The 72,089-nt window shown below is 41.9% G+C and overlaps 1 protein-coding gene across 1 annotated transcript; it reads right to left on the minus strand.

Annotated features, from left to right (window-relative positions):
- Nucleotides 1–7,638: 7,638 nt before the first annotated feature.
- Nucleotides 7,639–45,303, minus strand: ptchd4 (patched domain containing 4; the record flags this gene model as incomplete). The annotated part of the gene is made up of 3 exons (XM_084001156.1): nucleotides 7,639–9,320; nucleotides 32,142–32,637; nucleotides 44,704–45,303. The coding sequence occupies 3 exons, from the start codon at nucleotides 45,301–45,303 to the stop codon at nucleotides 7,639–7,641; spliced, it is 2,778 nt and encodes a 925-aa protein (XP_083857282.1).
- Between the last annotated feature and the right edge of the window lie 26,786 nt (nucleotides 45,304–72,089).

Below are 72,089 nucleotides of genomic sequence, written 5' to 3' on the forward strand. Positions count from 1 at the left end.
GCTTGGTAAGAGGCATAGATTAGCAAAACAGAGTTTGAGCTCTGCCAACTGAGAAGCAACCAGAAACAAAGACCTAACCGTTGATTTCATGTTTGTCTTTGGAGAGTTATACCTTAGCGACATGTGTGCACATGTTGGTGTATTATACAAAGCCATGCAGAACTGTACACTGGTTTAACAGCTGTGTGACATTAGCATTTACATAGAACTGGGAACGTTACCGCTGACTTGCGGTGCTGAGGAGGGAATTACAATTGCAGCAAATGTTAAACACACTTCTCTGGGCACTGCCATGCATGCTCTTCTCTCCGTTTCATAGCAACAACACAGGTACAGCTTCTTGTGAGCGTGAGTGATTGTTCTATTAGACCAATAGGTATGAGAAAGGCATTGTGAATGAACAGCACTGAGAAGCCGAAATTCCACAGTATTGTAATAATATCAATTGACAGTTTACCTTCAAGCTCATCTATTCAAACTACACACAGACAATATCATCTCTTCACAGTGATCTTCCCTGCACCTGGCTCTGCAGACGTAATACACTGATGTCTCACTCATAACGTCAGAAAAGTGCCCAAATACTGGAAAACATACGTAAGGCGATGCTACGAGTGAAAGTAGAGAGCATGGACGTATGAAGCTACCAGGTGCTCACAACACATAAAAGAGGAATACCACCCAGTTTAAGAGAGCACACTCGTCAGGGATGAGCAGTCGTCCACCTCAAAACCACAAGTGAAGCCAATAATTCATGCTCGGCTTACACTACGTTTAAGCATTCATCATTATTCCACATTTGGGATATTGGGATATTCAGTACATGGTCTGTTTAGAGAGCATCTGGTCTCCCTATTGTTTAGTCATGACAGCCTTCCTTGCCCTGACCCATCCTAGATATCATTACCAACGTGTGGTACAATATAATATAGCAGATGTGTGACTGTTTATTTGCAAGAGAAAAGTTGTATAACTGTCCTTAAAAATGTCATACAAACAAAAAAAATATTACACAAACATTAGACAAAATATTACATTTTGGTTTGAAAAAAAAAAAAAATAGGATTGATGTCCAAATCCAAACCCAACATTGTGAACTAATATTGTGATGTTTATCAGACTCATGCCTAGAATGTCTATATATGAAGATGTGATTGATCTGAACCCTTTGGAAGATATTACATTTTGGTTACATAACAGCCTCAAATCAACAAAATATCAACTTCATATATTTTATTTTGACATTACATGTCCTGACGTTGACTTTTGTTCCCTGATGTCACAACCAAATAGCAATCTCTAACGATGTTAGCAGAGAGATGCATGCCTGAAGGAAAGAGTGTTATAAAACCCATGGCCATTTAAATTCCCAGGGGCCTCTCGATGCAACCTTTCTTCTTGTGGACACTGATGACATTACTGAGTCGGTCAATGCCTTAAAGACTGCCTATCCCTGCCACTGTGTAGGATTATTTTCACCTTCATTCTTTTGAATTTCCAAATGAAATTTGTGATGGCAATGATGTGACTGGAGCTTTAAAGATTAAAGCCAAAAGTGTTTCTGCAGTTTGATCAGTTTGAAAAGATTCCATCTTTAATGAAGACTTAGAAACTGTTAACTGCAGAGAGATCTCTACTTCTCTATCAAATAATTACTAGGAATCCTATACACACCTGTATGAGGAATAACCACATGTAACCCTGGAGTGTTGTCATTGGCATAAGTAACAATTATTTGCAGTATGTGGTTTGAGGGAGAACTATATTGACCGGATTGACCAAAGAAATCCCATTGCATGTCCCTTCTTAAATCAGGTGGTATACCCTTTTAAGACACAGTATAAGGCCGAGACTTTGGCTAAATCAAACAGACCAGAATCCTCCAAATGAATACTTATTATAAGAACAAAAAAACAACTGTACTCTTACTACAGTTACATGGGCACATTATCTTACTGTATTCCCCTTGTTAGGTTAAAAAAAAAAAGTCACACCAGGCAAGTTATGCAAGACCATCAGTCAGACAGTATTGCGTGGGAAAGGATAGGGAGACAGTGGCACAACAGTAGCTTTCTGACAGCAACCTATGAGTGTTGCCACACTAGGATTCAGAATGAATAAAACAAATCATTGCATCATCATCATAGATAGATAGATAGATAGATAGATAGATAGATAGATAGATAGATAGATAGATAGATAGATAGATAGATAGATAGATAGATAGATAGATAGACAGACAGATAGACAGATAGACATATCTAACGAAACAGTGTATGAAGTAAATATTATAGAATATTCCAGTTTCACCAACAGAAACCAAACTCAATGGGACTAAGGTTACTACAATAACCTCACTTCCATTTGAGCGTGTTACCTTCTGCACAATGTTGAAACATCATCGAAAATGCTGAACCAGATGCCATTAAATAACAGGTTTGATGAATGAGGGGAGCATGGGCCTATTTTTTGTGGCTTGACACTCGAGATAGATGAGTTACAATAAAACAGTAATTTGTCCTCTGAGGCCGTGGCTGAAACCGATTTACCAAGTAGATTATTCAACAAGTGAAGTGGTGATTGCATAATTTTATTGCCCTGTATTGTGGAAAATATTGTGCTGTCCCTGGTCGTAGAAACTGAAAATGTGCTGGTGCATGGTCAAAGGACTCCATGAGACTTACAGTACACTTATCTAATCTACCTGCTGAAACACTGCCTTTTGAAATACCAGCTAAGGTTTTGTTGTATATAATTCTATTTTAATTCGGCATTTGCATTTTGATTATCATGCATTGTACTCATTATTCTAAGTGGAAAAAAAAGAAAAAAAAAGATTTTGAGGTAACCTCACCTAACATCCCATCTGTCATATGGATCCATCAGCTGTAATGTCACAGTACCACCATAGATGATAAAAAGGGCAATAACACAGCAGGATCTAGTGACTTATTTGTAACATTAGAAAATGTGCAACACTTAAAGAGTTTGGACTGACTATAAAATGATCAGTATTATCTACTTGCATTTATAGATGAGCGTTAGTTTCCATATAATGGTTAAGCAGGTGTTTAAAAGACTCAAATGACCTCAATTTACAACAAATGGAAAATTGCCTGAACGAAGAAACATGTAGTTGGATAAGCAGAATACATTTGGACTATATCTGGTATCTCTTTAAAATGAATGAAAAACTACACCTGTTTTACTTTTAAAAGAACGAGGCTGGCAATGATGTTATTGTCAACAAATCCCATGAGAATAACCAAAACCATAATCTGTACACCTTTGTATGTAAGAAAGTCTATTCTACTACTGTAATCCTGATCCATCCCAGTCCTCAGTGTCCACTATGCTTCACCAAAAAACATTATGTCAAGTAAGTGACATGGAGGGTCAGGGGACACAGTGAGACTGACTGATCCCTGTTCAGTTTAATATCAGCGCTAACCAGAAGCTACGGTCTGATTTTCCGTTCCTTGATGGAAGTGCAGGTAGCAGTGCAAGTTGTAGCTGAGCTAGCAGCTCTGCTAACAGAGCCTCTATCTACGGTGTGTGTTTGAGTAAAGCCAAGTTCTATCTGGCTCAAGCTATTTTTTTTTTTACTCCAGTTTGAGTGACATTTGTTATAATTTCAAAAGATATACAAGAATATAGGGACCAGTTTGCTTCATATGGCTAGAAGGTCAGAAAGTACTGAGGAACTGTTGGGTTTGGTCTTTTCAAGGGAATGGTTGACAACAGGTAAGAGTGAGAACTAATAGCCTCATCATTTACGATGGATTAAGAAGTTTGCCACAAACAATATAAAGTGTGTTTTAATATTGCATATCACATGCTGTTCCAATAACCTACTGGTGAAACCTCAGTGTGTTAGAAGAATGATTTGTAGCCTATTGAGATGCAGCAGCCTAATCAGATAGCACTTAGCATTGGGAAGGAGGAGGGATACTTCGGAAGAGTTAACAACAATGCTAAATATACAGTAAATATCAGCAAAGCTTGTAATAGATGTATTTCAAGACAAAATCAGAGATTTGTTGTATATTTTGAAAATTTTGAACCTGTGTTTTTTTGTTCAAAATGATCATTGCAAAGCATGATAGACTTTTGTTATGCAGAACAGGGCTGTTAAATGAATGTGAGTGCTAAGTAGATGCTATAAAATAATTAAGACACAAACAATGAAATGGTGGCAACAGTTTCCCACGTAGAAATGTGAATCATCAACAAACATTGACACTGTAGTGTGCAAGGAATAAGATCTAGTATACTGGTAACATTCCACTGTTTGTTACTGGCCTACTGTGTTCAACTTTTTTCCCTTTTTATTATTTTTTTTAAGAAAATTCTGTCATTAAAAATCTTTCTATAGTATATTTTTTCTTAGAAAATATAGAAAAAAGTAATTTACAGGTATTTTACACATGAAATATCCTCTGGCTTTAGTTTTGGAACAGATATGACTCATTTTGTTCTTTTGCAGCTCATGGTGTTACAGAATATCCATTGAAACAACAAAAATAAAGCACTACAGGGTAAAAAAAAAAATACGCAGACTTCATACAGGAAAATTAAATACATGCATACATACAATACAGTGCCATGCAAACACAGTCCATTTTGTGAAGTAAATTATTTAAGATTTTTCATTTCTTTCCCATTTTTCAAACATTTTCATGCCTTCTTGCTATACATACACGACATGGCTTTTACATAATGTGACTTTCACTGCAGCTGCTGCAGAGAGTAGCTCGCCATAAACTCCTTTATCTCTATGAAGGGCAACGTCTGGGTGATGAAAGATACTGAGGTTCTTGACAAGTCAACACTTTCTAATTCCACAGAAGCAGCAGACGTGTTTACAGTAAAGTATGACGAGTACAAGATGATGCTTTCACCTTTTGTTTCTCATTCTGTTTTAATCTACATAAGGAGTAGGTTTCATAGCCTTTTTAACTAGTGATCTGTTTGCACTCCTTTGTCAAACATGGACTTGAGCTGTTGGACATGTGGTCCAGTAGGAACGCTCTAACCTCCCTCCAGCTGCCTGATCAGCTGACCTGTGTGAGAGTCATCCACTTTCCTGTTGGCAGCACAGAGAAATAAAGACAGCAGTGTCCCCCTCAATGTCAGCCCTGTGAGATCCAGTCAGTCTCCTACAAAGGTATTGACTGGTCAGCAATCAGCCGCATCTGCTCACATGCCACTGCCAGAGGTCAGTGTGAGATTGGTATCTGTTGGGCCTGATGACCTTGAGTGTGTTTGTTTTGGGACTGCAACAGAGATTCTTATCGGGCTTTGGCAGACGTAGATAATGCTGTTTACCCAGCGGGACAACAGCATCCGTTTTGGACTGAATATTGAAAAGGGTTGATTGAAAGAGAGTTTGATTTTTGTTTGATGAAACGCTCTTTTTAGCTAAATTAAAATACACTCACTCATTACGAGGACAAGACAATCTTCGGGTTTTGTCCGCACTCACACATACATGTTTGTATGTTTGTACACTGAATGAACACTTTATTAGAAACACCTGTACACCTGCTAATTCATGAAGCTATCCAATCAGCCAATCATATGGCAGCAGGTCAGCACCCTCAGATTTAAGTCTCAAATTGTGTTCATGAACATGACAACGAGTTCAATGGAACAATTTCCAGCATCTTGTAGAATCAACGACATAAACAGCTGAGACTATTTGAGAGGAAAGGAAGTGAATATCCAGTATTAATATGGTGTTTCTAATAAGGTGCTCAGTGAGTGTATGTGTTATTATGCAAAACCCTTTGTGTGTGTGACAAAGTTAAGTTATTCATTTTATAGCATTAAAAACAAACCAAAAAACGATGAAACTTGTGGATATTATACATCGTAATTGTTTCCTCCTCAGCTAGTTACCTCATGCCACATGCGAGCAGCAGGAACAAAACAAAATGATGACAGTTTATCACCTTTTTTAAATACTGTAGTTGTCTGAAATGTGTTTGAAAAAAAAAACATCTCCCTATGTACACATCCAGTAGACAAGGAGAGTCATCTCCTTCTAACTCTGGTTTCCATCAACTCTTCTACTGCAAAGGGTTGCTAGGCGCTGAGTGTTTGTTAGCTGTTTGCTGTAGGGCAGGTAGACGTTAAAAGATTTCTTAAAAGTTGAAGGGAACTGAAGCAGAGTGAGGTGATGACCTTGTTCCTATAATCAACCCCTTTCATTTTACGCTCAGTCATTTGGTAAAAAAATAACTTTAAAAATATATATATATAAAAAAAAATACAATGATGCAATTGAGTGAACAGTATATGTTACTGGGCTGGATTTTTAGTTATTTGCTATATTAGAATATCATATTATGTGTGATTTTTCATGGAACTTTCTCACATTTGGAACAAAATCTGTAAATCGTAGTTTCACTTCAGCTCTCCATCAGTTCTTTAAACACTATTCAGGGACAGTGTGCTGAAGAGAGAGTGTGTCACTATAGATTAAAGCCTACGTCGTAATCTGCTTAACGAACCTGAACAACATTGAATAGCCATCATTCAAATCAGACGGAACAATTCATCAGTGGTCATTGTTTCTGTGTGAAAGTTCCAATATAGTGAGATTTTTTTGTTTGTTTGTTTGTATTTTATAGAAATCTGTCAGTGTCACGTATCTGCCATGTACATTTTTCCATTGTTTCAAATCTGTTAGAAAGTTTGATTTTTCCCGCCTTAGAAACTCCTCTTCCCTTTTGGTTTTTACTGGTCTGGAAAAGCATATTAGGATTAGCGTAAATCATACTCTCAGATTACTGGCTTTCAAAACACTGCTTCACAACCCTCACTTATCACTTGCTCTTCAGAGGCTGCAGCCCACTGCAGTTTCTGTTGCAATTGCCTCAAGACCTCATGTGACTTGTGGAAATATTTGTCCCCTGCTTACATAAACCTTGACAGTTCTATTCATACAATGCAATGTGCAAGATCATTCTTCATAATGGACACAGTGTATGCCATCTGCCCGGTTCAGCTGTTCAGCTATGTTTCACGTTACAGAAAAGCATGCAGTGTGCTTTCGATCCACAGTTTCTCTCTTTCCACAGAATTTGGTTTCTTCTTTCTGTTATCAAGGTGTGAGCAGTAAGGTGCGTGCACAGTCGTCCTCTGCACAGCTGTAATCTGTACACCTTTGTATGATACCCTAAGCACTTTCACCAACAGACTGCTATGCTCCTGTCTTGCCGTCTTTGAGGTCAGAGCTGCAGGAGATGAACATAGATTTGCTAATATTGAAATGGACTAACATACTGTATGTTTAGAATTTACTTACAGATTTAGCAAGCATAGGTTCTGGCTAACTTTTTTATTTTTTATTCCAAATAGTCGGGAAAGAGCTTTAGAACCATGAGCATGTTGCAGTTTGTGCAAATGAGATACACTGTCCAGACTGAAGGACTGAATGACTGACCAGTGGGGCTGCGCTCTACTCTGGCCAGCTTAGCTGCTATTGGTTGGGAGTGACGAGTGCCCACTCCTCAGGGGACATATCAGACTCCCCTGCACCTCTAGAGGTGCCTAACAATTGGAGAACACCTCTCATCCACCAATTACTTTGACGGATACCCACTAGTATGGACTGGTAAAATTACAAACTACTCAGACGTTTGTCACATGATCAGGATTCTCCCTGACTTCAATGCACTCGAGCTCCTCTCTTTCTCTTTCCCTCTCCCTCTCCCTTTCCCGCTCCCTCTCCCGCTCTTTCCGCTTGGCCCGTTTCTTTTTCTTGTGTCTCTTTTTGGAGGGTGGGAAGAAGGTCAGGAAGACCGGCAGGATGACGAAGCAGTGCAGCACAGTGCAGCCCGCAGTGAGGAGGGAGCACTTGAACAGTGTGTAGGTCAGATTGGAAGGCACAAACACCAGGGGCATGATCCCGATCACAAAGCAGGATGTGTTCTGCAGGATGGCGGCCCCGTGCTCCTCCAGTGCCAACTTTATGCACTGCGTCCTAGTGTGCTCGGTGGCCAGCACAAAAGTGTACAGGTGTGGTACACAGTGATCCATGGCGAAGTTGAGAGTATAAATAAGGCACAGGATTGAGATGCTGTCCATGCCGACGTTCCAGAGGGTCATCAAACCCAAGACGCCCAGCTCCACGGACGTAACCGTGAGGATGAGCCAGAAGTTCCCCAAGGGGTTGATGACCAGGAAGAAAGTGAGGATGAGAATAGTGAGTACGCTGAAGCCTGAGGTCAGGATGGGCGAGATGACTGAGGAGCTGTAGCGGTCCATGAACACAAATGTAGGATTGAAAGCAATGAACTTGATGCTGTTGATGAGCATCAACGGACGAAGCTTCTCCAGAAGCTCCACCACCTCCTCGCGCTTCTTCTCGGTCGTCCGCGCCACCAGGTACATCCGCGAGGCGATGATGTCGTACTCGTCGGTCTCGCGGTTCTTGGAGAATATGATGTCCTCGGTGAAGTGCTGGTACTCTGGGCTGCGCAGGAAGGAACCTTTGAGAATGGTGATGAAGTCGTTTTTAGTTGACGCGCTCACGTTGACCACCCGCAGGTAGTGGAAAAAGTTGTCCATCCAGGAGATCTTGTTGAAGCCGTGACTCAGAGTCTTCAGGTGCTCCTGCACTGTGGAGTTCCAGTACTCGATGGGCTCGTAAATGTAAAAGCCGATCACGGGACTGTAGTTACTGAAATATTTCTGCTGAGTCAGAGCATAGGAAACACTTGGAGAGTTACTAGCCAGCAGGTTGACGATATTTGACCCATCACTGATTTGTAAACATCCCATGAATGAAAAAGAGGCATAGATGAGATAGAGAATGACCACAAAGGGTTTGACATAAGTGTTGGTAATCCACTCGGTGTAGTGCTCTCGCAGGAAGTGCTGGATGAAGTGGTTCTGATAGGGGACACTGTCGTGGTGTGTGGACAGGTCATGGCCGTCACTCATCATGGTTTTAAACCAAGTGGGCTGGCGGTCCAGATACTCCACCGATGGGATTTTGCAACAGAAGACGCTGTGGTAGCGGTTCTGCTCCAGCTGTCCCGCAAACACCAGGCAAGAGCCGTAGAAAGAGAAAACGTAGAAGTAGTTGACAAGTATAGCGACGCACATACTCTGGCAGAAGATTTTCACCGACTCGATGTTGGTGAACGGGCTGGCCCCCATGCCAAAGGTGATGATGTAGAGCGAGCTAGTCATGGTGTAGCACACCATCACGTCGGCAAAAGCGTCCGCCACGCGTTCCTTAAAGGGGAGATTTTCCCTCGTTCTCCTCCAGCCCGCCAGCAGCTCGAACACTCCTTTGGTTCCATGGCCTAAGACAAAAGAGAGAGAATTGTGTTAACACAGCGCACATCTAAATCAGTGTGGTCGGGAAAATATGATATGTGACCTGATCCAGCAAAATGAGTCACAGTCACCCACATTTCTGGCCAGCGGACTGTGGCGTCTGTTCCTGTACCATGTGATTACACGCACCCCCTTGTTGTCAAAGAGGCACCATTCAATGACCCTCGGAAAGCAGATATTCACATGCTGTTTACAGCTCGTCTCTATCATAAACGGTTCAGAAGTTGTAATGTTTTGTAAAACATGTGCAAGCGTTGCGTTGATGCTACGTTCGGTTTAGCGTCTGTTCCCGTACTACGTGATCACACGGACCCCGTCCTTTGTTGTCACAAAAGCACCATTCAAGGACCCTCGGAAAGCGGAGAAGCTCACGATTCAGATGCAGTTCATGGCTCGTCTCCATCATAAACGGTTCAGAAGTTGTTTAATGTTGTGCTTGTCTAGTCAAATTTAATCGTCATTTACGTGCCTTTTCTCAATTATCTGGACTATGAAACTTTGGGAGATTGTTTTTGAATGTCATTTCTTTTAAATTAGCAAAACAATTTTCTTTTGATTTTTTATTGGTTTTCCACGTTATCAGCTGATTATCTAAAAATAGAACGTTGCAACTTCCAACTCATTTTGCCAGAGCGGGTCACATATGATCACCCCTTGGAAGTAAAATCTACTGTATTATACTATTGCATAATGAACAGGATGTGCTAGCAGCTACTGATGATCTCTGGCCTTATGGTAGATGGCAAAGAAGGAAGAATTATTTTCTTTGGACTAAGGGAAATTATTTCAGGCAATGTTGTTTCCCATAGTCTAGCTCATTTTCTGCACCGACAATGAAAGGAAATAAACTATTTCAAATGCTTGGGGGGGCATGAAACTCTCCTGTTTGAATCAACAACACAAAAGATTACAAGCTGTGTTAGAAAACATCAAAACAACTTTGTTGTGAGAAGGCAGATTAATATACATTTAAATATCCTTGGCCCCACACAGGAACACCCACCATGCCACATACAAAGTTTGTTTATCTGTAAAATGCCAGAGCTGCATTTCTGCTGTAGGGTTGAGGGAGGTTACTTCAGTGCGTAAATATTTCAGTGAATTTTGTCCTACCCGTATGTTTCTTTGCTAACATCAGCTTTAAAAAAAAAAAAATCCTGTCAGATCTCGCAGGTGGTTAGGGGAAGTAAGGGGACTTGCTAGCCTTGACAGCATTATAAATTCCTTCTTGTTTGACAGAGGGAAAAAAGCTAATTAACTATAAAGGATTAGGCCTATGTAATGAGTCCGCTAGATTCCTCTTCCTGCTTTTAGTTTTATTAAGCTGTGCTGCAAGTCAATTAGTTAGTGTCAGTTAGTTTAGAGGGTGTGGAGGCAGAGGAAATTCACACCCCTGTTTTTCCCAGCGTTACACCAGGGGCATGCAGATGTGTTTCTCTTCACCGGTTACCAAATGGGATGTTAAGTAGTGTGTCATTTTCTAGACATGATTGAAAAAGCTCTGGGATTCATTAGAGTGATTGACTGCTGGCAGGTGGAGATGGATACTATCAATGAGCCCATCTGGTAAAGTGTCCCTGGTTAGTATCAATACTGAAGAGGGATTCTGACAAATGTACGCCCAGTGATTGTGTGTGGGTGCTGTGCGTGTCTATGGGCTGTTTTGGTGACCTACAGTAAACCACATCCACATTCAACACCTATTATGTAAATCATAAAATATTAAGGTTAAAAGATGTTTTAAATATCCTTCATTGTATAATATGAATTCTGTGCATTTTCTGATTCTACAACTTCCATATTAATACTGTGAAAGTACTGGAGCCACAGATTACACTGCCTGTATTCAGAAACTGAGCCTTAAAACCAGCTGTCAGGACTTTGTCACAACAGAGCAGTTACCACTCTCCTCCATGACCTAGACCCATCCAACCAGGCAGAATTTGGTTTCTGTGAGAAATCTGCTGTATATTGATTACTGAAAACAGCACATTTGAGTCAGAGATGGTTTATGGTTCTTAAAATCACAAATCTTCTTTTGAGTCGAGATAAATTAAAACCAGGAAAAGCGTAAAGATATGGACCTTTAAAGTTTGGGGTACAGTTAGGTAAATTATGGCTATGGTTCCCCCAAAAATGAAATCAGGTTAATTTCCTCTGACGTTATAGTGACACAATTGCTAATGCATGCGTGTGTATTATGCACTTCTGAGTTTTAAGATCAGCTCATTTTTCTAGTTGTTTATGACATCAACTGAATCATATTCATTTACAAAGATGAACCAGTAAACTGCCCAAGAGAAAACAAAACAAAAACAAAGTTGAGTCACTAAAAACTAAAAAAAACCTGTCCTTAAGGGTAAATGAACAGCTCTCCTGTACAATTGAAACCATTGACACCACATATGCTCTGTGGTACAAAAATGCCCCAGTTGATTCTGTTTTGTATCACCAAGGCAAGAGGAAACGATCAAAGTGACTTTGAAAGAGGGTTCATTGTTGGGCCATAGATGGCAGGAGCTTCAGTCACAAAGCTCAACTGGCTGTGTTTCAATGGGCTCGGGTAGCTGTGTCCATTTCTGCCGACTAAGACAGAATCCAAATCTGGTGCCAACAGTAACAGTGTTTTCTGCTCATTCTAATTACTAAAACCTTGGAAAAGATGTTACACACAAACCCAGGGATGGATTTATGAATTTCATGCAGCAGGCAAATGAAGGAAATCCGGCAAAGGCAGGACAGTGTGGACGGAGCAGGAGCTTTAATCAGTGAGGAATTGAAAAAGCACAAGGAAGAGGAGCACATGGCTGGAAGCATGACTGAAGCTCAACGCTAATCATCTTTGGAGCAAACTGACAGTTCTCTGAATGTCTTCATGCTGAAAGATGAAAAAAATAAATAAAAAAATGCAGAGCCTCCATATTTTTACTGGAGCCTCTCTCAGTGTAAGAGAAACTGATCCTGAGAAACAGGCTGCTTTCACATTAGGTAGGCCACAACACACCTTAAAGCCACAACTATGAATCTGCCGACAAACACTCTGGCTTTATCAGACACAGAGACAACAGCAAATGAACACGTCTCTCACCTCCCTGTTGCCTCTGTATATGAGACGACAGGCAGTGTAACACACCTTTTTGATAGCTGTGATAAAAGACTGGAAGGTCCTCAGTATCTTTGAGCAGCTCAGTTCCATGACTAACTGTAGCCTACGTTCACACCAAAAGCTTCCAAAGAGGCAAAATATTTTTAGCCGCTTTAGTCGCCCTTCATGTGACCTACAGTATATGTCAAAGTTTGATTGCGCTGGTCATTTAATGGCACCTCTATTCTATTCTGACTGGTTGCCGTTGAACCGTGTCATAGCTAATTACTATAAGGTTAACTGAGACTCAACTTATCGTCTGGTGATGCTTTGGACACTCAGGTCGCCAGACTTTCATTGAAAATGAATGACTTCTGGCGTTTTTGAAGCTTTGGACGCTTTTGGTGTGAACGCACAGTAAGGATTGTGTTTGGATAATAGCAGTGAGTTACCAGTAATGTCAGCCTACAAAAGATCAAATGTGCTTTACAAGATTTCATCGTTCACCTGTTTCTCACTGATATTGCTAGTCCTTGGTATTTTTGTATTCACAATTTACATTCTACATCAAAAAAAATATTAATATATGTAACGGAGGTCCGCAGACCTGTGCCACAGTAACGAGGTTCCTAAGGAGAAGTGACAGGTTGTGGCGGTAGCGGTACCGGAAGTAAAACTCACTCACCCATAAAAGACGTGCTAACCAATTCGTCAAGCGGTTGTCAACCTCTTGGCGAAGCTGTTAGCATCGCCGCGTCCAGTGCGGGAGGTCGCGGGTCCGAACCAAACAACATCGGTCACACTGATGCCGTGACCCGGATGCCCTGGAGTTTAGGGGGGTGAGTGTAACGGAGGTCTGCGGACCTGTGCCACAGTCACGAGGTACCCAAGGAGAAGAAGTGTGACCGATGTTGTTTGGTTCGGACTTGCCCTAGGTGAGGATTGAGGATCGAACCCGCGACCTCCCGCACCAGAGGCGACGATGCTAACCGCTTCGCCAAGAGGTTGACAACCGCTTGACAAATTGGTTAGCACATCTTTTATCGGTGAGTGAGTTTACTACGTCACTTCTCCTTAGGTACCTCGTGACTGTGGCACAGGTCTGCAGACCTCCGTTACACTCACCCCCCTAAAGTCACTCAACCCAGGGCATCCGGGTCACGGCATCAGTGTGTTTGGTTCGGACTTATGAGTGAGGATCGAAGCCGCGACCTCCCGCACCGGAGGCGACGATGCTACCTGCTTTGCCAAGAGGTTGACATCCGCTTGACGAATTGGTTAGGGACCGTTCGTTATTTATGGAATGGGCCACCGGAGGAAAATGGGGGGGGGGTCATGTCATAATATTCTTTGTTGAGGGGTGGGTCCACTAAAAAAAAAAAGGTCAGTGAGGGGGGGTCATTCAACATTTTGTCTGGAGGACACTGCAATGCCCGCAGAAAACAAAAACAAAACAAAAACGGGACATTTCAAAGCTGCAAGCACTGATTACAATGAGAGCAACGGCCCCCGAATCACAACGTTATTTTATGGTGCCCTGATCTGCCCTGAGTTGGTTTCGAACCCGGGTCTCCCGCACCGCAGGCGACGATGCTAACTGCTTCGCCAAGAACTCAATAAGGGTTTTGCCCATGGCTTAGCACGTCTTATATGGGTGAGTGAGTTTAACTTCAGTACTGTACAGAGGCTACGCTGCCTGCCTGCCTCATTGCGTAACTCTACATAGTCTGAGCAGCACGTACGTTCACCTTGCTTTTGTGAATTGTAAACAAACAGACGGCCCCCTCGGTTTTCGCGTCCAGCAGTTAAGCGGCTGATTCAACTGCAGTGATGGATAACTGTACCGGAGACAACTTCATGAACTACATTTAAGGAATAAACGGCAGCTTTTACCTGACGGGAGACCGACGCCTGAGCTACGGTAGCTAACAGTTAGCTGGTTTTACGTACTTTCTCTCTCTCTCTCTTTCCCTCTCTTTCTTACACACACACGCACACACACACACACACACACACACACACACACACACACACACACAGTTGTCTGTCATATCTGTCGTAAACCTTGTAATAATACGTTGTTGTTGAGTACGGTTCACATTATTGTTGCTTCGGTTTGAGTGTGGATTAATTGTTAATGGCTTGTTGTGTAATGTGAGCTGGTCCAAAATCGCGATTCTGTTATTGATGAGTTGGGTTTTAATAACAGCTGAAAAATGGCATGGATTGATGAGAAGGTGTTGCACACATAGTTGTCAAAATGAAATAATGTAGTGTCACACGCTACGTGATGCGATGTCACGTGTCGATGGCTGGGGGGGGGGTCATGTATCTTTTGATAAGGCTTAATGCAGGGTCATGTTAAAATTTACTGACTCCGACAGGGGGGTCATGTAAAAAAAAGAAAAAGTCCTGTGAATCCCTCCGGTGGCACTGATGATAAATAACGAACAGTCCCTTAGCACGTGTAACGGAGGTCTGCAGACCTGTGCCACAGTCACGAGGTACCCAAGGAGAAGTGACCGAATGTGGCGGTAGCGGTACTGGAAGTAAACTCACTCACCCATAAAAGACGTGCTAACCAATTTGTCAAGCGGTTGCCAACCTCTTGGCGAAGCGGTTAGCATCGTCGCCTCTGGTGCGGGAGGTCGCGGGTTTGATCCGCATCCTGGGGCAAGTCCGAACCAAACAACAACGGTCACATATAGATCTACTCAATTCCAGTTCTTCCTGTGATGTCAGTCTTCTACAGTGTACAATGCCATTAAACTCTTTGAAAATGTATGTTGGGATCGGTTTAAGAAGTAGGCTAACTTACACAATTCTATTGTGGCCTAAACATGTGCTTCATCTGGCAGTTTTTGGTAGCTAACTGAACTGTGATATCAAAGCTTAAGAGCTACATAACAATTCTTCATTCAATTCCATTGCCCAGCTAACAAAGCTAGCTTTACAGTAGGTGCTATTTGTATCAAAGTATGGAGCCATCAAATACATATTTAAGACCCTTCGGTAGGTTTTCATGGTCTATTATTAATGGTACTGCTAGCTTACTATAGCTACATTTGACAAAATCTTCCCAGCAACAGTTGTCATGACAACTGCAAGAATCTCACGCTGTTACAACTTGACAGTTCTTGACAAACACAGCAGTAACAACTAATGGGACCAGGGTTTAATCACGTGGATTTGTCTTCTATTATCTCTTACACCACTGATATTAATTACTTAAAGTCCATTTCAATCACTGTAAATCAAATGTCCCTATAATTACTCCTTCCCTTGGTCCCAGCACCTGCAATGTTGATATCATCTAATATCTAGTGCGGGTGCTCTATCAAGCTGAGAGGGATGTAATCTTCTATTTCTCTCTCTCTCTCTCTCTCTCTCTCTCTCTCTCTCTCTCTCTCTCTCTCTCTCTCTCTCTCTCTCTCTCTCTCTCTCTCTTTTTTTTTTTACTTTGAGCTGTAATGAGATGCTCAGGTCACTAACAACTGCAATCTTAAGAGGTGTAGTATCACTAAAATCACACTGTGCTCCTCTCATTTGCACACCCTGAGAAGGTCATGCATGCTTTTATCTCCACCGGGCTCGACTATTGTTATTGACTTGTCTGTTACTACGATGTCATTTATTCCCGTCTCAGCAGGCACTTAGACTCTTGACCTCAGCATTTCTGGGATCCTAGCTCCGGTTCCTCTCGGTGTAAATACCGGTATAGCTGGTTCTACCCTTTCGTGATTTTTTTTTTAATCAACAACACTGATGACCTTATGCAGCTGCAAAGCACAACCGAGAGCCTCTATACACCCTGGGCAACCTTTTAGTGAATCACCTGTTCCACGTCTGTTTAATGGGGGGTGGTCTGCAGCAGCAGGAGGCAGGGATGGATACAGAGAGCTGTAGCTCAGACAAGAAGGATGAAGAGGCGAGAGGCTTTGTATCTTAACCATCTCTAAGATGCAGGTACAAGCCTGAATGGGTTGTAAGAGGGCAGTTTGTCACCGTGGCTGTCCTGTAGACTATTTTCTGCCTAAATGAGAGACGGGGGTGTGAAAAAAAAAGCAGCCTGAGCATAGCGAGGCTATAATGGAGGCCCCGGCTGCATCTGCCTCCCCCTCCTCCCTCCTCCCCCTGGCCCACACTCAGCCACTGAGTCATTAAACTACACTGCTGCTCTAAAACTTCTGTGGCACTTGGACCCCTGAAGCACATCCATCATGTGGCCAGAGAGGACGTCGGCCACTCCCTCCCTTTGAGGTGTCTCCCAATCAGAACCACTGTTAACCGAGCCGGCTTATTACACAGTTGGAGATGACGGAGGAGCCAATATCACAAGAAGGAGGTGCTGCCACAGAAGCCTGATCCAAACTCAATAAAAACAGATGAGTGGAAAGAAGTGAGGATTAACACAGGGGAGAAAAGCAATCTTCACATCCAAATCAATACTTGAGTAATAACGCTCCATATAAACCCCAGTCTCGATTAGCCTATAAAGGAAACTTCTTCAATTTCACTCTTAATGTCAGATACTCACTTCCCCAGTTCTACCTGCATTTGTTGTCCTGGTTAATTTTGAGTTGTTTGCTGGCACACTGTTTTTCCTGGAGGAGACTTTCACCCTGCTGCAGGGCTAGAGAGGTAATGACTACTGAAAGACAGTGTCATTACCCAGACTGCAGGGTGAGATTAACAAACTGCTCTCGGGCAAAGAATCAAACTGCTATTGAAGAAAAACTAACAAGTTCAGATGGCACCATTACATGTGGGGGAGAAAACTAGAGGAATCTATGACAATGCTCACACTGATAATGCTAGCTTGTTGATGTAAAGTCTGTTTAATATTTATTTATTTTATAAGTACTAGGCATTTGATCTTGAAAACAAACAAACAGAAAAACACACAGGCCTAGTCAAATCTCATGGTTTCACATTGAGTAGAAAATAATTGACACCAAATTATCAGAGTTACTGTCTATTCTATAAATTGTCTAAATATTTCATTGTCACCACTGAAAGGAGTATGGGGTTTTACAGTATGATCCACTACCTGCGTTCATGTGTAGAGATATAGTTTTATCACAGGACAGTGTGTCATGATAAACAGTGGATTTCATTTATAACTTGAAAAATGTCAAACTGCTCCTCAGCTTTTAGTAGGCTACATAACCGTTTTTAATAACAATGCACGCTGCCACTCAACGTAAAAAATGGCGATGCAACATGGCCGCCTCGGTTCGGTGCGTCGCCCACTTATGTATTTGTAACGACTTGTAACAACTCATTCTAAGGTACGAGAAAACTTTCATTTGTATGCGGGTGTGATTCCACTTCAGTGAAATATGTATTTATGAAAGACATATTTGAGTTTTGCTCATAAAAAGCAAAATAAGTTACATACTGGGACTTTAATAATACTGCACAATACACATATGCACACACTCACCCACATAGACTCACACCACTTCTCAACACAGTTCAGGACATTATCCTGGATTGTGAGTAGGAGTTTGGCAGAGTTTGAGACTGAGAGATTTTCTGGAATTGCCTCCAGGTGTGAAACAGCAAAATCTGCGTTTTTAAGTCGTCTCCTTCTGGATGAAAAGCTCCAAAGTTCTGCGGCTGAACTTGTGCTTTTTTTTTCCACATGTACGTCTTTTAATATATTTTCCTCATCTCTCTCCAGCAGCAGGCTTTTATTGTAACAATCTAATAAAGAAGCAGCCCTCTCTGTTGAAGAGCTGTAGCGTTCACACTGGGCTGTGTTATTATATTTTAGGGGAAGGGAGCTCCATGCATTTGTGTATATGCACAGTTTAATTTATTTATGGGCCTTTGTTCCTGTTGGTGTCTGCCTGCAGATGCACAACAAACTGGTTCCCATCAATCACACTGAAACCGCACTTAAAGTGTAATCATTGTGAGTTATAACACAACTAGATTATCCAATATCCATGCTGCTGCACCACACTGCTGACGGCACTTCAGTAGGTGGACATCTTCAAACTCACATTCATATACATGTGTTAAAAAAACAAGTCAGTATGTAGAGTCCTGTGTTTCCTCTCCACTCTGGCAGGAAGGTCTGTTACATCAGACCCTGAGAGTTAATTAATTCACTGGAGAAGCTGAGCTTTAATAATACATGAAAGTCAGTGTCTGTTTTTGCTGTACAGCATTTTGTTGGAGTTGCTGTTTGGGGCTTTGACTGAATTCAGAAAACAGAAAATAAGGAGAGGAAACTGACTATGTTATGAATAAACTGTAGAATAATCTACTGGCTGCAGTTCTTGTCTTCAAGTGTTGCTGTCAATGTGCAGAGAGAGGAAACATTTATAATTACACACAGCCACTAAGCAAATCAAATGCCTTTTTGATTCTAAATTTTGCACATGTGATTATAATTTTATATAACTGTCACAAAAAAGACAATAGCTATCAAGTTGACTATCTAAGGCCTGAGATCGCTGTCACAATTTCATCTCTGATGTAAAATGACTACACAAGTCATTAATGACAGGTGGTGTACAAAAATACCACAACAGACCCAAAATAAACCGACAGAGTGATGATGCATAGTTAGGAGTTAGACCTTTCTGCTCTTGATCCATTAAACATTGACAACCTGATGACTCTTTGATGTCAGTGCTCAACGCTGTGCAGAGGGAGTCTGTTCAAAAACAACACTTCCTCCTGGATGTCCCAATTTAAAAAACCCTCAGCACACGCTCATTGACTCTCATCGATACAAGTGTTTCTCATCCTGTGCAGTGTTCAATGTTCAATGATAAAGTGTGATAAACAAAGAATAGAGAAGACCCAGTTGAAACTATGGTATAAAACATAATAAACAGAGAGTTGATAGTGTATATGGATTTAGATTTAGAGAAAACTGCATAATATTGGGTATGTTGTCTTTAGTGTGTGTTTGTGTAGATGCATGGTCGGATGTTCCAATGACAATGCCATATAGAGTAATAATCATAAATTGAACAACTTCATTGTAGTATACTGTTAATAATGTTATAACTAAATTAAAGGAAAAGTATCACTGTGTTTTTGTCAGTTTGAATTTACAATTTTCAGAGGTTTTGTCATTGTTCTGAATGGACAGATGTGTGGTTGAGCTCTGCTGCTCTTCTCCTGAACATTAGAGTGCTGCCTCAGTGTGACGCAGACCTGAGGCCATCAGCTGCACTGGTCTCAAATCCATTGGTGTCCATTACTCCCTGTCACACATCGATGAAGATTTACGCAGCTGCCCGATTAATGGCATATAATGTGTCACACTTGGAGAGATGTGATACGGCTAGTGTTGATTAAAATTCTGTCACATTTTACTGCATACTGGTAAATCAATAGATTGGAGTGATTCAACTTAAATACTATAATATATATAATATATATAATATATATTAATGCTACGGTTTGAGTTTAAATACATTAGCATGAGCGGCATTAGCTCTGTCACTGGTTTTCCCAGCAGCTTCTTCATACCTGCTAGTCAGACACATTCATGGTTACAGTATGTTGTGTTGAGCATGCGTGTGTTTGCATTCATGAGTGTTTGTGCAGTTTCGCTGTTTCCTTCACAAGGAGGGACACTAATGCAGGGGATCAATACTTCCTGCCATCATGAGGAGGAGACACATACTGTATAAGACATGCACACACATGCAAAGACACACACGAAGGGATGAGACACACGTCACACACACATATCACGTGATTATTGATGTAAAGTAAATATATAATAATGGGTGTGCATGTGCATCCTGAAACTGCATGTTACATTCTACCCTTGAAACACAATACAGCAAACACAGTTAATTTCTAATCTATGAGACCATTTACTAAAATTTACACTCGATACACTCAAATTATTGCTACAATAGCACCAGTTTGATCATTCACACATATAAAGTAAAATGAAACAAACACAAAAATAGGGGAACAGATCAACCAATATATGTAGATGGATGGATGGATGGATGGATGGATGGATGGATGGATGGATGGATGGATGGATGGATGGATGGATGGATGGATGGATGGATGGATAGATAGATAGATAGATAGATAGATAGATAGATAGATAGATAGATAGATAGATAGATAGATAGATAGATAGATAGATAGATAGATAGATAGATAGATAGATAGATAGATAGATAGATAGATAGATAGATAGATAGATAGATAGATTTAAAAATATAGAATTAAAGGTATAATATGTAGGAATTCCCCCCATCTAGCGGTGCGGTTGCGTATCTTTCTCTGGTGGAGTAAAATGACATCCGGTTGGTTTGCCGACGGCCGTCTGCCTGACTGCACCTGAATGCAACACCAGTGCCTCCTCTTCCTCACACTACACAGTGGTGACAGTTTTAACAGGCCGAGCCCACAGCTCCGCTGAGTTTCCGTGGTTACCTACGGTCACGCTGCCACTCAACGTAAAAAGTGGCGATGCAACATGGCCGCCTCGGTTCGGTGCGTCGTCCACTTATGTATTTGTAACGACTTGTAACAACTCATTCTAAGGTACCAGAAAGCTTTCATTTGTATGCGGCTGTGATTCCACTTCAGTGAAATACGTATTTATGAAAGACAGATTTTATTTTTGATAATAAAAAGACAAATAAGTTACATACTGGGGCTTTAAGCTTTAACACCCAATAAACTAATAAACCTACAAGTAGAAATGCAAAAATACATATAAATAAATATAAATAAATACATCAGAGGTAAAAGACTAAAACTAGTTAATTAGATAAACAGCAACTTCCTCAACTTCTTGCTGCTGCTTTATTCATTCATCCATTCACCCCCGAAACTGCAACAACCAAATGTCACACCCCAATATCACTGGTCCAACTCCAGCCAAGTGAATGTGTGGGAAGGTAAACTGTGAAGCATCTGAGAAAAGAAACACACGACCAAACACACAGCTCGGTCAGCTAAGCCGCGGTTGGTGGCAGTGAGGCTGTGGGGAGTTGACAAATGAGGCTGTAACTCTCTATTATCAGGTGTGTCTCTACTTGGTTGTGGAGCTGCAGGAGTCAGCGCCTGAGCAGCAGAGCTCTGCTTTGTTTCATGACACCTGCTGAGAATTCATGTTCATGTTTGAGGCTTTTTAGGCAGAAGTTAGGAGCAGAGAAAACTGCACCGGTTCAATGGGAAAAGATGAATAGATTGTTTGTTATTTATGCAGGAAAAAACTCAAATAGATTGAGAGTATATTTAACACATTTTATTCTGGTTGAAAATACAGTTATTATTAATACTATTCATTCAGTCCAGATCAGGTTGGGACAGTTATATTTTGGGAAACAAGCAGGTCCCTGTCAAAGCTAAATAACAAAAGGATCTTAAAATACCAAAATATGTCCCAGCAGCAGGAATGTTGATATTTCAGGCATCTTTGAAAATTAATCCATCAGGCCGAATGGAATTGCAGTCAGACAATGAGCTTCTTTGAATAAATACCGATCATATTATCCCAGCATGGTTTAGAAGTAGCCGAAAAAAACAAATGAAAGAAATTAAATTGCTTCTCTGTCATAAATTGTTTTGTTCAATTGCTGTTTTCATAACACGATTAAGCTGGAGGCTCATTTAAAATCCAGTCCTCACCACTTGTGTTCCTAAACATCCTTACTGTAAGTCCTGTCTATGGCATCAAGCTCCTCAAACACTGACTCCTGCACTTCACTAATGCTACAGACCCTGGTAAACACCTTTTTTTTTTGGGGGGGGGGGGGGGGTGGAGTACAAGTGGCAAACAGTGTAATGTGATTTAATTAGGCCTGGTGCTCCTTCCTGACACTGCAGTCAGTTTTAACACCGAGTCTGGTTATACTATAAATACAGCACGGTGCAAATTTCACAGTGTTCAATTAAGGATGCTGTGACACAGGCTAGTGAGCACTGGTTATATAATTATGAACTGAGAAGGGGAAAACGAGTGGAAAAGCTGAATAAAATCAGTGCATGATACTGGGAATGGGGCCAGGAGTTACTTGAGCTCCCAGAATAAAAATCTGTCTTCCTGTTGCTCACGGCAACATTAAAATTCTGGTGGAAACATCAGGGGTATTGTGAAGAGTTTGTCCTCCAGTAACAGTGTATTTTTACCATTTGGGACCACATCATCCTGGAGCTATATTAATACATGTATGGAGCTGGTTTATTATTCCTCCCTGCTGGTCCCTACAAACCACCCTGAAGCCGTCACAGCGCCGCCATCCCAGAGCCACTCACAACAATAACACCCACAGATCGATCATCAGTCATCCAGTCCTGCTTATTGAAACAGGCAGGAACTCCCAGAAGGCTTTTCACCATCAGCAGCGACGGCCACTGCGCATGACTGGCTATGAATGTTGAGTGCCACTATCTATCTTGCCCTCACAGGATAAAAAAAAGAATATATATATATTTATTTATATATATCAGGCTTTAAAAACATCAGTGTCCAGACAGAGAAAACTCCCAACAGCTTGTAAATGATGAAGCTACTCTGACAGGAGCAGCACAGACTCAGATTGATGTGGTGGAGCCCAGAGAGCGGCCATGAGGGAGAGAACTTTTCTCCATGTGCACCATGAATCACCCATTCACCACCCAAATGCAGAAAGCAGTATATAAATAACAGTTAGTCATTAAACATTTCTGCATTTTTCATGCAAGTTTTCATGCGAGCAGTTGATAAATCCACTGGTGGAGAGTTGGAGACATGTTAGTGTGGAAAGAAAACACTTCCCTTCACTTATACAAGAGTGGGAGTTGTATCATGCATCACTGATATATGTTAAAATATGTGGAGGGTCTTGAACCAAACCAAACCCACAGAAGAGCAACATGTAGGCAACCAAATCCAGTTGCTGGACCAATTAGATGGAGTGTATGTATAATAACAATAATAAACTGATTAATAAATGAAATGAAAGATTATTTAGAGTATAGGTTGAGGTATTTACAGACGATAGCAGATTGAACCAACGCTCTCAAAATGAAATGTCACAAACAGACTCCATTCAGAAGGCTGTTTACAATCTGAAGTGTTGTCAATTTTGTCACAAGATTAACAGTCGTTGAACTGGACTTTATTTTCCTCATCTTCTCAAAGTGTCTCTATTTCCAATTCTCTCTATTTCATATGTATAATTGGTCACAGCAGTATTTTATGACAAAGCCGTGTTTTGATATGATGTGTAATGCAAATTGAACACTTCCTGTAACTGTTTCAGATTAAAAACTCTTAAAAATGTGTCTATGGTCAGAAAGCTTTTGCTTCTTAGCTGTGCATTATTGTGGTGCTGCAGTGAGTGTATTGCCTCATTTCCAGCTGCTGATGTTTTTCTGTTGTTTACATGCTATTCAGATCAACGACTTCTATCCCTCTAGCCCTCCCACTCTTCTGCTCCTGTGTCTTATCTGCCTGTTTCTTTTAGCAAATGTAATAAATGCTATTTATTTGTTGTAACAGAAGCTCAGTGCATTGGAGGTGTGAGTAGTAAGACAGGGTTAGAGAGGGGTGACTGGGTGACTGGGTGACCCACCAGTCACACCCATAAGGTCCAGCCATGTATAAGATTTAAACCTAATCCTGTTACATATGTGTTTCATTGTATTTAAAGGTATAATGTGTAGGAATCCCCCCATCTAGCAGTGCGGTTGCATATCTGAACGTATTCTTGATGTTGCATTCAGGTGAAATGGGGCAGACGTCAGACAGACAACAGACGCTGCATGTAACAGGATAAACAAGCGTAAACAAGTGGTCCGTCAGCAAAACAAGGCAAAACAATACAGGCCTGACAACATGTTGTCATGGTGATGTGGTATTGTTTTACCGTCTTTCTCTGGTGGAGTAAAATGCTGACGGCCGTCTGCCTGACTGCACCTGAATGCAACACCAGTGCCTCCTCTTCCTCACACTACACAGTGGTGACAGTTTTAACAGGCCGAGCCCACAGCTCCGCTGAGTTTCTATGGTTACCTACGGTCACGCTGCCACTAAAAAATGGCGATGCAACATGGCCGCCTCGGTTCGGTGCGTCGCCCACTTATGTATTTGTAACGACTTGTAACAACTCATTCTAAGGTACCAGAAAGCTTTCATTTGTATGCGGCTGTGATTCCACTTCAGTGAAATACGTATTTATGAAAGACAGATTTGATTTTTGCTCATAAAAAGCCAAATAAGTTACATACTGGGGCTTTAAACAGTTTAACATGGTTGTAATTGTGTTTTTGGTTACATTTAATGAAATAAGATACTGTGAAATATTATATACATAATGCATTGGTGCCAATGATAAATTCCAGTCTGCCCAGTATCACTCATCACATCGCAAACAAGCGTGTCGATGGAAACATCTGCTGTAAATGATGTTTGGTAAATTCAACTTATTCAGTAAATTGGAACATATCAAATTAAATGAGTGTTTTTATTTGCCAATCATGGTCTCTGTGTTTAAATATTCTCAATTCAAAGTCCACTTATTTATCTATTCACCTCAACTGCTTCTCATGGACTTCTTCAGCAAAATAAACTCAGAAGTAGCTAAATTAGAGGCTCATGCGTTCAGAATATTTGCTCAAGATGTGAATGGTTAAGGTTGAAAATTAATATCAGTGTTCAAATTTGTGATGCTATCACTTGCGTGCCCATACAACTTAACTACCTGCTGTGACCACAAATTGGATGATTCATTTCATAGTGAGTGTTGTAGCTGTGCATGTCAGAGGCCATTTGTTGTTTGACTTCCAATCTTAAATAAAACACAATGCACCTGGGCAGACTTCATGCAATGCAGCCATTTGAAACAATTTATTTTCTCACTGTGAGTCAAATATGGCCGAGGTAAAATAAAAATAGGATTACAGCTCTGCACCAAGTAGTGCATCATGCCTCAGCGGGATGCACAGAAGCCTCATGTTGTGATAAGTAAATAAAATACAGTTTTGGGGCCTATCAGAGAAAAACAGCACCATCACTTCCTCCGTAATGTCACAGCATGTATGTTTCATGAGTCCTGCTCTGCTTTCTTTCCTCTCATGTCGCTGCCAGTTTTTACACCTCTAACAGGCATCACATATCCTGAGAGAGAGCGAAGTGACAACCTCAGCTCAGCAGTAATTGGCCAGCTCGCAGATGACAGGGCAGATAGACACAGGGGAGACGGACAGGAGGAGAAGCTGCTCCATATTAAACAAAGGTCCAGCGACACATGGCGCTACCTGCCCCGTGCAGGGTTTCTTCCTCTACGGGAGTCAAAGGTTAGAGACAACATTACCTGGATTGTTCAGGGAGAATAATGGATTAGTTTTACTCTGATGTGGGAGGAGAGGAAGCTTTGATGAGAGCCATGGAGAGAAACCATGACACAGCTTAATATCTAAAAAAACTCAGCCTCAGAGAGAGGAAAGTCTGTCTCATAAACTTTGATGCAAACCCCACGATGCAGGTTATATCGCTTTATCATGATCTGTCTATCTATCTATCTATCTATCTATCTATCTATCTATCTATCTATCTATCTATCTATCTATCTATCTATCTATCTATCTATCTATCTATCTATCTAATATTTGGACATGCCAAAGATACAATGTACAGTAAACAAAGAAGTGATATGAGGGTCAGACTCACAGCACTATATAAAATATAAATCAATATTATGAAGAGTATTGCATTTGGCAGTAATTTTCTCATATAATCAAATATTGACTCATTTTTTTGATTTTTGATGGGTCTATTGTTACAGAAATGATGTTACATTTTGGGTTGTGAACAGGTTTCATTTCACCGAGCATCACCCGAATCCTGACCAGTGTCCCATCCTGACTAAAAAAAACGTTCAATCAGCCTGATGCTTCAGCCACTAAACCTCACAGTGATGAGTGGAACCTCACCACAAATAAAACATTTACTGTAACATTTATGTCAGAGTTTAATTCCCATCCTATCAGTTAGGAGGGTTTTTCAGCTTTAAGTGACCAACAGACACACACCATTTGGGTGCTTAGCTTTAACTCAGGAGTGGCTTTCATCTGGCCACTTCACCACACAGAGAGCTTCAGAGCAGGGAGAGGTTTGGGGTGTTTTCAGCTTCACACTGATGAAACCCTGTGTCAGGGTCTCAGTAGAGCTGGGCAATTAACCAAAGATATACCCAAACCGACATCTGGACCCTGTAACCGACGTAGTCTTGGTTATTACTTCCCCTGTGCTCTCCCCTTGAAAAAACAACAAAAAACTATGGCATGCAAATCATGTGACTCCGCCCCCTCCATCTGTGTTCACTCAAAGTGAAGCCATGAGCGAAGCTGACGCTGCATCCATGATTTTGAATACGTTGCCAGCTAGAGGGTGGTTGTATGGGTTGTTTGTTCAGAAGCTTATGATGACCCATAGCTTTTTTAAAGGTTTTTAACATCCATGTCCATGTTGAGAGAAGGTCGGGTGGCTGGATGGCTCCGTCAGACCTAGAACTACTGTATCATGCAGCAGAGTGAGGTTTGATTGAATAGAAAATAATAACAGTTGTCCACTGAGGTGGTTGTTGATTCTTAATCATATTCAAACAGGAATCTTAATTGATATCATGATCTTTTTCTAACCCAAACCAAGGACCTTTACTGCTCAAACCTAACCATGTTTTGGTGGCCAAACCTAATGAAATTGTTTTTGTGCCTAAATTTATTAAAGCCATAACTGTTTTTGTAATAAGCACGGCAATGATTGGTACACCAGTAGAGTTGCTGTGTTTATTGGTGTAACCTTGACAACCAGGGCAATTACGTGTGGCATGCAGTATTTCAGGAAACATATATGTGGTTGGTCATACTGTATGAGCAAGTGAAAAAACAACCTACAATATGTGATTGTGGTTGCTTGGTTAAGGTTGGAGGATGAGTTGGTCATGGAGGTCTATGGACAAGGGCAGTAATACAAGGGCAGGTGTGTGTCTTTCTAATATGTGTCAACCAGGTAGATCATGTCCAAGGGGCCAAATAAAAGACTATAAGATATGTTTTTTATTAGCATATTGATAGTAAAAAGGAATATGTTAATGACACACTCTTACTTACTTATTTTCTTATAGCACCCAGTGGTGCTTTAATGGAGGAGGTTAAGTACCGTTGAAAGTGGAGCTCTAAATCAGCCACACAGCAACACCACAGATCATATTGTGAACTTCAGGAAGGTTTTACAGCTGGTTTTAAAACTCACCTCTGAAAACACAGCACACATTCAATACCTATTTCTGGTTATGAAGGAACAGGGAAGCCTGTGGTCCACTAACTTTTCTGACACTGTTCTGCTGCAGCTCTGCAGGACGTCCTAAAACTGTCCTCCAATTCATTACGTCCACCTTAAATGGAATATGAGGTGACATAACATTAGCAGACTTGGCCCAGCCTGGTAACAAAGCAGATGTTCATCAGCTCTAAAGCCACTAAAGGTAGCTGCTAGGCTTTTAGAATAGTGTCACTACACATGACTGACTTTAACATTTACAAGTAGTCAAAATAACACTGTGTGCCACTTTAAATTTCTGTATTATTTTGTGGTTAATGCGTAAATTGATGCCATTCTTTTCTACAAAGTACACCTGCACTATAAAGATAATGTAAAATATTCTAAAACAACACATTTCCCTACATGGGGGTTTTAAATAGCACACTGTGATCCCAAGTGTCAGTGCTGTCTCCACAGAGGAGATGAAGGGCACAGGAACCATCTAATAAGCCTTGGGACTGTATTCACATAAGATAATTAGGTCTACGGTGTATGCCGCCACCACAAATGAATCATGGGAGTGTGCAGACGGAGGCTCAGATGATGTTTGTCAGCATGTGGCTGACAGACACCAGCAGATTCAGGCTAACTCGTTAGCAGAGAGGAAAAGTTGTTTCCCCTCCGCACAACCATGACCATGTTTTTTGCAGAACACCATGATGTCACAGTGAAGGTAATAGGGATTTATAACTGATAAGCAACACTTGTTAACTGATTATTAAGATCAAAAACACTTGCGGGGGCGATCGCCGATGGTTTTCTTTTTTCGCCATTATAAAATATACACACATACGCTGCAACAGCTGATCAGCGCTGATGAGAGAAGAACAGCAGAGCTGCTCTGACAGCTCCTCTATCCTTTTGGGTTTTTTTTGTTTTTTTAGCAGCCCCAGTGTTACAGGTGATGCACATCTATGTCTGTGTAGCTACATGTATTGTCTGACCTTCCCTCACGGCGACTGCGGTGCATAACTGGCACATACTGTCAGTCCTCCTGTGTAACTTTTTACTGCAAAATATAACTGAAGGCAGGTGGAATTCTGCACGTGTCGACACGCCCCAATGAGTTGACAACATAAGGAGCTAATTAATCGTTCAAAGTTCTTGTTATCGGTTAACGGTTAAACGGTTAATCATGTGCATCCCTAGAAGGTAACTGTTAAAGTCAATATTTGTTCCTATTAGATATTTTTCTTAAATTGCGTCATTAATCAGTTCATGAATTCTAGAGTCAGGACCAAAAACACATTTTGTGGCGTCTCGGGGAGACTGACCTTCGACCTTCTCCCACCAAAATCTGAAATAAGTTTATCTAAAAGCTCAAATGAATGGTTGTACTTTCATCTGTGTAAAAGTCCTCTGCTATGATTACTATTTTAAATAACATGTTTTTTCTACAAAATATAGCATAAACATCTTAATTTAGGGTAGGAAGATATTGTTGAGATGTTGCATTCACAGGAATGGGATGGACAGACAGGCGGATGGGCAAATCAAAAAACATGGTGACTCCGCCCACAGCTGTCATTGGCACAGAGGCATAGCTACATGTTAATAGTTTGACTGTCAACAACATGTTGTGAAAACGTTACTGTTCTCTGACAAAGAGCGTATTTTGTCTCCTGTGGGAGGCAGAGAGACACTGCAGAAACACTGAGGTAGATGCTCAAAATGTCTTCCTAGTCTGTTACTGATGAGAAGGAGTTATGAGACATTAGAGAAATAATATTATAGCTCACAGTTGTATTATAATCAGTAAATAAGAAGGCTGTGATTATAATCCTCAGATTTAAGATCCAAATTCTGGCATTAGAGTTTCAGGTTGGGGTGTCACTTATCTGTCACTGGTTCTTGCATGAGCCCCAGTCTCCTGACAGGCTGAAGTTTAATGTCTGCATTAACACAATGACAAACTGGGGGGGACAAATACAGATTAACCAGACTCACAACTGTCTGCTTCCAAAAACCTGCCCAGTGCCGGGCACAACCTCGACACCGTGATAATGTGACACACACAAAAACTTCTTCTCTTGAAAAACTATAACAAACCAAACCATAATTAACATAATTGGCATAAACTCCTCCATTTAACCTTTTACTTCCGTGAAGAATTCCCCCTCCCAACCCACAGAAAGCTTTAAATAATGATGAGTTCTCAACAGGGGGCGCCTCACTGACAGATTGGGTATCAGTATCCATTTGAGATCTGAGTGTCTGCCCTGATGTGGCGTTGATATAGTGATAGGGGTGTGTCTCAGTGAGGACCTCCCAAGAGGAGGGTGGACATCTGCTGCCTCTGAGGTCCTGTCACATGAAATTACAGACTTAATCAAGTCCTCTCCATCTCCTTGGCCCTTCTCCACCTCGTCCGTCTGTAGAAGAGTTTCTCTCTGCCTTCCTCTCCCCTCTGCTTTGTCCCTCTGTGTCTCAGTCTGTTCCCTCATTCTTCCTCTTCACCCTCTTTTTTTCCCCATGTATCACATACATTTTTTTTCTGTGCTTTTCTCCTTGACTTGCCTTTTTGGCCTCTCTCAGCATCCTGGCATGCATCACACCATCCTCCTCTCCTCTCCTCTCCTCTCTAGGTCATAAGGACTCCCTCCATCCTCCTACTTCTGAGTCTTACTTAAACTTCAGTTTTGTCCGCTGGCCTGCAGCACATCTCTACCAAAGCCCGAGGGATCCTGTGACTTTATAGGAAGGAAATGCAAGATATACTGTAGTGTAAATATAACAGAAGAAATACAGAGTGAAGGGACAGAGACAGAGGGAGAGAAGAAGAGTCTCAGACAACAGGAGTGTAAATGATGACATATCACACTGTTGATGTATTTGTGTAATGCTGTATTGATTATCACTGCCACTGGGTGCCTGTTTGTCCTGGCTCTCTGCTTCCCTTGCCTATTCGTTTTCAGAATACCCGTTCACCACTGGAAAAAAAACCAAAAAACTACCAAGCTACTGTAGCAACCCGCATGCTGGGAATGGGAGTGGCAGGTTTTGATGAAGACCTGGATCATACAGTCAACATATGTACATCTACTGTATCCTGTTTTTGAGGGTTACTGGTGCAGCAAAACCATCCCCCACTGCTGACATTATAGCTGTGGCTATGCAAGACTAGTAGAATTTACACAGTATCTTAAATCTGAAAATCATTCAGATTAAAAAATCAACTAAAAAATATCAGCTCCTAACTTAAACCTAATGCTTTCATCAGTATCAAGTCACAGCTTTCATCTTAGAGACAAGAGTCTTAATTTACCACGGAATGGAAACCTACACAGAGGTTATTAATGAACCATCCTTTCCTGTCAAAATGTCATTATTGATGGGAAGCTTTAGTATTTATTCTATGTATTTAAACTGAAAATAGCATTTGTGCTTGTTGCAGTTTTCAGTTTTCTGGTGATATGAGCCTTTTACAGTAATAACAGGAAGGAGGTTAAAAGTAACTGTATGGCTTTACAATACCCTAAGAATTCATACTGCAATTATCTGAAAAGAACCAGGTTTAAAAAAAATTCCAAAAATAAAAACCTTGATTATTAGAGGGGTTTAAGGACTTTATCTCATGACCTCAGTATTTCTAAAATCATGCCAACAGTGCAGCCCTGATGCCATCAACATTAAACATCCTCTCATGTTATACTGCACTGCACTGCCTTGAAAACACTCTTTTCCTTTCCTTTATCCATCTCCATCGCTGTTCACAGGGATGACTCAAAAGCATGAGTGTTGATGATTTTATCAGCTCAGGGTTTTGCACGAAGCCCTGACGCATATTCAGTACTTATTGTGATCCAACCCCTAACTTATAAACCTTTGTTATATCGTGGTCGTGTGAAACAACTGAAATATGACCTGAAAATTTCTAACATCAAGTCCATTTCTCTGTGGTTTTACAATAAATTACACAATTCTATGATTTCTGATAAATATCTGATTTGAAAATCGCACTAATTCTGTGAAGGTTATTATCAATTCCCTATTAGAGATAATCTCACCCGAAGCTCAGTGAAATGATAAATCAACTAGTAAGAAATCTGGACAACAACATGCACAGAATAAAACATGCAAAGTTGCCTGACAAAAGTACCTATGTGCTGCACAACTGCATGCAGCAGCAGAGACACACTGGAAACACACATGCCACTCTATTCGGTAGCAACAACAATAATGAACTGCCGGCATCCCCTCTGAGGGAAAGCCCAACACAATTCTGCTAATCCCCTCCCCAATCAACCCTCTGTGAGTGTCAAACCCTGATAAGCCCCTTAACTAACCAACCCACACACACACACACACACACACACACACACACACACACACACACACACACACACACACACACACAGTAAAGACACAGTCGTGACCCACGCTCGCACTCACCCATGGCAAAGAACGGGATCCCCAGCAGCGTGGAGTTGAACTTCCCGTCTGATATAAAGAAGATCCCTGCGGCTGTCACGTTAGCGATGCAGATGGTCAGAACCCCCAGGAGGCCCAGGAAGGGCTTCCCCCTCAGGCAGTCCCGCATGGAGCTGGAGATGGTGGCGGCCAGGAGCACCAGCACCAGGCTGACCAGCACCTCCCCCTTGGCCAGCACGCCGGTCTGGTGGAAGTCCCGCCACAGGCTGAAGGAGGTGAGCGACTGGACGTGGAGGTGGTCGGTGGCGTGCGGCGCCTCGGCCGTGGACAGCCGACTGACCATGGCGCAGAACTCGTTCTCCCAGCGCTCGGCGATGGCGTCCTGCACCACGGGGCCGTGGTTGCGGAGGTAGTAGGTGATCTGGATGGCGCGGGCGGACTTGACCTGCTGGTCTCGACTGTTGGGTGAGAAGGACACGCCGCCCAGTTGGTGGCCGATGAAGGACACGCGGCCATCCTGCAGGGGGTTTACAGATATCCAGTATTAACTCTGACGAAAGGTACAATTTCATAAAAAATACATCAGACAGTACACACTAGTGCTAGAAACTTCCAGCAGCAGTAGCTTCTCTGCATTATTTGCTCGAACACTGATTCACCAACTCTTTAAAGGGACATTGTGGAGGAATTACTCCCATCTAGCGTTGCAGTTGTATATCACAAGCAACTCAGTCGTATTTTTCATGCTGCATTCACGTGAAATTGGGCAGACGGCAGACGGACGACAGCCGGCATAAACAAGCCTCTATGTAAACAAGTGGTCCGTCAGCACGAGGCAAAACAATACATGTGACAATATGTTGTCATGGCGATGTGGTATTGTTTTACCGACTTTCTCTGGACTTCTGTGACTAAAATGACATCTGGTTTGTTAGCGACGGCCGTCTGCCCGACTGCAGGTGAATGCAGCATCAGTGTAACGCTCCATTCCTCCTCACTGCGTTACCGCGGTGACTTTTCACAGACGCCACCTCCACCTGAGCCGACAGCTCCGGTGTCTCCGCTGAGTTTCCGTGGTTTCCTACCGTCACGCTGCCACTGAACGTAAAAACATGGAGACACCACATGGCAGCAGCACCGAGCTTACCTGCTCCATGGAGATATGAATGATATGAACGGCTCATTCAGAGCTGAAAGGAACACTTCACTTTGTTGATGGGGGGGATTACTGATTAAGGTGTACAGAAATGGCCGTTTGTCCTGTTTGTCGCGCCGAGTTGTCACGAGCTGCAACACGAGTTTACCCGAGTAAGGAAAACGAATTTGATTGGTCGTATCGAGCGGGCGGGATATTCAAAGTTTGGGGCGAGCCCGAGCTCCGTGTGTGTGTGCGTGTCTCAGACGTTTGAATGACGGATTACGGATCCAATATCAGTGGCTGATGAATCGTGTACAGGCTGACGTATAATCCGTGCGCCTGCATTATCCAATGCGAAAAAAAAAATACACACTTTCATCCCGGATTTACTCAAAAATAGAATTTTGCACAAAGTTTGGCCTACATCGTCTGAAAGATGAGTTATCACACTAATTTTATGACCCAGAGTGGGCTTAAATTCAATTTTCTTTTCTGTACACCTTTAATGAAAAACATACTTTTGAACCAAATAATCCATTTCCGTGAATAGATAACAGGAGAAGTTACACAATGTCCCTTTAAATCTGCGGACAAAGCAAGTTATATATCATGAAGGTTGAGCTCCATCGTGACATTTAAATTAATTGAATTACACAGCAAATACAAGACATCCCTGTGTCAAGATTTTGAAGGTTATGTCATTGTGAAATAAAAAATGTGCAAAGCAGGAGAAGAGGAGTTCAATAAGATGGCTGGGACAATAAACGTGGGCAGTGGCAGTCTCTCAGGAACAAATCAGTGCATAATAAAGATATGAGGCACAACCTTTCTCATGTTTGACATAAAAGTGTAGTCTTGGTGGATACAATAGCTTTTTTTTTTTGAAGTTGACTGAACAGGAATACAGCTACCCTGACTCCATGATAATACCTTCATATACCACTTATCTGCAAACACAAACATGTTTCCCTTTGTGATTAGGTCTTTATAGTTTTAGGCTTTGTCTCTCCACAGACCACACACAGGCCCATTATCATAAGCAACGGTCCATCTGCCCAATCCAATTGGTAGTTACCGTAGCAACCAAGGTCGAGCATAGACCCTTAGAGGTTGGACAAGAGTCTCCAGTGAATAACTACAGCACCCATCAGGGTCATGAATGATTTAATCCCATCTTCTCTACAGTGGGACTGAGTTACAGGGTGAGAGTTAATGAGAATGAACATGTACTGTATTGTACATGAAGCTTTAAGGTTTAAATGTGGCCATGGAAGGAGGAGCCAGCTGCTGCTCATCTCTCTTCTCCATGATTGGTCAGTAAATTCTATTCCGGTTTTATGTTTTGGTGAAAATATTTTATTTATTTTCACCAAAATATTGGATCTTGCAGCAAAATGATATCGATATTATAAGCGATTGAACCCCTATGATGTTAAAGTCTAAATGATTCCTTTTCCCATGGATTTTATTTAGTTAGCAGATCAGCATGTCATTTGGTTAAGAAGCATTTCCACAAAGTCATTTTTTAAACAGCTCTCTTAAGACTTTTTAACATGTGCTGCTCCTCATTCTTTGCTGTTGATATGGTGTATCCCTAGACAAGAAAAGGACAATGACAACAACACACACTATACACGTATAAAATAATGTCGGCATGACATCATCATGATTGACAGCTGTGATTAACTTGTGATTGCTGCACAGACTCACCAGCACAAGATGGGAGTGCACATATCCAAGATGTTGCATCAATTTCCTGTAATAATGCCCATCCACAGTATCAAAACTATAAGCTTACTCACCACATTTAATTACACAATACATTATAATTATTATTCTAAAACACTGATTTATAAAATATTTCCCCAGCTCTTTTAATTAGGACAGTAAACCACACACACAACAATGTGAATCTGAACCTACATGACACTGTTTTGTTGTCGTAACAATGTCAACTTAATTTGCAGCTTATTGTAGACATGATTTATCTTGTTATGAGCACAATAATCCAGCACAGTCAAACAGCCACAATATGTTGTTTCACAGTGGGGAGCTTGATATAAATCTCACGCTTCTAGATAAATAAATCCCCGTGATTATGTGATTCAATTTTTATAAGCAATTTGCTGCAGTGAGACAAAAAAAAAAACAGTTGCATTATTGTGCTCTGGCATTATGTGGGCAGCAACCTTCCAGTCACATAGCTGATCCCATCCTTAAGTCAACAGCCAGGTTTCCTGACTACCTCAAATTTATTACCTCTATTACTGTAACATAAAGCAGTATCTGTCTGTTATGTCTATGATTGCTCTCAAAACAACCCTACTCAGCTTTTGAAATGTGTCATTTCATGACTGTGTACAAGTGTGTTTATGTAATGTAATCACTCAGTAATTGCTAAGGGAACCCAGAAAGCTTTAGCCCTCATTTCACTTGTGTAAGTGCACAAAGCTGAAATTAAACCACCACCACCCAACTTCAGTAAAGTGTTTCAGCTAAATCTCAATAGTGACAACCCACTTACAGTATATAAACTGTTGCCCCCCACTCTGAGCTGTCACATGCTCAGACTGACTGCTTAGCATGCATACCTGGATCCAGCTGTGATACAGTGAATACTGAGCAGCTATCGGGACAGCAATTTCTAAATCACCTGCGAAAACAATATACCCAGCTCCAAGCTCAAGATTTTGTTCTCCCTTCTTGTTTGTTGCAGCATTTCAGAAGACAACAAAGTGTTCAATGCCATTGTGTGTGGGAGAGAGAGAATGACAGAGTGAGAGTAGGTGTGGATGGGGCATCACAAAACAGCGAGAATGTGTGTGTGTGTGTGTGATATCTGTGAGAGGTTGAGTGATATGTGAAAAGGGGGGATGTGACACCTCTCAAGCTCTCTGACAAAAGATGGATGTGGCTGGTGGGAGAGGTGTGAACTGATATTTTTGGGGATATCACCAGCCTTTGGTTGAAGAAGTAGGCCTACGTGTCAAAGTGGTTTACCTCTTCATGTGGCTGTGGAGGAGGTTAAGCTAACAAGACTATACAGCCATGCAGTAGCCTATAGCTGCTTTGTCAGGCTGTACATCAGCAAAGTGGTGCTTTGAGCTAATTACATTAACATACTGACATGCCTGCAATGGTAGTCTTAAAGCCCCTGTACGGAGCTTTTAACTGGATACGCAAAAGTCTGTGGTTTCTGCTGATGTGTCTCTGTTACCTACAACAGCAAATGAGCCCATCAGTGTGAAGATACGCTATTTCTACGTAGTCTAATTCTAGACCTCTGGAAGGCATGGTCGGGTCGGACCACTGACCAAACCATACCAATAGATACATTACGCTGCTAAAAAAAAAAAAAAAAAGCAAGTCCCGTCTTCTTTCCGACGTTTCTAAAATAAATCTACACAAATGTCTTCATGACAGTGGGAAATGCAGTCTTCATTCCGGCAAAACACCACCGCTTTCGTCCACAGGGGCCGCCAGAATCAACACTAAATGAAAAGTCTGTACAGGGGCTTTAACATGCAGATGTTACAGGTACATTGTGTAGGAATTCCTCCCATCTAGCGTTGTGGTTGTATATCACAAGCAACTCAATCGTAATTTTCATGCTGCATTCACATGAAATTTGCCAGACGGCAGACAGACGACAGCCGCTGCAGGTAACGGCATAAACAAGCCTCTATGTAAACAAGTGGTCCGTCAGCACGAGGCAAAACAATACACGTGACAATATGTTGTCATGGCGATGTGGTATTGTTTACCTGACCCACGTTTTACCGGCTTTCTCTGGACTTCTGTGACTAAAATGACATCTGGTTTGTTACCGACGGCCGTCTGCCCGGTCCTCACAGTCTTCACTGCGTTACCGTGGTGACTTTTCACAGACGTCACCTCCACCTGAGCCGACAGCTCCGGTGTCTCCGCTGAGTTTCCGTGGTTTCCTACCGTCACGCTGCCACTGAAGGTAAAAACATGGAGACACCACATGGCAGCCAGCACCGAGCTTACCCGCTCCATGGAGATATGAATGATATGAACGGCTCATTCAGAGCTGAAAGGAACACTTCACTTTGTTGATGGGGGGGATTACTGATTAATGAAAAACAGACTGAAGAACCAAATAATCGATTTTCATGAATAGATAACAGGAGAATGTCCCTTTAAGCAAGTATGGCATTGCTACCTTAGTTTAGCATGTTAGAATTCTTATATGTGCTAATAGAAAAACACACAATACAAGCAATGCTTAATCTGATGAGATTTAGTGATTAGTTGTACAGTATGTACAGACAAATTTAGGATTTGTCCTAATGACATTGATTAATTTCATTTAAAGCCAATAACATTAAAGCAGAAGTAAGTGATATATTTGTGTTAATATAAGTCTTAAATAGTTCTATCTTCCGACAGCAATCACTTACATAGAGTGTTTGGTCTGAAACACGGGTCTCTCAGTCCCTCTGCTCTGCTCTGAGCCGAGGAGAAAACATTTATCGTATCCTACAGTTTTTATCCAATGAGGAGAGAGAACGGCATGCAGGGCTGTGTGTGCAGCCAAGGGACGCCGTGAATGTGGCGACGTAGGGACGAGGACTGTTATGGTGCGTTCAAGGAAACTCGTATTTTTCCGACCGTGAAGTCGTACCAGTTCGATCTGGTACGAGTTCACCGGTCGGAAGTTACGAGTGGCCGTTATAGTGACTTTCACCGGTAAAACAGGTCGGAAAAACACTAGTGGGTTGCCTGGAACGCTACAAAGTCGTAAGTTGTGACTTGAAGCTGTAATTTACGATTTCAAAAGCCTGCCTGGAACGCAGCATTAGCGAAAATGACCGGACCACTTACTTCTGCTTTAACCTCATGATGGCAGAAGAAATGTCAACATCTCTGTTGGAAAAAATCGAGATATTTCATGGGATATTAAAACTCCGATGTAAAGGTGGTGGTAGAAGAAAGACTGGGGGTTAAAGCAGTGAAGCTACCACTATAGATGTACCATAGGTTATTCCATAGCTGATATGTTCTTCTTTAAAGCAGTACTAAAGAACTTTCAGTTTTGGTTGAGTTTGGCGGCGCCAGTGGCCCAAAGCGGTAGTGTTTTACCTGAAGGAAGACTCCATTTCCCATGAGCACCTGCGTGTAGCGCCGTAAACATCCTGATCCCCTGGTGCATGAAAATTAACAGAAGACGTCCAAACTAACTTTCTGTTACCAGCGGATCATTTCTCAGTAAACACACATACACAATCCGACGGAAAGGTGCCGCATTGCTGCTCCCTCCTCGTCGTGACTCGTGAAAGTGAAAGTGAAACTTAAGTGAGAGCCGGGTTCCCACCATGCTCCTCAAAGCTGCTTAGTGCCAGTGAAGGCGATACAGACCATAATGATACAGACCCCTTCAGGCCATGACAGAGGTGTCATTCAACCTGTTGTAAGTCGATGTACCATCACAAAAGTTCTGAAAATATTATATGAAGGTTGAAAAGTTACTTGTTGGTTTAAAACTTATCAAGACCCCAAATCAAAAAACTGCATCCTCTGATTCTCAGAATGACTCAGACCTTTTGTTGTGGCTGCAGATTGTGGTCAGCTATTTCCTGTTTACTTCAATTGTAGATGTCTACAACTTGGGATAAGCCCACCTGTGATCAACTGTGCTCACTGGACATAGAGAGACTCTACTGTAAGGCCCCTCTATTCACACTGCATGTCAGCACAAAAAGAAAAGAGCCATGAAATCCAAGGGACTCACTATAGAGCCCAGCAATAAAAGTGTGGCCAGGCATTGATCAGGGCAAGGATATAAAACCATTTCCAAAGCTCTGAGTGTTCCCAGGAGCACAGTGACAGTGGCCTCAGTAATTGTGAAATAAAAGTAGTGTGGAAGGACTTGTCACAGAGTTGGCCATCTGACCAAAATGAGTAACCAGGCAAGAAGAGCCTCGCTCAGTGGGGTGACCAATAACTTGATGTTCACCCAACAGAGCTTCAGAAGCCCTGTGCAGAGATGGGAGAAGTTGCCAGAAGGACGACCATCTCAACAGCACTTCATCAATCAGGCCTTTATGGTAGAGGAGAGGAAAGGACTCTGAGATCACCAGGGAAACATATCTGGTCTAAAAAGACAAAATTATGTTGATCTGAGAAGAACTTCAGACACGATGTCTGGCAAACACAAGGTACAAGGATCCCTACGGTGAAGTGGTGGCAGCATCATGTTATGGTGGGAGGAGGACAGGGAGACTGGTCAGAGCTGAGAGGCGGATGAGTCAGGTCAATGAAGCACTTGAAGAAAACACACAGCCATCTGGGTCATGGTTCACCTGTGATCCCAGTTCTGCGTATCAACAACTCTATAGCACAGAGTGAAATGAATGAATGTAAGCATAACTTCTTTTTTTTTTTTCTTGTGGGGGGGGGGTATAATCAAAAATAAAAAAGAACTTTGTAGAACTACTACATATTTTGAGACTTAAAATCTGGTAGGTTTTAAATCTTGATTAAAAATCTGCCTGTACTTTCAGCAAAAATACTTCACTTTTTAATGATATCACAAAATCAAAACACAGACAGTAAAACTGTAAGGATGCTGGTTAAGATTCAACAATATCCGACTATGTTATTTGGCCGTGAATGCAGCATCATTTTCTTTGTTTTACTGGCTTCCATTCATCGATACCCCAACATCTCAACAATCTATCTATTCAAGTATTGCAGTGTATCTAGACAACAAATAAATATTATTATTGGTTTTTAGACGTATTGCATGTGAATTTGGTTGAATTGTTGAGTTGAATTGTTTTACAAAGCTCTGCTGTTTAAAGGTTTTGTTTTACAGAAACTTAAGTGATAAAAAACCGCAGCTTAACGTTTGCAGTAATTCAAGATAAATTACTACTTGTTATTTCAATGGTATAAGCTTCATGTATATTATTTTTCTATTGCGTAATAAAGCTTAATCAAGGGAATGTACCAATGTAGGTTCAGGAGACAGTATTGACTGGATTTCATTGCCCAGCACCCAAATGCACCCTGGGGCAAGCCAGTTATTGACACGTACATACCCAACCTCATCGGCCAATTCCTGTGCTGTGTCTCCTCTCCTCCCATCCTCCAATCACATTGGCTCTGCTGCAGCATTCAAGGTGCCACAGACCTCCTTCTGCACATCAGCTGTTTTTCCTGCTGCCTCACCGCTGCTGGTCTCACCTCCACTTTTATGATTTATTAAAGAGAATGGGGGTGTAAAACAAACATTGACCTTAGCTTGACATTGCCATGCTGCATACAACCCAAACTGCTCAATAACTTAATTCAATCCAGCACTCAATTTCTCTGTCCTCTTGTGAATGGAACAAGAAGCTTGAGCTTGTCTAACACAATATTATTAGTGTTAGGATAAATGTAATGCAGAGATGGCGCACCTGTGTGTCTTTTTATAAAAAGCCATCCTGACCACCAGAGCTTTCGACGACAAAGGCCCAGAGCAGCCGAAGCAGCTCTTTTCTTGCGCCTCATTATCATAAGATAACAACTTAATTATCTCATTATCATGAGATATCAAACTCTTCTCTCGAGATAATAGGCTTTGACATTAAGTACCCCACAATTTCACAGAGGCAAATCACAACCTTGAGACCAACCATGTACATTTATATTTTAAGCTCATTATGTAGAGATATCAATTTCACTACGTTATCTGAAAACATTAATCATAGCCTATTTGCTGTTCTTCTGTACTTCCATGTTATGACTCGGTGTATAGCGCAAAACATAAGGTAACTCAAACTACAAATAAAAACACAGCCAGATGTTGCAAAATAATGAGATTATGTAACTGTGATCTTGCAACAAGAATGAAAATACATCTGCAACCAATGGCTGCCTTCCATATGCATCTACAAAACACATTCATCTATAACATTTAGGCAGTGTGAAAACACTAGCCCATGTTTGTTATGATCTAAGATAAAGTAGGTCTCGGCCCCCAGGATCTGCTGGACCCCATCGACTATGAGCAGATAATCATGTAACCAGCTTTGCCCTTGGTCCAGTCTGTTGCTGTTACAACTTTGGTACTTGAACTAACAACCAACAAGCTCTAATTAGTTCTAATTGCCGTTGTGATCAAGTTGTTGCTGGTGTGAATACAGATTGAAGCCCTAGACTCAGAACTCGTACTTATTTCATACATTTCTTCTCACATTTTTAATCCGGACAATGTTTCAAAGAAGATTTATTTCACTGTTACATATATTTCTCCACTGTTCGCTCATTTGCTATAACTTTTTTTTTATAGTATTCTTTAATGTTTTTTATTCTTGTACTACCTGACAGCTTCAAAAGATTACGCAACTGAAAATACAGAAGATGGAGCAAAACAAAGAAAATATTTAAAGCGTTTTCTCCTGGGGACAGAACTAACATTCAGCTCAGCAAAAAGTAAGACTTTTTATGAAGGCTACCTCTGTATAACAAGCACAGAAATAAATCCTGGTTGTGACATCAAAGAGCAGGATGAGGCATAAGAAGTCAGGCAAATGAATTAGGCCAGACAGCTCGCCAGACAGGCAGACAGAGAATAAGGATTCAGGAAGATGGAGAGTGCAGAAGCCTGATACAGAGTGAGGAGCGCTGGAGAGGAAAGAGGTGGCATCAACCATCCAGACAGAAATACTGCCCCTCATGTCGCAGCTGAGTTAATATGAGCACATTGTGTATGTGTCCAGAAAACCTTTCACATGCTTCACACAAAGACATCCAGGTACAAGTTAGAATGTGCTTAAGAGGGGACTGCATGGTGGTTTGATGTTCTACACATAACTGGCATTATTTGATTATGTATTGACATGCCCTCAAATCACATGGTAACAAAAACCCCACTTTCTGTGGAAGGTGCAGCAGGATTAACTGTGTTGGCTAAACACAAAGCAATGCTAATGCTAATGCTAATGCTAATGGCAGATGAATTAGAGAGTAAACGTTTGTCCTGATACAGAAAGCAAAAGCTCAATACACACAGAGACCTGCCATTAAGAATAAAGTGAACGACCAAGACATCAGTGTTGAGGTGATGCTCTGGCTAACTAACACCGCTGTTCGTAGTGGACAGATGGTCCAGAGGACTCACTACTAGACCACTTAGTCAGACACAAAGAAATTGGTGTGACCTACGATCACAGATTATTTTAGTCTTTATATGAAAGCCTCAGTTTGTCACTTGCTTTGACAGAGGTTTCTAAGTGTTGTCATGTGGGCAACAAAGCTGCCCATAGAGTCTATCCACCTCCAACTATGATGGTCCAAGCAACTGTCACATACCAACCTCTCCCTGCTTGCTAGAGTCATTACCAGGCTTAAAATAAAACCCATCAACCCTGCAGTGTGGTAGGCTGAAAATGTCATTTCTAGTCAAAACAAATCTCATTATATTTAAAATAAGATTCATCACATTAAAAAGTAGCTTGTTTTTAGACACTTTTTACTTCTTTCAAGCATAATTTCACTTGAAATAAGTAGAAAATTTTTTTAAAGTGATGAGTCTTATTTTAAGTGGAAAGAAATTAGTTTTGACTAGAAATTAGACATTTTGACAAGAAATACGACAAATATTCTTGGAAAGATTTTGAGTTTTTGCAGTGCAGCTTGTCTTTTGAGAGATACATTTTACTTGTCAGCTATAAATAAATGTCCTAATTTATCCCCAAATTGTACTCTTGAATATTCCTTGAAAGCAAGAGTTATCTACTTCTGATTTTAAGACCAATTTAGTTTGTCCATTTTCCTTCAGTTAAAGGTATTGCCACAATTTATTTAAAAAATTCAAATGTAGTATTGGGACCTAAATGTGTGAAATAGTATGCAATCTGAGTTGGGGCAGCTGCAGAGGAGTCTAGCAATGAGAGGAGATGACTGTCAGATGAAGGTCAGATGACACTATGAGAAATGTAGAGGAGAAGAAGAATGATACTGAACACAGTGAAGTACCTGACTGCGATGGATGTGTGTTGTTAAAGCTAGCAAAGTGACTCATTCTAATTGCCTGGTTCACCAGCAGCAAAGACACTAATGTCTGTTTTCTTTTTGACATTAAACTTTGTGTCTGTCATTTCCACAGGAGCGTAAACCATGCAGCTTCCTGAGTATGACAGAGCAAAGCAAAGGCATGATTATCTTCGACGCCCTGCGAAAACCACGCATCACGTAAATGTCAACTTTTGAAAGAAAAGCTGGGCAACAGGATGATGAATGGCCCTCGCCGCTTCGCTCGGACGCTGATGCTGCATGGATGGCTCACGCTGCCACGCTGTGACAGCTCCTCAGTTGAAGTTACAACCTGCTATAGGCTTGTCATATGCAGAATATGTTGGCTTGTGACAGTCTGAGCTCGCTACATCGGTATATAGTCGTGTACCTCACAATCTATCTGAGCAGTTACAATAAAGCTGATCGTTATGAGCCGTGCAGTACAGTCAATGTTCTTTAAGGCCGTACAATAAAAAGCACACATCATGCAGCTGTTGCCGAAGAAATAAAGCCACAACCTTTGCACGGTTCTTGCCTTGTGGTGGGACAGAAATTGGTTTAATCTGTATAAAGCTTGGTAAATATCCCAAATTATTCTAGAGTGCAACAGATTTTCACATTCACACCAGCACCTGTTCAGACTAGCACCAGACTTGCATCTGCAGAGCACATCTGCACCTGAAAGACTGGTGAGCCTATAGAGCGAGCACCTGTACCACTACATGCAGCATACCCACGTTTCACTATTGTCAGATGCTTGTATGTTACTGATACAAATGTGTGCAGTCGGATCCCACTGAGCATCAGGCAAGCGGGGTGCCTCAGTCTATTAGCTACTATGGCAATGTCATTATAAAGCATGTACAGGCAGGAAAAGGCCAGAGGGAGACACTGCATCAAAAAAAAAAAAAGACAGAGGATATCCCTTTGTATGTGTGCTGATGTGCCAGTGTGGCTGTGGATGTGTGTGGAGGAGCAGAGCACAGCAGTCAGGGGCAACACAGTATATGCAGCCAATCAATTCACCTGCACCAACAAGGGAGGGTGAAAACTGCAAACCGGCTGTCTGTGTTATGGAGAGGGTTCCCTCACTGGCTGATATATGTAGCAATCTGCAGCCTGGGAGAACACAAGCCCACTGTGTTCATTCAGAAATTATGGCATGCTCCAAAAAAGAAAAAGGGCCAGTCTGCTCCAGCTATTCACATGCTGACTGCTGCTGCTGCTGCTGCACTGTCACCACGGCTCAGATGGAGAGATTTCGGAAGGGGGGTTCGGAATCGGATCGGATCAGATAGTGTGTTGCACAGGCCCGGTTCGGCATGCAATGTGAAGAGGAGCTGCGGTGTGTCCCAACATTATTAATAATAAATAATAATAATAATAATAGCTAATACTAATAATGATAAAGCTCACCTTCAGTGTTGTGTTTGGGTAGCTGACGGGCACCTTGTGGAAAGTGCTGTTGGAAAGCACAGCCTGTCTGATATCTTCGAAGATGGTGATGATATCATCCAAGAGGCATCGCTTGTCTCTGTGGCTCAAGACGCAGAGGTGCGCGAACGTGTAATTGAATCCCTTGTAATTAACGCGTAAATCCAGCACCTGCTTGTGGACCTGCAGGACCTGGTCGGCCAGGTCCAGGATGTTTCCCGCGGACTTGGCGAGCAGGATCAGCCTGCCATATCTGCCCGGGGTGTGCAAATCCGAGTACAGCTTGTGCTTCGACTGGTCGATAGGAAACAGGCTGTTGGCGAGACTCCGCTCGATCTTGGCGAGGCTGTGAGTCGGGGCGACCAGCACCTCCAGGTCCGTCTCCGGCTTGAATCGGCTCAGAACGGTAGATCCGAAAATGATGGTGAGGACCGCGGGGACGGTGAGGAAGAAAACGGGGTGCCTGCTAACGAATAAGCCCAGCCAGTAGAACGAAGCCTTCAGCCCTCTGTGGATCACTTGCCGCAGCATCCTCCACAAAATCCAGCTTGCAGATGCCCCGTTTCCTCCGATGAAGCACATGTGACATCAGACTCCGTTCCCCGGCTTAGTCCAATTCGTTAAGAGAATTACACCAGGCTACAACATCACCACCATGCACACACGTTCACACACACACACACACACATACACACACTCACTCACTCTCACACACACATTCACACACATTCACACGCACACACACACACACACACACACACACACACCACACACACACACACTCACACACCACAACACCTGGAAAAAACAGCACTGCAGCAATTCGCGGCAAGACGGACGGACACACAGAGAGAGAGAGAGAGAGAGAGAGAGGGAGAGAGAGAAGCAGACAGTCAGAAGAGCATCGTGCAGTCAGCCGATAGAGTCCGCGGTGTCTGAGCTCAGGCCATTCCGCCTCCATGTGATGGGGAAGAGTCTCCTCCGCTGCACCGGCTGCAGTGGCAGCGCCGAGCCGTGACGGTGTGATGGGATGTGCATGTGTGCTGCTGCTGCTGCTGCTGCTGCTCCTGTCTGTCTGCTGCTGCTCAGCTCAGCAGCCTGGCGCCCGATTTATGTACTTCACTGTAACCATGTGGCGGGGGTTGAAGAGGAGGATAGAGGGGCTGCTGGTGGAGGAGGAGGAGGAGGAGGAGGAGGTGAGGGGGGGGGGGGGGGGGGGCTGCCTGGTTATTTTAGGATCAGTGGAGGCAACAGGCAAGATGAGAGTTGTAAGATGCTCCTGCAGGTGGCTGAATGACCGAACCACTTGCAAAGGGATGAGTCAGTGTTGGCTTCATGAATGGGGAAAACCCACCTTGTGTTGTGCTTCATGCTGAGTGCTCTAGCCTCTCTCCAGGCCAGGCAGGGTGGTGCGATGGAACCAGACAAGACAGACCTCCCTGGTTTTTTTTTCTTCTTCAATTTCTTTTTCCTGTATTTTGGTTTAAGTGGCCTCTCCGGAGAGACACTCTCTGACTCACACAACTCTAAAACCCCAGTGATTAACTCTTATATTCATCATATTGCTTTGAATGGATGCTGGCAGGCGTAATTAACCATTTATTGTGCTTCTATATAAGAATGAATGGACCAAGCCTCTTGTAACAGGTTATTTTTATTTCCTTTTTTTTGCCACTGTGGAAATGTTACAGCGCAGATCATTGAAATATTCTGGACAAGGTTTATAGCACTAACAGCAGATCTGCTGTATCTTTTAGGAAATAACCAGATTTGACCTTGAGTTGTCTCTGTCTCAGTGCTGTTATCGTCATCAGTTCTGCTGAGAGCAGTTTATGATATCAATGGATCTTAGGTCAACTGGAGGAAATCCAGCAACACGTATTGCTTTGACATGGTGTTGAATTGATAAAACCCCTGCTTGCTGTTTACTGCTTAACTAAGTGTTGCTATTGCTTCGTAACCAGCGTTGGCATGAAGAGCTATTTATTGACCAGTTTTGCCAAAAGCTTCAGTGATTATTTTGTTTTACAATAGCCTAGGTCCAGGAAAACGTATCGTACGTCCTCTGAGCAGTGCTACTTACTCAGGGCAGCAGGAGGCCACAGTTATGACTCTTGGTGAGGCAGTCTGACCCAGGTTAGTACAGTATAAGCTAACCTTTGCACAAAACCAGGAGTGATGGAAATAGAAGGAAAACAAGAAGGCAGCTATTGCAGTGATGTTTGATTTCTTGTAACATAGGCTGGTAAGTATAGAGATATGAATACAACGGTTGCCTAACAGCAAAACTTACACTACCCCACTCCAGATGTATCTTCTATGAGGTGTTTTCCTATCTGTATTCAATTGTGTGTCAATTTGAGGGCATTATTTATTGCTTTCACATCCAGATTTTTGTAATATTGTCACTCAAAACTCAGTAGCTGTAGCTTTTTTGTCCATGCAGCCATTGCAAGCACAAGATGTTGCACCAGAACAACTAAAAGCTGATTTATGGTTGATTTTGCTGATTTTGAATGAAACTTACTGAAGCCATGCTTGATGTCATTTGCCAACGATTTTCAGCATCACATTAGACAAAAAAGCAAATTGTCACATTTAAAGAAGCTGAAGCCATGCTCTCTCCCTCTCTCTCTCTCTCTCTCTCTCTCTCTCTCTCTCTCTCTCTCTCTCTCTCTCTCTCTCTCTCTCTCTCTCTCTTTCATTTTTCAGCATTGGTTGACTAATTGATTTATCGCCTAATCCTTTTAGCTCTAGTCAGAACCCTACTCTATAATTACTGGGAATCTAAAATGGGGTTTCATCACAGTTGTGAGGTAAAGTCAGGGCTGGATGAACCTTCTCTCTGGGCCTGGGGCAACATGAGCTGTGGACCCCTAATGGGGGATCACCCACCCATAATGAGAGCAGTGACTGCTTTGTTGTGACATCACACAATTGCAGAAGTCCTGGTTTCAAGGCTCAGTTTCTGAATACAGGCTGTGTGCATTTCTCTGGCACAGCATGAACATCAAACCTAGACCTACTGTATAATCAAAGAAGAGATTAAATGTTTTCCTATATAAAATACGGGATCAAATAAAGTGAATCTTAACTAGATTTTAATTTGCATCTCCATTATCAGACCACATATCAAGATTAGGTAAACATTCGTCAGTTTAAGGACACTACAATGTTCTTGTACTTTAGTGATCCCTTAGAGTCTGACGCCCTGAGGCAGTTGCTTTCTTCTCAACATGTATGTTTTAGATAATTTATCTGTAAATCTTCTCATTAAAATGAAAACAATAAAATTAGGTGCTAAAGCACATGGTACAATCATCCAGTCCAGTCATGTGGCTCCCTGCAGCTTGTTGACTAGTTTCACAGAAAAGGATTAAACCTCATCTTGGTCTAACATCTTTTAGTGAACAAATTGAAAAAAAAATCATTACAGCCCAGGATCAGGATTAACTCATGCTTGTTACATGGTAAATACCATGTGTATACTCTTGGGTTTAGAGTGGTAATCATCATTGAAGCCCCCCTATCCCAATCTGTATACAAAGGAAGCCACTGAAGAATCCCCTGAACTGTGATCTCATTGTGTATAAGTGTTGCCGTTGTTGTTGACCCAGAACTTAATATCGCCTCAGTGGAGCCTGATTTTACAAGCAGCACCTCTTATGACTGGAGAAACAGCAGTGAAGTAGCATAAAAAGTAGGGCATGTACAGTCACTACCTCTGCACTTGAATAATTTCTTGGCATGAGTAAAACCTCATTCACCAGTCTGCTAGCCAAGCCTCCTGAGCAAAAGATGCAGCAGCCTTATTTGTTCTCTTTTCTTCCCTTTGATTGTCAGGTGCTGTTTGGATGTACCTGCTGATTTACATGACAAAGCTTCGACCCTGCTCATTAGACCACTGCTGAATTCACATCCGTGCACTTTTGCTGAATAAACTGTTATTTGGGATTTCGAGCATTTTTCGCTGTTCCAGAAAACTCATTCTTCAGCTTGCACACCAGCCTCCGTAGCTGAGGACTTGAGATAAACAGCCCTCTATTGTGGCACACTATCAGCTGGGTAGGAGTAGCCATTATCTAACACAAAACACTGGTATCAAAGAGCTCATGATGGGCACGGCCCATTCAGCGCCATAGAGAGACAGAAATGGGGCATCTTAAAGCTGTATGTTACCCTCTGAGTAAAGATCATTTCCTATTCGGTGTCATGCTATGTGGGGCCATGCTATGATACATAACAACGGCGTGCAGTCAGGACAAGCAAATCAAGCAGCGCCTTCCCTGTTAAAACTAAAAGGAATACTGAAGTGAACAGCATTCTGTCCTGTCTATCCTCTGATATTCTGCCTATTGCAAGAGTAGGACATTGTCTCTGAGACCCAGCTGGACTTTCAGCCCTTTTTGTGGACATGACTGTGTCCCAGACAACCTATTTTGGAGATTTGCATAAAGACAATGCCCAGCTTAGGTCAAGTTGTGTTTATCAAGCTGCCTCGACTCTAATGCTTCTAACCGTTCTCAGATCAGTTACAATATTACACCTATGATGCACAGACGTGTGAAAACTAGACTGATTTATCATCTCTGTGTGAGATCTGCAGAGAGAGAGAGAGAGAGAAAGAGAGAGCAGACAGTTAGCTTGTTAGTTAGCAGTTAGCAGTGTAAATGTGAATGTGCACTGTGTCATATGTGCACTTTCAGCTACAACTACAGTCACAACAAGAAGTCCTCAAAACTGAAGTTCCAACAAACTGAGGCTGGAAAATGGAGGATTCACTCAACTGGCGTTACAGTCAGTTGATTTTAAATATTTTCAATAGCCTACTGTATGTTTATTTTTATCCATACTGCACATATGTTCAGTGTCCATTTAGAAAAAAATAGCAGTAGGTTCGTTACCTTTATTTGTCAGTGCAAGCTATTTTTAGAACGGCGGCGCTACGCTACAGAGGCTCATGGGATTTCTTGGTTTCCCTCATCAAACTCATCAAATACACAATCCAACAACTCCAAAACGCTCTGGTGGACAAGTTGTGACCTGCACATTCACCACGCTATGAGATAATAACACAACGTTACCAGACAGAGTTGTTTTAGAGGTAAATACAGATTCTGCTTGCCAAAAAACTGCTCCTGACGGGAACGCATCAGCGGTTTTGCATGAATTTCCCTCTAAAACAACTCTGTCTAGTAACGTTGTGTTATTATCTCATAGCGTGGTGAATGTGCAGGTCACAACTTGTCTACCAGAGTGTTGTGGAGTTGTTGGATTGTGTATTTGATGAGTTTGATGAGGGAAACCAAGAAATCCCATGAGTCTCCGTAGCGTAGCTCTGAGCAGCTTGCGGCTCTGCTCCGCGTTCTAAAAATAGCTTGCACCGACAATTAAAGGTAGCGAACCTACTCCTAAAACTATATGGATTATGGCAATGGGCCAATTTGCAAAAAATGTTGAACTATCCCTTTAAATTTCCCAGGCAGGCAACAGCAAGATATAGAAGAGAGACTTCCAGCACTGCACAGACAGGCAGCATTAAGTCATGAGAGAGAATAGGTCTAATACATGCATATAAGATAAATATAGATATATAATATAAGAGATTTGCTGCTGCCACTGCCATGAACAAAGTCTCTGCTTGTCTTTCTGGAAAAGTCACATCACGCCAATGATATATACTCTGCTATGACTTGGTTGTCACATGCATGAAGCATGAATCCACATCTGTGCACACAGTTTGCGGCAACATCAGTGTTTTATGGATTACAGGCCTAAGTGGGTGAAAAAATATTATTCACTCTTTTCACTTTCCACAGTAGTAAATTCTCCCCTTTGGAAAAGAACTCAATTAAAGGCCACACAATGACCACATCCCATTTAGCCTCTGATTGGATGCCAAGTACTTTCCTTCAGAAACCAAAGTCTGCGGTCAGTGAGCAGAGGGTCACCAGTGGCAACCTGATAGCAGAATGACTGTGTAAAACCAGAGTAAACTGCTGCACTGTACATTAGAGCTTTTTTTTCTTTCTTTCTTTTTTTTAGCTGTAATTGATAGTGGATGTTGTCACTGAGTTACTGTACATACATTTTTCATGCCCCTGGTTTTGTTCCAAACCAAGGTTATCTAAATAAAGAAGCTGGCTGCCAGCAATACAAACCCATCTCAATGTAATGTGCTTTGTTGCTAACAATTATATGAAAGTGCAAGTTAATAATTAAATTGAAGTAAAAAAAAAAAAAACAGTCAGAGGGAAATGGAACGTGCATATACCAGCAGCTCCTTAATCAGACTGCAAAATCAATGAAATACATTGAATCAAGCCAACACACTTCTTATAAAGGCACAGTAATGCCAAGTTATTAAAGGTACCCTTGATACTTTAAAATGCTTTGTGCACAGGACATAACTTCCACCAGGGATGTGGAGAGCAAGGCCCCTAACATTTCCAAGTCCAATTTTGGTTGCCCTCATTGTTATTGTTTTAGATTGATTTTCAACAAACCCCCAAAATCCATAAGAGTGAAGATCTGGGTTGCTGATATACCCATTCAAATCAAATCCTGCCTTCTAAGGTTACAAACAGAACAGACTGACCTGAGAAAGTACTGTTTCCTTGGGCCAAAAATACAAAAATACATTTACTATTGTAAAGTTATAATATGAAACATTTTCACATTGAAATGACAAAAATAACTGGATCTATGTTTTGTTTGTTGAGTTGTGTACTTGTATTATCCCAAACGTTTACAGTAAACCTATAGAAATCTGTGATTATAATCAGCAGTCCATTTCATTTGCTTGCCAGTCGATGACTGACTCATGTATGTATGTGTGACAGTTGAGGTTCCTGTTACTATAGCCGTGTTTCCATTGCAGGAACTTCGGGGTAATTTTACGGGGCCAGCCCCGTTGGTGCGTGTCTCCACTGCAGGAACCTCCCCCACAGGGCCATTTACAGGAACTTTTACGGGGGCCAACGGAGTACCTACTCCAGGGTAGGTACTCCGTTCGGCCCTGAAAAGCTCCTGGGTGGGGCTCGAGGTTAACCCGGCGCTGATTGGCTAAAGCTAGAGCAGGCTCTGACGCCACCAGAAAGCACCAAAACAACCGGCATTTTTAAAAGGGGGAGCAGAAGGGGAGCATTAGCCTAGCAGACACCGCTGTAAACAACAAGAAAACAGCAGGAAGATGTACACAAATGGAGCGACGACGAGGTGCAGACACTGATTGCAGTCTACAGCACCGAGGAGATTCAGAGGGGGTTTGAGTCATCGCGGCGAAATGAAAATATCAGCGCACCTCGACACACTGGGGATCCATCACGCCACAAAACAATGCCGTGAAAAGTTAAAAAAAAAACTCAAGCAGGATTACAATCAACCGCCATGTGCACAAACACACAAACCAGAAACGCGGCTACCGCCTCAGCTCCTTCCATCCTTCTTCTCCGTTGTTGTTATGATTTTTGTGCATGTGCTTGTGACCTGCCTGGGTGACGTCACGGTCCAAACTGTCGCACAATGATTAAGCGGCGATCGAAACTCATGACGTCGCCGCGGGGTCCGACTCTGCAGTGGAAACACGACCTCTGAGAGGGCCGAGTGAGAGGACGGTTCCTGTAGAAGTTCCTACCCCCTCCCTTTACCAGGAACTCCTGCAGTGGAAACACGGCTTATGCCCCCAATTGATCATGCGCCCTGGCTACTTGGCCAAGGGGATGTCCCTTTGGCCAAGTGGCAAGCGCGCATGACTCTTACCCGGGAGGTGTGGGTTCAATCCCCTCCCGGGCCCTCTTCACCTTGCCACATATGGAAAGAAAATGCTGCCAGACACTGATAGAAATATAACTCAAATTGTGAGTTAACTTACTGTATAACGGTGAAATGTCCAGATTTCCAATATATAGTATTGGTATTATTTCTGGGTAAATATCAGGCTTGGTGGGAGGAGCCATAACTTCAAAAGGAGCTGTTCAGGATGATAAATGACAACAAAAAGATTTCCAGAAAATGCCAAAGATTTCTTTATTCCTCACAGTTTGGAACTAAAACATCCTTGAAGGACCCCATGACAATCTTAAATGATCAGAGGCACTAGCAAATGGACAAACAGATACCGCATGACGTGTCAAAATCACCACAATAAAGTTACCCATTCATTGAAATGAGACACTTTATTGTGGTGATTTTCTACCTCAGTGGTTGTTTCTCAAACTGTGGCGGTGTCCTGTAATCCTGCAGCCTGCTTCAGAAGCTCCAGCGTCAAACTCACTGCTAATCAGCCATTCATCAGCCCCTCCACAAAGCACAATACTCACACACAGGACCAGAAGGCAGCACTTACACCAGGGTGATCACATTGAGCTGTGCGTATAGACACCAAATAACAAATGAACATACCAACACAAGTAAAGACAGTTTTTTATGTGTGCAGTACATCTACAAATATGCACTGATAAAAAATAAAAAAAAAAAGACCCATACGCAGGTCCTCTGGAGGGCAAGAAAATGTTTTCCTGGTGGAATTGAACCTTTTCCTGTCTAGAGACACAGCTCAGCTAACTGGCAAACTTCAAAAGGCAAAATACAAGTGAATGAATTTAAAGTGGCTACATACAGTGTTCAGACTGCTTCATTTTGTGTTGAAGATTAAGATGTAATGAAAAAACTGCCATTTTTGAACATTGGACACTCAACTACCCATAATGACGAAGTAAAGAAGAATATCTAATAAATGTTTGCAAATGGATTAAAAGTCTAAAAAAAAATCTCAGAGGAGGTACAGTACTCACATCCTTAATCCAGTAGTTTGTATAGAACCCCTTTAGCAGCAGTTGTGCTTTGAGTCCCTATACACACCTGCACCTACACTTACACTTCTTCCTGGCAGATCCTCTGGAGCTGTCAACTCTTCTGACCAAAGGTCTTCTCGCTTGGTCATTTTCAATAGAAAATGAACATTCTATACTATGTAACTTATTTGGCTTATTTGGCTTTTTATTATCAAAACTCAAATATGTCTTTCATAAATACGTATTTCACTGAAGTGGAATCACAGCCGCATACAAATGAAAGCTTTCTGGTACCTTAGAATGAGTTGTTACAAGTCGTTACAAATACATAAGTGGGCGACGCACCGAACCGAGGCGGCCATGTTGCATCGCCATTTTTTACGTTGAGTGGCAGCGTGACCGTAGGTTACCATAGAAACTCAGCGGAGCTGTGGGCTCGGCCTGTTAAAACTGTCACCACTGTGTAGTGTGAGGAAGGACGGAGGCACTGGTGTTGCATTCAGGTGCAGTCAGACAGACGGCCGTCGGCAAACCAACCAGATGTCATTTTACTCCACCAGAGAAAGACGATAAAACAATACCACATCACCATGACAACATATTGTCACGCCTGTATTGTTTTGCCTGGTGCTGGCGGACCACTTGTTTACATAGACGCTTGTTTATCCTGTTAGATGCAGCGTCTGTTGTCTATCTGACGTCTGCCCCATTTCACCTGAATGCAACATCAAGAATACGTTCAGATATGCAGGGTTAGGGTTAGGGTTATACCTTTAATAAAAAAAGGTTGTCTCCTATTGAACATATTATTGATTCCATTACAAACTGGGCTGCACCAGTGTTGGCCTGGTGAGACATGCATCCATTTTCTTTTAAAGTTTCATAATGTAATTTTTGTCCATTTCATGCCTATATAATTGATAGGACAGTGGAGACAGACAGGAAAATCAAGGAGGGAGCAGCGTAATGAAATGCAAATGCAAAAACAAATGGAGTTCCAACCTGGGACTCACTGCTCAGGCCATGTGAGCCTACATGGTATGAACATTCAGCTCCTTTAATTCAGGCCCTTTTCAGTTTTTTCCCCTATTGTTGCTGTTGCTACACTGGATCAGTAATATTGGCTCTTTAAAGCCTTTTCTGAAATGTTATTATAGAAACTGAGCAGGCAGCTCCAGCAAAGCATGGCAGTGTTCCAGTGAGCAGGCACTGCAAACACACAGCTTTAAATTTTGAAGTAATGTCCGTATTATCTGAAGAAATGTAATTACTTTGGAAGTTGAATGTCTCACTGTGTCCACTGTATAACATTATGGCTAAAATGTAGTGATAGTTTATAATTTGCTCTGCTATCGGTGCATCGTCATCTTGGAGCCAGCTGAGCTGTTCCTTTATCTACTGCATTACCTCTCCCACATGGCGCCGACTAGTTTCACTATAAAACCCCACCAGTGGTTTGTAACAGGACTCAGGCTGCACCATGGGAGCTTTCTGACTCTTTTCCACATCCAGAGACTGTGGGACTGGGCTGGTATTGGTTTGGACTGGACTGTTAGCAGTACAGTAGTTGAAGCTTTTTTTCGGGAGTCTGGAGTTGCATGCTGTTAGTTTAGGGTCAGGAGTCACTGACCTGACCGAGAGCCGACTCTGACTCTAGACATCCACCTAATTCCACAAATAAGGAGCATCTGAATTGCTGCTGTGAAAAAGGAAGGTGAGATGGAACAAGTCATTGCTATCCTTTTCCTGGGTCGTACAGCAAACATGGAAGTAGTTGAGGTAGTTTGCTACTAGGCTCTGGATGCATGATGGTATGTGGTATGGTATGTATGGTAGTGACAGCAAAAGTAATGAGCTGATGGGGAACACACCTGAATTCATTTCCAAGATCCAACCAAATGATGTGGAGGTGTGACGTGCTGCACTTGGCTGTCTGGATGTCTGCTCCACACAGCCTGGGACATTTGTGCACCGTGGTGATTCTTGTGGCTGTCTCTGATGTATTCCTCTTGCTCCTGCTTTGGAAAGAGGTTGTGCAGCCTCCAAACATTTTCTTAAGTGTGATGTGCACAGTGTTTTCGAAGCCTCTCCATGCCTCCTTGCCACTCGCTTTTGGCCACTTGACTTTGGATTTTTGACTTGGCTTCACTGACGCCCCTCTTGTGGGTTTCCCTACTTGGTGTATCATTGTGTTGCTTGTGCTGTATGTGCTGTTGTTGCTGTAGCTAAGTCCTGAAGGGAAGACTGGTCTTCCTCTTTCTCACTAAGCTCTTATAGTAGAGTCAATAGCCGTGTTTCCACTGCAGGAACTTCGGGGTAATTTTACGGGGCCAGCCCCGTTGGTGCGTGTTTCCACTGCAGGAACCTCCCCCACAGGGCCATTTACAGGAACTTTTACAGGGGCCAACGGAGTACCTACTCCAGGGTAGGTACTCCGTTCGGCCCTGAAAAGCTCCTGGGTGCGGCTCGAGGTTAACCCGGCACTGATTGGCTAAAGCTAGAGCAGGCTCTGACGCCACCAGAAAGCACCAAAACAACCGGCATTTTTAAAAGCGGAGCAGAAGGGGAGCATTAGCCTAGCAGACACCGCTGTAAACAACAAGAAAACAGCAGGAAGATGTACACAAATGGACCGACGACGAGGTGCAGACACTGATTGCAGTCTACAGCACCGAGGAGATTCAGAGGGGGTTTGAGTCATCGCGGCGAAATGAAAATATCAGCGCACCTCGACACACTGGGGATCCATCACGCCACAAAACAACGCCGTCAAAAGTTAAAAAAAAAAAAAAAAAAAAAAAAAACACACACGCACAGCGATTAAGCGGCGATCGAAACTCATGACGTCGCCGTGGGGTCCGACTCTGCAGTGGAAACACGGCCACTGAGAGGGCCGAGTGAGAGGACGGTTCCTGTAGAAGTTCCTACCCCCTCCCTTTACCAGGAACTCCTGCAGTGGAAACACGGCTATTAGGCACGTTTTCACTGCAGGAACTTGGGGGTCATTTTACGGGGCCAGCCCCATTGGTGTGTGTCTCGGAACCTCCCCACAGGGCCATTTACAGGAACTTTTACGGGGCCGAACGGAGTCCCTGCCTGGGGGTAGGTACTCAGATCGGCCCTGAAGAAGTCCAGGACTTTACTCTATGCTGATTGGTCAGACTCAAAGCAGGATCATGTGACGCTAAGAGAAAGCCCCCAAATAAGATGCATTTTTATAACCCAACGTTACTAAAAATGGAAAAAGAAAGCGTCTATACTGACGGAAAAAAACAACTGCAACAACAGCAGTAAAAAAAAAAAAAAAAAAAACGCTGCACAACGACCACGCAATGATCGAAACTGTTGCAGTGGAGACACGGCCACCGACAGGGCCGAGTGAGAGGACGGTTCCTGTGGAAGTTCCTCCCTCCTTCCTGCAGTGGAAACGCGGCTAGTGTGGTACTCATGGCTCCTCCCTCTCTGACCTTCTGCTGCAGTACAAGCTGTATCTGGCTGCTGCCACTGCATTTTGCCTTCATGCATGTATCAGAATGATTTGACACTTTCTAACACTCACAACCACTTACTTGTTATTGTTTGTACAATATCTCACAAAAGTCAATACACCCCTCACATTACAGTAAGCAAATATTTTATTATATCTTCTCATGGGACAATACTATAGAATTGAAACTTGGATATACTTTAGAGTAGTCAGTATACAACTTGTATAGCAGTATAGACTTACTATTCACCAAAAATGATTCAACACATAGCTATTATTTTCTAAATAGCTGTGAGTTTGTGCCTAGTGATACTTGTACACGTCTCCTATTCATCATGTCCATGTTTTTTCCTGCTTGACTGGACCATACAAATGTGTCTATCATGGATTAGAGCTGCTAAATTTAGTACTTTTGGTACAATTCTCTCATACTGTCCCCAGGATGTTCAACATGGATGGAACCTCATGGCAAAGAACTCTCTGAGGATCTGAGAAATAGAGTTGTTGCTCTACACAAAGATGGCCTAGGCTAGAAGAAGACTGGTAACCCCCTGAAACTGAGCTACAGCACAGTGGCCAAGGTCACACAGCAGTTGTCTAAGAGTTGCCAGGGCCGACCAAAGAAGTTGAGTCCTTGCTCTCTGCATCAAGTCAGTGTGTATGTTCACTGTGAGGTATACTCACTTGTGTTGCCACCTATTTAGACAATAATGGCTGTGTGTTGAGTTATTTTCAGTGGACAGTAAATCTATACTGCTATACAAGCTGTGCACTACGTTACATACAAGTTTAGTTAGTTTAAGTTTATTTCGGACATGTTAAAAGAAATAAAACTTAACACAGTAATGGACAGACATAACAAATAAATACTTTGCACAGACAACACATGAACAATAATAAAATAATTGAAAATAAAGATCATTTGTTTTTCTTTGTTTGTTTTTCACATCCGAAAAGGAGTAGAACGACATAAAACTTATGCTGCATTCACATGGAGTCCGGTAGACGGCAGACAGCATGCCAGACTCCATGTTAGTGGACGAGAGAACGACGGTAAAACTTGGGGGAGCACGGCAAAAAATACCGTGGACGGCAACGGCAAACGGCAATGCCGTCCCGAGTTCAAATATTTTAACTTCTGCCGTCTGCCGCAATGGTATCCTCAACCAAACGTGACGCGTGAGTACGAGTATGTTGACGTTGCCGTAGCAACATGGTGACGCGTCTTGCCGTTGTGCCGTGGCGTCCGACAGTTTGTTTGTTTTTACCGTTTCGTCCAGCGGCATTTGCCGTCTACCGTCTGCCATTTACCGGACTCCATGTGAACGCAGCATTATTCATAAATGATCTACTATCTATTATCTATTATCTACTATATAATACTATCAAGCTTTCTTATCATTATAATCTATACAGTAAATTAATTTGACTTTATCTAGCTGGATTTATTCTAATATATTATCACTAATCTTTATCTCTCTAATATATATGTTTCATTTCTATAGTGTTGACCCTTGAGAAGATATAATAAATTGGTTGCCGAATTGTGAGGGTTGTACTTACTTTTGTGAGATACTGTATAACAATGTTGTCACCATGTGTAATGGTTTACAAAGGGTTAACTGTTTGCTGTCTTTATACTTAAACTAACCAACTTGTTGCAGCATAGCAAGGATAAGAAATGAAATATTTTTGTCATCTAACACCCCCAAAAAACAAATAATCATATTTGTGGCAATTGGCTTAATGTACTTAAAACTCAACCCAGTTCCATTAACATAATGTGTTTGGACTTTAACGTTTCTGTTGCAGACTTTTTAGTTCACTCGCCTTTTGTTGAGTGTCAGCTTGCAGAGTTAATTGCTAATTCATTGCAAACCATCAACATCTGTCTGACAAGAAAAGAGAAATCCTCCCTGAAATAGCTCACAGTCAGCACAAGCAACATCAAGGAAGTGTCACTCCATTCCCAAAAATACCTGCATATAACAAGGCACTGTGTTTCTATTTCTGTCTGCGCGCCATCAATAATAGTCGATGACGATTGCCCTTTCTCCTTCATAACAGCACATCTAAACCTGCTGAACTCATCCAGTGCAGCGCTGCATGGTGTGCATAGCGGGTGCTGTCACTGCGTTATGGGTTGATTGATACAGTTAATAGCTCCTAAAGTGCACACAGACACAGACTCCACCTAATTATGTCAAGAACAAAAACACAGGCCTTTGTCACTGGATTCATACTCTTATTCACTCCGGCTTCTCCTCTAATGACCATTAATCTTTACAGAAAGACGTCCTCAACCAGTTTTAGCTAAATTTAGCAGCCTCTTGGCCATTCATTCTCCAGAAATCTTAATAAGAAGAAACTTTTTCATCTGCCCATTAATTTGACTTAGAAAAGAAAGAAAAAAAACTCCAGCTTTTGCTTAATGAGCGTTGTCACTGATTGATTCTGCTTATTCCCCCACAGACTAGACCCTAATGAGTCCTCTACTGTTCATAGTAAGCCCACTTAACCCAAATTGGGTGTCATTAACTGGCCATCACACCCTGCTCCCGTAGACTAAAGTAATTACCTATACTACAGCCAATGAGCATCTTTTTTTTTGGTTTGTGCTTGCACAAACTCTTACTGTATTGCTTCCTGAGCTGAGAAATTGTATCGATATGTTTAGCATAGCTTAGCATAACTTGTGCACGAGAAAATGTTATAAACTGACTCACATTTTCTGGTGAACAGTCAAGAGCAGTGATGGTGTTTGGGTTTGATAATCTGCTTTGTGTTGCTTCGTCCAGGGCAGACACTGGGATTAGTTTTAAGAACATTTTGAAGAAATCATTTCTCTTCCTCAGTTTGTTTAATATAAATTGAGGAAACTGTCACTGACACTAGAGCCTCTTATTATACTAATTAATTACATATCCATATGTGAAAGACATTAATTATGCGTAAAACAGCAACAATTTTGAATACCACTGTGGCTACTACACTGATATTGTGATATAAGTGCTGGTGCTTAAGGGATGTAGGTATTAGCTTTGCTACTTTGTTTGTGCTAGTATCTATTATTCAGTAAAAGAAAATGAGCAGAATATATTTATGCCTCTGCTCCAGTGCTAGCAGAGATTGTTTCAGGTTGTCTGCCTGTTCGTACATCCCACTTTCATGGGTATCTCAGTAATGCCTTGACGAAATTTGGTACAAATTTCCACGGAACTAAGGAACTAAATAGACCTGAGTGGTAAATGTGGTTATAGCCTTGCGAACAAACATGTTCATTAGATATTTAGGTCATTCTGGAAAATATGGTTCAAATTCACTGGGGCATAACAATGAGTAGGTTTTGGTCAAAGGTCAGGGTCAGTATGACAGCAATTTCAAGCTTGTAGTGAATGCTATATGATTCTGGATAAAGGGATATAACCTGAAACTAGTCTGAGTAAAAGAAGATGAGACCATATAGAAATCTAAGTACACTAAGACTGTGTTTCCATGATGTTAACATTGTTTATCCACTGACTATTCTCTCTGCCACATATTGTTTTGAATCCAGTCTCTTGAATTCAACACTGACACAATAACCATAGCTTGACAGAGTATGGCAAACATGTTAAGCTGGAATTATCCCTCTCTGGGCTTCATACAATGGAGCATTGCACAAAAATGTTTGTGTTGTCTTTTACACAGTGTAGCGTGTATGTATGTATGTAGTATGTGTGTATGTCGCAGAGCGGCTTTATCTCTAAATATTCTGGTTTAAGGCTCATTAAGACTATTTTTCCTTTCCTTTGTGAAATATATTGATTAATTAAGGACAGTTTACATCTGGGTTTAGAGGTTTCAAGTAAAAACCTGATGACCCTTATGACCCTTACACTAATAGATGTAAGTAGTTGCTGTATGTTAACAGGTCTGAGTTTATCTTTATTTTCTGTGATCTTATGTTAATTAAAATCATTTTCCATTTTCCTTCCTTTGTCGATAAGCGAGGGAAAAATCTGGAAACACCAATGCATGGTGTTAATAATTGATGCAGAAGGCATATGAACATGCCGTAGTGCTTACTCTTCAGGACACTTCAGGAAGCATGTTTTGTGAATCTGCAGATGCAGTACATAACAACCCCCTGAAGGACTGGATTTAAAGTTGTGTAGGAGAGAGAGAGAGAGTGCACTAGAGAAACCCTTGCAGGTTTCTTCCCCCACTCGCCCACATGAAAAAGGCTTTTATTCCACAGAGACAGCGCAGCAGAGCAAGTAGAAAGAAAAACTAGGAGGTAGATGATAGAAGTCAACGGCTGCTGCGTGGGGGGATGGAGGAATCCCTGTGCAGAGTTACAGTAGCATCTTTATGGCCTCTAACATCACATCACTCTACCTGCAGGGAGAATAGGAAGCACTGAGCAGTGTCCTTAAGAGAGTGGGAAACACAGGTAGCAGAGTACACACACACACACACACACACACACACACACACACACACACACACACACACACACACACACACACACACACACACACACACACACACACACACACACACACACACACACACACAGGATTTTCAACTTGTTAAAAACATTTGTGTGTTATCCTCCCTAAGTGCTCATTGTCCTCTCCACAGGGTTTAAAGCAAGGAAAGTATCTGTGCTGGAAAATGTAGCTAGTGAATGTGATCATGTGCACCAGGGGTGTACCCAAACCCGAATATGTTTTCAGAAGTACACAAATAATGCTTTGACCCCGAATAGTTTTGCTGTCCGAAGTTTCTCCTCATTATTCAGGAGCTTTTTTCTAAAGAAAAATAAACGTTTGGATCAGACAACAGCACATAACTGGTTCACACTCCAACACAGTAGGTGGCGCTAATGCACCTTAACGTTGGTGCGCCGCCATAGAAGCACAACACGAGTGGCAAACACGAGTAGCCAAGGGGGCAGTTGTCGGTCTGAGAAGTGAAGCTCACTTCCGCGTTCAAAAAACTGCAATCCCCCCGGCTGTCGCTGGGGGCTGGCTCCAGAAGGGAGCAACTCCAATTAAGCCCCATGTTAAAATAGCCGATTTTACAGCTTAAAAAAACATATTTACAGCCTGGTACATTTTATGTTTTTGGTCTCAACCGATAGTTTCTACCCCCGCACACACTCTGAGGGGGGTGAATTTTTTAAAAACTCTACTGTTTTACTATTATTAGGTTTAAAGTTCTGGCCAATTAGGGCGCGGAAAGGTTGAGTGACAGGTCTGGAGACCGCTGCTTCGAGGCCAGTGGGCGGGCTCTCGGCCGGCCAACGGCCGCACCACTCCAAATATGGCAAGTAGAATCCAACATGGCACGGTTCAAACCCCCGTAGTAGCGGCACAAAACAGACTCCCCCAAACCAATGGGTGACGTCACGGGTGCTACGTCCATTCTTTTTACAGTCTATGGTAGCAGCGCTGAGTCACCCTGTTTCATTTGTGTCTAGTTCACGTTAGGGTTGCTAAGAAACAGCAACTCCCTGCATGCATTGCATTACAGTAGACAGGAAGTGCTCAGTGATACTTCCAGGGTCACCGTTCAACAACTTAGCATTTTTCTCATAGACAATAATGGGAAAAGAAGTGGCTATAAAACGGTGGATAATTTTTTTGTGTGTCACAACCCCCGCGAAACAACTCGTTAGCTGAGAGCTAAAGCGAAAGTTAGCCGGCTAGCTCGACATAGCACTAGCTCGACTGAAGTCAGTACGCCCACTTTCCTCCTGAATACGAATCCGAAGTTTTTTTTAAAAAGCCCAAATCCAAATAGTGCACTGGCTGTACACCCCTAGTGTGAACATTCATTAATTATTCTCTCTACAGCTTTGTAAAAGACTTCACAGCCTTCACTGTTGATAGAGTCATTACGTGTGGCGTTTAACCAATCAGATAGTGCTATGGGCGGGATATTGTGCAATAACCTCTATATAGAAAGAGGCGCTGGTAAAGAACAAATAATTACAGAATTATTTATTTTGGACAATAAAACGCGACCTGTTCCTACCAGCACCCGGCTGGAGAACTGGCGGTCCCTGAATGGAAGGCTTGTCACCTCTCTCCTTCACACGCAGTTAGGGGTTAACTGAATATTACTCCCTGAACTCCCCTCCCTTGAAGACAAACAGGAAGTGTTTGGTCTTAAATATAGAAAGTAAAGAAGAGTTGAATGAATTGCAGTCAGTCCTTCAGTGTCCTATCACAGCAGCAAACTGAGTGGTGCTAGCTGAGTGATAAACATAAGCCGCGTTCCACTACATGATAGCGGCTTGACTCAACTCGACTCGACATTGCAGACCCCTGATTGGTCACAGAGTCGTCACCAGCGGCTGCAGATCATTAGATATCACCACATTTCAATAAATAAATGTTTTAAAATGAACAAACTATGCAAGTCCACTTGCTTTTCCGCTGCATTTGCTACCGCTCCATCTGGCCATGTGCATTTGTTTACAACGAAGCCGGCGAAAAATCAATACGGAGCGGTGGATAACATTATAATACGATGTTACAACGTGTATATTTGTGTAGTCTTAACTGTCAAAAACAAAAGATTACGGGTTATGGAGCGCTTGAGTTGCGGTGTGCAGAGACGAGAGCTGGAACACCGGGGCGGCGACTGAGTAACTACACTGATGTAAGGTTGGTTTTCAGCCATGAGACGCCAGGTGAAGACAGAGAGCCTCCGTTCTCACTCCTAACAAGTCACAAGTCATGTAGTTAACCATCACAATTACTCCGGAGCTTTTTAATTAAGGTAAAAATGTGGCATAACAATGGGAAAAATCCTGCTTAGTTTCATTTTATTTTGTTAAGCGCCGTCGCTATGAGGACCGGCTACTCTAAAGGCGGTAATTGAAACTCTCTCTAGAATAGTACCTGTACTGGTACCAGAGTCGAGTCGAGTAGAGCCGGTACCATGTAGTGGTAATGTACTTGATTATATAGTGATTTACAACTTTCTATAGGTGAATTACTGTAGCTGGTGTGTAGGCTACTGTAAGCTGGTTGAGGTGGTGACAGGTGAGTGGAGGCAATGGTTGAGGTGGATGAGTAGCAGCAGCATCAGGCACATTGCTGGATCAGGCAGAGTGAGGAGCTGGAGTTTCACCAGGAGCTGAGTTGGCCTGGAAAGTTACTTGGAAAGTAGAACAATCTGGCAACAAAGGAGTGAAGAGCAGGGGTTTTTATTCAGAGCTTGATGATTGATTGAGGACATGTGTGCCAGTTAAGCAGCGCTGCACCACGCCCCTGCTGAGAGGACAGAGACAAAACACTCCCACAAAGTGGGACGGACAGGGAAACAAACACAGGAAACACAAGGGAGTAGGAATAGTCTCAAAAGGGACTGTGACACGGCACATGGGAGTAGGAAGAAGTGTAACAGAAAATGGGATGTAATTGTTGCTTAAAGGGATAGTTCAACATTTTTGAAAATTGGCCCATCGCCATGATCCCCCTAGTAATAGCAGTAGGTTCGTTACCTTTAATTGTTGGTCCAAGCTGCTTTTAGATCGGGGGAGAAGAATACCGAGCGGCGCAGCTACACTACGGAGGCTAATGGAATTTCTTGGTTTTGCTCATCAAACTCAGCAAATACACAACCAAAAAACTCAAAAACGCTGTGGTGGACAAGTTGTGACCTGCACATTTACCACGCTATGAGATAATAGCGGAAAGTTAAGAGAAGTGAAGCAAATACTCGGGAACTACTTTCTTCAGTGAACCACTGGTCGGAGGGACACAGTGTGCGCACCTCAGCCAGTGCCGTAGTATACGGACGTATCTGCAGTAAACAAATCACTCCGCCCGTCTAGAGTGTAAAGTCCGACTTTGCCTCTAAAACAACTCCATCTCGCAACTTTCCGCTATTATCTCATAGCGTGGTGAATGTGCAGGTCCCAACTTGTCCACCACAGCGTTTTTGAGTTTTTTGGTTGTGTATTTGCTGAGTTTGATGAGCAAAACCAAGAAATTCCATTAGCCTCCGTAGTGTAGCTGCGCCGCTCGGTATTCTTCTCCCCCGATCTAAAAGCAGCTTGGACCAACAATTAAAGGTAACGAACCTACTGCTATTACTAGGGGGATCATGGCGATGGGCCAATTTTCAAAAATGTTGAACTATCCCTTTAAAGGGAGCTCACACCAAAAAGACACACCAAAAAACATCCAAATACCTCCATAGTGCTCGTCTGTAATGTCCCTCTTGTATTGAAGCCCCGACATGAGAAATTGTTCCGAAAAAAATTAAATAAGTCTATATTTTAAGCTTGTTTGTAGCGGAAGTTCCCAGTGTTGCTCTGCCGGAATCTTGCGCGATTTGCAGAGCCGTGAACTGGGTGTCAATGCAAATCGCGCGAGATTTGGACGGACCAGGAAGAGCAGTGCTGGGAGCTTCCGAAATTTGAATTTTGGGTGTCAGTGAGTGAAATGACCCGGTTATCCTTCCTCTTGTGTTCGGGTTTTAAATGCATAAAAGTACCACCGATTTGTTTATTGTATCAAGGATTTTTGACTTTGTCAGGAACCTCTATTTAAACTAAATAAAACTTTTTTTTCCACAAAATTATAAAATTTTGACCCGGTTATAACGATAAGAACAATACAAAACTGAAATCATAAGTGCAAAACCAAGAGATGAGAAACAAATTGGATGAAAAAAATGTTTCTAGTGTATTTTAGAGCAGATTTAAAACACGGGTCAAAACTGACCCTAACACCATAGATGGTAGCAGAAAGCTAACACAAGACGAAGGATATTACCTTAGCAGCAGTCATGATAAGGGCTGGTTGAAATCTCAAAATGAAAATGAAAAGAGCTCTGATTTTCTTGTTTTCTTCAGTACAGGAAAAACAACCTTCCTTGCCATTGCCATCCCACAATATTTTGCCAAGGCAACCCTTAATCTGAAGCATGGTTGAACCCTCTGGTATCGCTCGTTTAGAATCACACTTATGACATTCGGGACAAAAACGTCCCCTATAAACAACTGCTCTAAAAATGTATCAGATAAATATTTTTTTCAAATTTTTTTTTACAAATCTTTCAGTCAACTTCTGTTCTTTCCAAAAATACTAAATATTGTATGTTCTTTTTGGTTTTTAATATTTTTATTAGCTATTGAATGAAGCGTGCGCTGGATTTTTGAAAAAAATGACCGAAAATTGCTGATTTTCAATATAAAAAATGATTGGAGGTGAACGATTTTTTACGTGGTATCAGACCCTTGGATATGTCAAAGATTAGTAACAAAACTGATTTTGATGCATTATTAGTTTTTTTGTAGGTTCAGTTTTTCCAAAAGAATAACACTTGTAACATTCGTGGACGTTTTTGTCCCATTGACTTCCATTAAAACCACATTTTTTGATTGCAGGGCTATAACAGCATAAAAACATGCATTCTGCAATCTCAGTGGCTTCTTCTCTTCAGAAGAGGTCAAATTTGAAGATTTTACTGTCCATCACCAAATGGCGCCATTTGCCTAGTAACCAGGCCTATGGAAACAGAGCATATATTTCTAGGCTTTTTCAATGGGATTTTACATAGAGGATATGGATTTGTTCAGTTCTGGGTGTGTGTGCGCGTACAAACACACACACACACACCCACACGTGTCTGCATGAGCGTGTGGGTGTGTATGTGTGTTTGTACGCACACACACACCCAGTACTGAACAAATCCATATCCTCTATGTAAAATCACATTGAAAAAGCCTAGAAATATATGCTCTGTTTCCATAGGCCTGGTTACTAGGTAAATGGCGCCATCTGGTGATGGACAGTAAAATCTTCAAATTTGACCTCTTCTGAAGAGGAGAAGCCACTGAGATTGCAAATTTTGTATTTATTTTTTTACTTTTACAGCCCTGCAACTCCCTGCGATGAAAAATGTGGTTTCAATGGAAGTCAATGGCCTCTAGGGGGTGCAATTTTGGAAAAACTGAACCTACAAAAAAACTAATAATGCATCAAAATCAGTTTTGTTACTAATCTTTGACATATCCAAGGGTCTGATATCACGTAAAAAATCGTTCACCTCCGATCATTTTTTATAGTGAAAATCAGCAATTTTCGGTCAGTTTTTTTCAAAAATCCAGCGTATGCTTCATTCAACAGCTAATAAAAATATTAAAAACCAAAAAGAACATACAATATTTAGTATTTTTGGAAAGAACAGAAGTTGACTGAAAAATGTGTAAAAAAAAATTTGAAAAAAATATTTATCTGACACATTTTTAGAGCAGTTGTTTATAGAGGACGTTTTTGACCTCGAATGTCATAAGTGTGATTATTTTGGCAACTTTTGAATTATTGACCTTAGAAAAAATTTTCAAACAAATTTTGGAACGTTACAAAAAAAAAAGCTTATTAGGAAAGAATCATGCCATTTCAAGTCATACAGTGAAAGTTATGGCCAAGAAACTAGTAAAAAATGCCCCTAGTGGACGTTTTTGTCCCGAATGTAACAAGAGGGTAGAAACAACACAGTATCTGTTTTATATTTAGGAAACAATTCAAAATGTGCAGAAGCCCTGAACTATAGGCCTATAGCCTAAACATAAAAATGAGCTACGCCACAACTACAAAAACACGTAGCCTAAGTGTTGCACCAAAAGGTCACCACCTGTCACACCAGGGAGGAGATGAGGTAAGCAGCAGCAGACCAGGGCTTAAAAAGATTATCTCTGTCAAACCAAAATATTTCAAGTCACAGAGCTGGAAGGGGCTAACACATAAAACATAAAGCACTACGGTGGACCAGGAGGGACATTTCAATACTGGCTACACATACAAAAACTGACAGCTTCCATAAGAATTGTCAATCTGGCAGCACAAGCATTATATAATGTATAACCTTGGTTTTATCCATATCCACCAGTAATGCCCCTTTTACCTATTCATGCTGCAATCTCCATCTGTCAGCCCATCACATTTAAATGTCACTGTCTGTATGCTCTTATGAAATATGGTGGTAGCTGAGTCCTTTATGGCTTGGTGAAACGTTAAAATGAAAATATTTATGAAAATAGAAATGTTATATGTAGTTATATTTGATATGAACGTACTTCAAAGTTTGGTTACAACACAATCCTGCTTGTGTGAAATAGTTTTTTTTTTGATGGTCTGTCTTTGTTTCATTAGCGAAGGGTCTGTTCAGTGCCTCTTCCATTCAGAGTCAAGCGATTCCAACCTGGAAGCTGCTCGGTGCAACCCCCAGCTTTATTATTATCTACTGGGCGACTCCTCAAGCAGTTAAAGGTTCAGTGGCTTTGTCAAAGCCTCATAAGTGGTACAGAGGGAGTAATACTGGTACACCTCACTGACCCACAGCTCCCCAGTCACTGAAGGGGGTTAAACTACAGCAATAATTTATAACCTTTATCCTCAAGGCGACTGCATCACCACAAGTTTAGCTCTGCTATGTTGTATCATACACTATAATTATACAGTAGATATTAGGGATTTACCCAAACCCGAATATGTTATTCGGAAGTACTCAAATAATGCTTTGGTACCGAATTGTTTTTCTGTTTCTCCTCATTATTCTGGAGCTATTTTCTAAAGAAAAAGAAACGTTTGGATGCGTGTTTTGAGCATGATTTTGAGCGAACTACAAGATTAAAACAAAACGGAGCAAAAAAACATGTTGGTGCGTGTTTTGAGCCAATCACATCCATGTATGAGACACTGCAACAGTTTGGTTTTGGTGAAGCATGTTTACGTTACGGCATGCCCACGTCCGGTTTCTTCACAATTACGATTCCGAATCCGAAGGTTTTTTTAAAAAGCTGAATCCGAACCCGGATACAAATAGTGCACTGGCTGTACACCCTTAGTAAATATCTGCACTGGCAGTATTGATGATGATTTGATTGATTGATGTACACTTTGAACATGGAGATGCATCATTTTGGGCACACGCCCACTGAAACTTTTGAAACAATGCTTCTCATATGTGAGACCAGGAACTTTTTTATATCGCATTTTGTTTTCATTTGACCTTTACATGTGAATCAGATCCAACAGTGGATGTTGTGTGGTGTTGGAGTACAAAGTATCTGATTTTTGAAACCAAGGTGGTGAACTTCACTGTAAATACTGGTTTAATCAACTCATCAACCAAGATCTACAACAATCTCAACTCAGGGTCATTTGATGGAATTCAAGGACTTTGCTTCATGGACCCTGATGAGGGAATGGGTCTCAATTTAACTGGACTACAACGTCTGTGTGGTATAAGATGTAACAGGGTAGATCAGATACACTTTCTGAATTACCCAAGTCTAAACATATTGTCAACAAGCAAAGGTCAATCATATAAATGGTTCATACAGACTGCACCCATTTATAGACCAAAGCCAGATTTTACAAAGTGCCTCACAAGGATAAAACAACAAACACAAGCAAACAAATTCTCTAAAATTGAGTCACTCACTCACTCAAATGTGGTAAATGTAGCTGTGGTCTCTAGCAGAGCCAGGATCTTGAATACCATCCATCATAGACAAGACACTGGGTGTCCTCTGTACATCATTCTGGCTTTACCTTATATGCTTTTCCATTTCACCCTGAATTATTGTGAATGTCACTGACCCGTGGCCTCTGCTGTTGACCAGTGGCAGCTTCCTTTTGAAGTGATACAGGAACTAAAATCAGGCTCTGGTGCCTTTTGTCCTTCCCCACTGTTCAAATGTCTTTTCAGTGGCCTGTGAATGGCTCAGTCCAGTGGTTGAAAATTGTCAATAAAGTGTCCAGGCACTACCACTGGATGTGCTGATTGATCCCAATGCAGATGAAATGAGGCAGGTATTTCTTTCAGGCAAAGATAAAATGGAACAGGCATAATGTAAGTGCATCGTCATTACCATTGTTAACAATGGCCACTCTCTCAACTAGGGTTTAATGCCAAATCTGCACTCCCCTGTTTGTTGCAACATTTTATTCAGGATTCTGGACATTTTAAACCCTCCTCATCCATGTCCTGACTGGGATTATTTTCCTCTTACCCATGATGTGAAAACACTAAACCTTTAAGAGCAGATGAAATTTACACATGTACTAGGCCTATATGATTTGTTATTTTTCAGACATGACCGATAAAATCAACCAAAGGACGAGGAGGAAATTTCGAGGGCCAGGAGGAAAAGACAAAGATTCATCTGATGGAGCACTGTTACTTGAACCTTCTCACTATCTGAAGCAAATGGAAACATGAAACAAAAATCATTTGAGAGCATAATCCTTTGACTTTTATTGTAAATCATTAAAGGCAGTAACTTAAAATAAAGGTCAAAGGTTCAATGTCTCAATTGTTTTGTTATTTTCATTTCATGTCTCTATTTGCTTCACAGGCTGAGTAATAAAGGTTTGAGTGAACGTCAAATTTTGAATAAAATCCTCAGGTTTCAGGAGGTTGTTTTCAAGCAGTGCTTAGGTTGCCTTAGGTGTTACTAGGTAAAATAAGGCCACCACATTTGCTGAACTGAAATTTGCAGCCCCTGATAAACTTGTTGCCTGAGGCTTTCTAACAGAAAGTTGTGGATTCCACAGTCTTGCTGTTTCTTTTGACTCTACTTCATGGTTTTCAGGCAGCGCAAAGCAATTTTCATCTGCTGATGCAAAACATAGGCTGCATGGTTCCTGCTGCAGTATCAGTAAATGTGATGACAACAATGGGCATACAAAACAGACAAATCCAATCAAAATGTAACTAATTAATTATATAAAAGCATAGGGATGTTTATTGTAAGAGGATGTCATCACTCTAATTTTGCTGCCCCAAGCTTTTGGGCTCTGAGTAAAGACCTAAGAGGCTGGATGGCAAAGTCCCAACCATCCCCCTTTTCTCTTTAAACATTAAACTAGCCAGAATCAGGATGTGGAGCTATAACACTGGCTCGTAAAGAATCACAGCAGTCGTGATTAAGCTAGAAGCCTGATTTACATGCATATTGTTGCTTGAACAATGGTTTCAGGATGGTCGACCACCACTATCATGAGTTGGTGCCTCAAACATGTGCTATGATATAGAATACTGCGCTTGTAATATAAAAGGGACATTTCTGAAGAATAAGTCCATTTGTGTTGTTTTCTCTGACAGATGTGAGTTAAATGCTGGTTTTATATTTTATTGTCTTCAGTCAAACCTGAATAGTGACAAACGTTATGACAGGAAATACTCTTCAACATCACAAGGGTAGTAACGAGTTTCAATATGGAAAGCCTAAATGCTGCTATTACTGTTGGTTGGTCTGCACACACTGTACTGTATATGTATGGTATGTGTGGGAGTACCGACATGCGTTGCGGAAAGCATTTATGGATTTTTATACAGTAATTATTTATTGATCTGTTCCTACATCCACACTGCAAGAGATGGAAAGTCAAAGAGAGGGTAAGGACTCATGCAAACACAAAATTGCATGTAAAGCTGAAATTCAACCTGTATAATGTTACATTTTATAGAGGGCAGTTCTATCTTCTTGGCTTTCTTTTTTGGAATATTTACCTCTTAGGCTACACACACACATGCACATACATAGTGTATTCATTTATGTTTTCTTAGATGTAATGAACCCTCAGCTTGAGGGAACTGCCACTTCACGCCTGCATCCACCACCTTTGATCTACAGCAGAGAGCATCAAGAAATGCATCCCTGTGTGAGGTGCATAAATAACACTGGTGGAGGCCGCGACGCACAAGGTGCCTGTGTCTGTAGATATTCTAACAGCCTCTGAAATGCACTGTAAAACAGTCTTCGTCAAAAAATATGGCCACTTGTTAAATGATGTTGGAGCGGTCGTTCCCATCCTCATTAATCATTGGCACCTGTCACAGCTGATTTGCCGCCATGCTGACGTAGCATTTATGGAAATATACAGCCCTCCTAGCTGAAGGGGGATTTCTCTGCACAACCATCCTCAAGCTGCTTCACATGTCTTCCATCAGTCCTCTGCATGTCTTCTCCACCCCTTTAACTGCTCTGCTCTCTCACCTGTAACCACTCGCCATCTGTTCCTCTCATCCCGCTCTCCACCATCCTTCTTTTAATTCCAACTTTCCCT

Source organism: Trachurus trachurus (genome assembly GCF_905171665.1).
Source record: "Trachurus trachurus genome assembly, chromosome: 24".
NCBI lineage: Eukaryota > Metazoa > Chordata > Actinopteri > Carangiformes > Carangidae > Trachurus > Trachurus trachurus.